Source organism: Aythya ferina, assembly GCF_964211825.1.
Source record: "Aythya ferina genome assembly, chromosome: 13".
NCBI classification, from domain to species: Eukaryota; Metazoa; Chordata; class Aves; order Anseriformes; family Anatidae; genus Aythya; species Aythya ferina.
The window spans coordinates 20,992,038-21,063,344 of record NC_140311.1 but is presented as its reverse complement, the minus strand read 5'-3'; the positions used below and the strand labels follow the sequence as shown (position 1 = coordinate 21,063,344).

At 41.3% G+C, this 71,307-nt stretch overlaps 4 protein-coding genes across 6 annotated transcripts in view; 1 reads left to right on the top strand and 3 right to left on the bottom strand.

Annotated features, from left to right (window-relative positions):
• Nucleotides 1-8,427, bottom strand: part of LAMP2 (lysosomal associated membrane protein 2) — a 19,787-nt gene extending 11,360 nt beyond the window's left edge. For 2 of the 3 annotated variants that reach the window (XM_084534023.1, XM_084534022.1), the window contains exons 1-3: nt 8,221-8,385; nt 1,279-1,397; nt 595-808 (exon numbers count right to left, since the gene is read on the bottom strand). In XM_084534023.1, coding sequence (XP_084390149.1) covers nt 595-808; nt 1,279-1,397; nt 8,221-8,290 — 403 coding nt within the window. In that variant the 5' untranslated portion in view covers nt 8,291-8,385. Of the gene's footprint in view, nt 1-594; nt 809-1,278; nt 1,398-8,220 lie in introns of all 3 variants that reach the window. The other variant, XM_084534024.1, reaches the window with a different exon arrangement.
• Nucleotides 8,428-15,851: 7,424 nt separating this feature from the next.
• CUL4B (cullin 4B) lies at nt 15,852-39,310 on the bottom strand. The gene is made up of 20 exons (XM_084534020.1): nt 38,141-39,310; nt 35,488-35,603; nt 31,030-31,133; nt 30,032-30,101; nt 29,458-29,531; nt 28,358-28,520; nt 28,174-28,263; nt 27,821-27,903; nt 27,147-27,214; nt 25,880-25,998; nt 25,137-25,329; nt 24,749-24,853; nt 24,316-24,426; nt 23,495-23,580; nt 22,529-22,636; nt 22,263-22,376; nt 21,586-21,691; nt 21,336-21,508; nt 20,670-20,822; nt 15,852-19,499 (listed from the first exon to the last, which is right to left on the bottom strand). Exons 1-20 carry the CDS (start codon nt 38,670-38,672, stop codon nt 19,404-19,406), a joined length of 2,664 nt encoding a protein of 887 aa, XP_084390146.1. The 5' UTR covers nt 38,673-39,310; the 3' UTR covers nt 15,852-19,403.
• A 5,458-nt stretch (nt 39,311-44,768) lies between these two features.
• Nucleotides 44,769-50,896, top strand: MCTS1 (MCTS1 re-initiation and release factor). The gene is made up of 6 exons (XM_084534032.1): nt 44,769-44,948; nt 45,345-45,497; nt 46,123-46,220; nt 47,350-47,483; nt 48,494-48,561; nt 50,671-50,896. The coding sequence occupies exons 1-6, from the start codon at nt 44,938-44,940 to the stop codon at nt 50,750-50,752; spliced, it is 546 nt and encodes a 181-aa protein (XP_084390158.1). The 5' UTR covers nt 44,769-44,937; the 3' UTR covers nt 50,753-50,896.
• Nucleotides 50,897-53,648: 2,752 nt separating this feature from the next.
• C1GALT1C1 (C1GALT1 specific chaperone 1) lies at nt 53,649-55,412 on the bottom strand. Its single transcript, XM_084534030.1, has 2 exons — nt 55,280-55,412; nt 53,649-55,025 (listed from the first exon to the last, which is right to left on the bottom strand). Exon 2 carries the CDS (start codon nt 55,018-55,020, stop codon nt 54,064-54,066), a length of 957 nt encoding a protein of 318 aa, XP_084390156.1. The 5' UTR covers nt 55,021-55,025; nt 55,280-55,412; the 3' UTR covers nt 53,649-54,063.
• Between the last annotated feature and the right edge of the window lie 15,895 nt (nt 55,413-71,307).

The window sequence follows — 71,307 nt, the reverse complement described above, 5'->3', positions numbered from 1 at the left end:
GAACATTTATAGGCAGTGTCACATTATCTATAATTCCATAGTATTAAAATTAAAAGAGAACTAACGGGAGTTATGTGTAACAATCCTAACCTCTCTTGAATGTTTTACCCACATGTCCTGACCCAAGCTGCTACGTACTGCTGAGAAGTAACCAAGCTTCCAGAACTAGAGAAGTCATTAGAAAGGAGAACTCTTTTACCTATTTATTTTTTTTTCAAGAAAAAAATCCTATTATTAGTAGGCATTAGTAGAAAGAAAGCCCAACACTGCATTGTTTCACTAGGTGGAAGGTGAAATAGTGCACAAACAAGTAAGTCTTCCATATACTTGTTATATACTAGCAGCACACCAATCAAGGCTGTTCAAATGGTTAACATTCCCTTTCCTTTCTGTTTAAAGGCACTACTAGATTTAGTTAAGCTAAATAGTCAGCATTCTTATCCAGCATGCAAGTACTCTAAGCAACAGTTGGGCAGCACACAGCGTCAAAGTCACTAGATACACTCTTAAAATTTTGACAAAGCCTAGCAAGGTCAGGTAGGTGAGATATGACCTGAGACTGTTTTGTAAGCAAGATTCCACACTGGATACTACCTTTTCTTTTAGCATCAGGAAATACAGCAGCATCACTGGTGTTGTAGGTAAACACGATAAAGTCAGCCTGGTAAGTTTCATTAGTTTCTGTAAAGTTAACACTCCAAGAGTGACCACCTCCAAACTGAACTGCCAGAAGTGCAGCTTGTGTGTCATTGCCACAGACACTTCCATCATGTGTCACGGTAGATGGCAAATCCAAACTTGCATTTTTCTAGAAGAAAAAAAGTTTCAAATGTTTTCAGATAACAATTCTTCCCCATGATGTTATTACAAACGTCCTGGGAATAGGCTAAAATAATCTTGTGAAATGTTCTTTTTCACAATTTTGTACAATAACCTATGTGAGTTGGGTATCAGGGAGGAGCCACATCAGATTTGAGTACAAAAGTACAAATCTTACTAGGATGAAAACCTCAGCTATGGTGAGCATTTACTGTTTGTGTTAAGAACACTGCTACATTGATAAACAAACCCCACCAAGTCTGACCACTATGCCTTCTACATAAATGCAATAGAGCACTTGTCAGTTATTTGTATTATTAACTGAGAGCTTATGCATGTTTAGGAGTATTCTTAACTGACTTCATCAAGAAAATCAACAAACTAAATATAAGAGAGTATAAGTAAGTTTTATCCAAGGCAAAATGCATTTCTCAATGAAAGTTAGCTTCAGATACTTACATAATCACTACTGTTTGTTTCATATTTTATCAAGAATTTCATCATCCATTGTGCATACAAGCACGTAACGTTAGAGGCATCCTTTACATCTACTTCCACTGCATAGGATTGGAGAAACCCTGTAAAATAGGATTATTAGCTACTAAGACAGATTTTACTTCATTTTCTAGAAGCACTTAGGAGAATGATTCATTATAAAGTAGTAGGGTAAATTATTTCAGGACTGGATTAAATTTGCGAGACAATCAGAGTCACTGAATTTTTGACAAATGTAAAAAACTAGGAAGCCCACCATGACATAATCAAGGCTAGACAGAAATTGAGAGGATGTTTTATAGTCTACTTACCTGACGAAAACTAATAGTCTAAATCAGCACACGCTTTCTGGTAACTGAAACTGCATAAATTGAATTGCACAAACACCACATTTGAAACAAAGTAGTGCTTGTAGACCAATCTCCAAACTATTTTACATGTTTCATCAATGCTACAACCCAAGTTGACCTCTAAAAGAAGACACTGGCGTGCCTTCATTGTGTTTCCACAATTTCTGGCTCAAGGGACATGGAAGTTAAATTCCATTTAAGATCTAAGAGAACTTTTTATAGTTGCTGGATTTTTAACCCAGGCTGACTCTCAACAGGGGGATTTCCCCATAGTCAGTTTTCATTTGCTTTTGTCTGCAATTTCTAGTCTGCCACAGAACAGATAGATCAGAAGGATCAAAAGAATCAATCCTGACTAACCTCAGGTTCATGTTTATCAGGCAAACTTCCTTAAACATACAGTAACTATGACCACGCAGTTCTCTTCAACAGCCATCTGAGTTTCTTCATCCTCTAACACACAACAATAGTTCACAACTAGCTTCATGTTGTACCTCGATATTAGAGGATTTCCTCCCAGCCCCATACAGGTTCTCTCCTCTAGCAGCAATACCAAGTTCAGTACACAAGCCAGTTGGCTGTGACAACACTAAATTGCAGGCTTCCATTGTTGATGCTGTCTGAAATTCAAAACTCTACATACAATGACAAGCTTAAACTGGCACACCGGTAAAAGTATCCAAGGCAGAGCTTGGAGAAAAGTCCACTCTGAAGCACAGGAAATTGTGCTCGATACCACACCAGTGATTTATTAGTGTTATCACCTTCACATAGCTATTGTGTTGTAAGAATGTTTCGGACTAAGAACAAGGCAGTAAATTAGGGTTTGGACGTGGTTTATTTTGAACTTGAAGCAATAAACATCAAAGAGTTTTAGCTTCGATGGTGGCAGCAAATACACTACCCAACCTGACGAAGCATAATACCTGTTAAGATCATTTACCTATCACGTCAAGTAACCGAGGCCATACTCTATTTGTCAAGAGTAGGCACATAAATGTGCACCCTGCTCTCATTACACAAATTGTTGTTGTCCCTCTGTTATCTACATTTTCCTGGAAGAAAATTCACCAACCACTGTAAATCAGCTCATTAAATGACTTATTCGAGAAGGAAATCTTAATGGCTCAGGAATGGTCTGTCCCTACACACCCAAAGACGAGCTGGTGCTGAAGAAGACTGGCTTGGCTGAACAGAGTTACGGCTTGAGCTTAGGAGAAAAAAGAGGGTTTATAAAAAGAGGGTATATAATCTTTGGAAAAGAGGGCAGGCCACTCAGGAGGACTAGAAGGATGTCGCAAGGCTGTGCAGGGACAAAATTAGAAAGGCCAAAGCTTACCTGGAGCTCAATCTGGTTACTGCCATTAAGGATAACAAAAAATGTTTTTATAAATGTATCAGCACAAAAAGGAGGACTAAGGAGAATCTCCATCCTTTACTGGATGTGGGGGGAAACTTAGTGACGAGAGATGAGGAAAAGGCTGAGGTGCTTAACGCCTTCTTTGCCTGTCTTTAGTGGCAATACCGGTTGTTCTCTGGATACCCAGTACCGTGAGCTGGTGGAAGGGGATGGGGAGCAGGATGTGGCCCTCACTAACCAGGAGGAAATGGTTGGCAACCTGCTACTGCACTTGGATGTGCGCAGGTTGATGGGGCCGGATGGGAGGGTACCCTCTGCCAGTTCTCGCAGTACCCGAGGGTACTGCGAGAACTGGCAGAGGAGCTGGCCAAGCTGCTTTCCATCATTTATCAGCAGTCCTGGCTATCGGTGGAGCTCCCAGTTGACTGGTGGCTAGCAAATGTGACGCCCATCTACAAGAAGGGCCGGAAGGTTGACCCGGGGAACTATAGGCCTGTTAGTTTGACCTCAGTGCCAGGGAAGCTCATGGAGCAGATTATCTTGAGTGTCATCACGTGGCACTTGCAGGGCAAGCGGGTGATCAGGACCAGTCAGCATGGGTTTATGAAAGGCAGGTCCTGCTTGATGAACCTGATCTCGTTCTGTGACAAAGTGACATGCTGGGTGGATGAGGGAAAGGCTGTGGATATGGTCTACCTGGACTTCAGCAAGGCTTTTGACACCGTTTCCCAAAGAATTCTCCTCAAGAAACTGGCTGCTCTTGACTTGGACTGGCGTATGCTTTGTTGGGTTAGAAACTGGCTGGGTAGCCGGGCCCAAAGAGTCGTGGTGAATGGAGTCAAATCCAGTTGGAGGCCAGTCACTAGTGGCATCCCCCAGGGCTCAGTACTGGGGCCAGTCCTCTTCAATATCTTTATCGATAATCTGGATGAGGGCATTGAGTGCACCCTCAGTAAGTTTGCAGATGACACCAAGTTAAGTGCGTGTGTCGATCTGCTCGAGGGTAGGAAGGCTCTGCAGGAGGATCTGGATAGGCTGCACCAATGGGCTGAGGTCAACTGCATGAAGTTCAACAAGGCCAAGTGCTGGGTCCTGCACCTGGGGCACAACAACCCCAAGCAGCACTACAGGCGGGGAGATGAGTGGTTGGAGAGCTGCCAGGCAGAGAAGGACCTGGGAGTATTGGTTGATAGCCAGCTGAATATGAGCTGGCAGTGTGCTCAGGTGGCCAAGAAGGCCAACAGCATCCTGGTTTGTATCAGAAGCAGTGTGGCCAGCAGGGCTAGGGAGGTGATCGTCCCCCTGTACTCGGCTCTGGTGAGGCTGCACCTCGAGTACTGTGTTCAGTTTTGGGCCCCTCACGGGGGGGCCCAAGGACATGGAGGTGCTCAAGAGAGCACAGAGAAGGGCAACAAAGCTGGTGAGGGGTCTGGAGAACAAGTCTTACGAGGAGCAGCTGAGGGAGCTTGGGTTGTTCAGCCTGGAGAAGAGGAGGCTCAGGGGTGACCTTATCGCTCTCTATAGGTACCTTAGATGAGGCTGTAGCAAGGTGGGGGTTGGTCTATTCTCCCACGTGCCTGATGACAGGACAAGGGAGAATGGGCTAAAGTTGCGCCAGGGGAGTTTTAGGTTGGATGTTAGGAAGAACTTCTTTACCGAAGGGGTTGTTAGGCATTGGAACGGGCTGCCCAGGGAAGCGGTGGGGTCACTGTCCCTGGAGGTCTTTCGAAGATGTTTAGATGTAGAGCTTAGTGATATGGTTTAGTGGAGGACTTCTTAGTGTTAGGCCAGAGGTTGGACTAGGTGATCTTGGAAGTCTCTTCCAACCTAGATGATTCTGTGATTCAATAAGCTGAAAGAGCCATAAAAAGCCACTTGTTGCTAATAGTCACACTTTATTTTTTTTCTGACCTACTAATATGGGCTCTACCATTCTAACAGAAGCAACCTTCCTATTCATGTTACCCTCCTCAGTCATTGACAGGAAATTAAAACCCACAACCAAAATTTGGGTTCTGTTGCACAGCGAGCTTGCTTCCTCCTGCCCTCACTGCATGCATGTTTTGATCAGAAAAGTATTGGTTAGCAATGACTGATCAGCCTTCAACAGCACTCAGTGTGTGGTCTCAAAAGCATGTCCTCCCTCCCTTAAAAGCTGAAAGGGTACACCAGAACTTCGGGCTACTGCCTCCAGCAACACAGCCCGTAGTAGCTCACCTGAACCCTCTACCATCAGGGAAAGTTGGTATCACTGTGATTGCTTGGTGTAATAGCTTCAGCACAAGGGAAGGGCAGCATTGGCAACTGGAAGCATGAGCATTGCTGGGAGAGCAGGAAATGTTGCTTGCTGAATCTGGAGTGAGATCTAAGAACATGTAGAAGCTAGAGCTTCAACACTGCAGAATTATACAATGCTCTCACAACAATTACAGACTATGTCAGAAGGACAAAGCACCATTCTGGCATTAAAAATGAAGCAGAAGATGTTTTGTATCACACAATTTCTCTGTTTGTCTATTTTAATCTATTATTCCTTCAGACAATCAATTTGAACAAAAACAATTTTGACAGAACAGGAACTATTACTCTCTCAGGATATTTTTCAAGTTTCTGGAAGTTTCTACTTAAAAACACTAAAGATAAATGACACCTAAATATTCATAAACTACCCTATTCCCCATCTCCTGCCAAAACCAGCAGTACTAGGTAGATGTAAAAACTGCCAGGTACAAACAGGAGGAGGAGACAACTCAAAGCAACTCCTTTCTGTGCAGACCTTTGAAGTTTGTTGCTCACGGATGGCTGCCTGGAAACGCCAGAAACTAAAACAGTTGGACTTTTATTCCTGAAAATCCTTAGGGCTACCATTCATTCCACTTTCCTGCAATAATCTGCTGTATGCGGCATTTCTGTGTGATCCATTGAAGCCTGTACATCTTTCTACAGCACTTGAAAGTTGTTCTCCATACAGTATCTGCACAGATGCTCACCCTACTAACTCTAAAACTTTATACTTCGACTTGGGAAGTAACTGAAGGAAAGAAGAATGCAATCCAGTAAATCACAAGATGGTTCTGAATGTTATTTCCATTACCCACAACACTTGCTGTTTCTCAAAATTTTGTAATATTTACTTTCCTCTGCCACCTAATCACTGAATAAAATTCAGACCTCCACAGCACCCATACTGTACAGACACAGGCAGTGCATCTACTTCCCAGGCAAGGTTTGCACACAGCTCTGTGGTGCAACAAAGAGATAACAGCTTTGCAATTCACTCCCATAGAGCACACACTTGTTACCAAGAAGCAGCTTAGAGTTTCAGCAACACTAAATATAAAACTCTCCCTCTTCGTTTAAGGAGCTATTTGTTACTGTACCTGAGCACCAGCTCTGCGTTACTGCCCATTCTCATTTCAGAAGGAACGTGGGCAAACCTTAAGTTTTTGGAAACAACTGCAAGCCAGCCAGGACAGCCATATATACACACCTATAGGTCACATCACCTGCTGTCTTAAACACCCCTGCTGAGCCATAATGAATGGTATGTGCAGGACATAATTATTTTACCACAACCCCAGAACAGTATAAATCAAAAGGAGCTTGATAATGATGCTTCAGTAATTTGCTTTGTGATGCTGTGATTTTATTTTTAATTTTTTTCCGTGTTATTTTACACAGCACATCTTTTTCACCTTCATAAAAAGGCACACAAATATAGAATGCTGTAACTGAGGTGTGACATTCTGTTTGCACTATGAGTTAGCGAGTGACAGCAGCAAAGAGACAGCAATACTTACAGAGACTGAAAATATCCTCAGAACAAAGCGGGCCCTAATCAGACGGATTGGGTTAACTAGCACTCAGACTGTTTTCTTTACAGAGAAATTAGCTCACAAATAACTTCTCCAAAGGGTGTATTTCTGCATAGGTTTTATTAGATGCAACAGTAAAGAGAAATGGAGAAATCCTACAGTAAGCAACTTCATGGGGTAGACTGGACCAACATAGATAATTCCAACACACACATGCACCTTGCACACCCTGACCTATTTAGTTACATCAACAGCAACTAAAAACAACTGGAAAAATATGTTTTGTCCAGCACAACTTCTTTCCAGATGACAGAAGAAAATACACGAACCCTGCTTTATAAAGTGTATGTTCTACTGTTAAATAACTGATTAGAGGATGCATCAAAAGTCAGGCATGGAAACGTAACTTAACACACTTGGCAAGAAGCACTAGCATAGCAATGGACTACATTAATCGCTAAATTTATAATATGTAATCGGGAAAACAGAGGCAGCAATAGCACAAGAGCTATTCTTCACAAAACCTAAGGATCAAACTGCCTCCTCACGTGCTTTGCTTGCATAACAGTGCTGGAGACGGTAAAGCCCATGATAATAAAAAGGAAGGCTACATTTATTGGGAGACAAACCTGCCTTTTTACAAATTGTTCAGTGTATTCATTTACAGGAATGTATATAGGATATAAAGATGTGATTTATATACATATACACACACTTTGCTGTTTGAATTATAAAGGCACCCACTCAACCAGGAAGCTGTAGTAAGGCCTGCCACTTAACGCAACTGCAGAAAGTTGCTGAAGTTAGCATTTAGGCATAAGACCTTTTAATAGAGTAGGTAGAGCATTAACCAACAAGGGGAAGAAAGCAGGAACTGACAAGGCCACTGCGAGAAGGCCGGCTCCACAAAAGCAGGACAGCTCTGGGTGGCATGCTCCATGCTTCCAGAGTGGCCTGCGAGGGAGATCCCGCCTCAAAAACAAAACAAAACAAATATATATAAACGCACAGCTATAAAAATATAAAACCGCATCAGCGCCACTTGAACGAACCATTTATTTATTTTTCGCGAGGAAGAAAAAAAAAAAAAAAAGCAAGCACAAGTATTACAACACCCCTTACAAGGGAGCGGCCCGAAGCTGCGTCAGGAGAAGGCTCCTCACCCACGGGGCGGCACCCGGGGACCGCACCCCACCCCTCCCCCCGGTCCCTCCGCAGCCCCTCGGGGGCTCAGGCACCACGGCCGTACCAAGCGCCCCTCCTCCCCCCGCCTCCGTCTCCCCTCAGGCGGGGTCCGGTGAGGGAAGGAGCGCGCGACCGCCCCCGGCCCTCACGCCCGGCCGTTGCCCGCGTCACATGCCTCACCCTCCCCCCCGCTTACCGGAGGCGCCCAGCAGCAGCAGCAGGGGGAGGAGGGGGTGAAGGGCGGCGGGGCCCCGGCACGTCTCCATGTTGCCGGCCTAGGAGCTCTACCGAGGGGCAAGCGAGGGAGGCAGGCACGGCAAGAGCCTCGCCACCGGTCATGTGAGGGGAGGGGCGCGGCTCGGTGCTGTGGTTCGCGGACGGAGAGCCTGCCGCCCGTGAGGCGGGCGGGACTTCCCGCGGCACGATCCCGCTTCTTCCTCATGTAGGGATGTTGAGGGGTTTCTGTCTGTGCTCGCCTTTGTCATGCAGAAGGGAGGGGTGTTTCTGGGCGCATATGAGCCCCTTCCAGACGCGAGGCTGAGGGAAAAGATGTTCTGTGCCCGGCGTCAAAGCCGCGGCCTGCACCTCAGGGGAGGCTGGGCTGCGTGAGGAGGGCTGAGGGAAGGTGCGCCCCCCAGAGCACCCCACCATACACAGGTGTTCACTGCAAAAAAAATAAAGCTTTAAAACATCTGCCGTGTTAAATAAAGTAATAAAGGGGTGAGGAATGGGCTAAAACAAAATACTGAAGTTGGGTAGCAGGGTAGGCATGGCAAGAGCATCAGACAGGTGAGCGAGGCTTCTCGTCACGAAATGGTGGCCACAGTGCCCTGTGTGGTGCCCCCATTTCCAGCTGTCCTGCCAGGGTGGTGGTAGATCCATCGCCTGCCCCACAGGCAGCAGCCACAGCTTTTGGGGGGTATTCATGTCCCTAATGCTGGAGCACGTTCAGCCCTGGCAAGCTGGTGCGGTGACTGGACAGAAACATTTCCTGTAATTGCCTCCGCTGAGCAGGGTGGGGTTTGGCACTGGCACAGAGAGCTGGGATGCTTGTCTGCTGGTTTTGTTGATGCCAAAATGCAGAGCAAAGGTGGGAGAAAGTGACTGCCTGGTGCAAACCTGTGGAAAGGACAGTGGGGTAGGAAGGCAGGGAAGGCAAGAAACCTGCTTGAGGCTGGATGAAGGTATAAAGTGTGGTGTAATGCTGGACTGCAGGAGAGAAAAGAGAAAAAGGAAGATCAAAAGAAGACAAGACTAGTCTGGCAAAGAAATGAGATATGGGGAAGAAGAAGAAGAGGCTGAGACTGGGAGACAGAAAAAGCAATGGCTTGAGGATGCTCTCAGTAACCAGGAGCTCTGGGTCCAGCAAGGAAAGGCTCTCCTGAAATAAGATATTCCTGCATCTGGTGCTGGAGGAAAACTGCAAATCCTATCTGAATAGTCAGGAACTAGGAGACATGCCCAGTCATGAGAAGAGAAAATGAAAGCTCTCTCCAAGGACAATAAAACACATTAATCTGATACAATGAGACAGTGGGAGTATAGATGGTGTAGATAGGAAAGTGGTATGAAGTCCTGAGGAAGTAGAAATAATGCAATTGGTGGTGAAAGGTCAGTTAAATATTCTCCATTGTGTACTTGTAATACCATACTTCTCCATGGTAAAATACTTTGTACTTTTCCAAAAAGCACCACAAAACAACACCTGTCAAGGCAGGATCACCACTGAAAACAGTGAATTGTGCTATGGGGGATCCATGCCTAAGTGCCTGTGTGGTCAGATTTGTTCTCGTATTTCTTTAAATTTCTTGCTGTGATTCACAAGTTCTCCTAGAACCAACCTACTGTGTATATACATACCTGTAGGTACATCTGCCTAAACATCTTGTGTGTGAACATCAAAATTCATGTCATTTCAAAATACACAGAAATAATATATATTTTTTATTCAGCCTTTGTGCTTTTATTTTTTAATTATAATTTACAGAAAAGTTACCTACCAAAATAAACTTCATACCAGAGCCAGCACTTGTTGCAGGCTGCAGGGGAGCATCCGGTAACAGCATCAGGGTTGAAACCACTAATTCTGACAGTAGCAAGTCTTTCATCTTTCTCAGTTCTATTGTGAAGAACAGGATGTTTCAGAGGCTTGGGAGGGTCCTGCCTCTAGTGCTTTTACGTTTCCTCATGCTTCATTGCTTTGGTGCAAAGTCCTGTCTATAAAGAGTGGTGTCTCAGGGAGTTAGGAGCAATTACATTAGGAGGATTTGAGTATTAAGATAGAGACATAATTGGGCTTTAATTAATAGAAGTAGGAGAAAATGTTTGGTATGTTTCAGGCACTTTGTGTGCTGGAATGTTGTATTTTGTGTTAACTGGAACATTGACTTCAGGACATGTAGCTTTATTTATAAACATTGCTATATTCAAGTATCCCCTTTTTCTGAGAGAAGAATCCTGAACATTTTTGATCTTTTGCTTTGTACTAGGAAACAGACCAAAATTACAAGAAGTTCTGCACAATTAAAGGGCAGACCGATTACTTTGTTTCCATTGCAGCAGTTTAGGGAAATGTGAAATGAAATGGCAGATACCATAACTAGTGAATCGGTTTCTGTTCAATAACACAGACTTAAATTAGCAACTGGTGTAGGATTAAAAAACAGTTTATATTAAACTTTAGTTTAATACAAAAGTGAGAAATACATTATTTTACACCAGAAACATCTTCGTTAATATCAGAACACAGATTCATCTCTTTGCTTGTTTGCACCTAGTTGCTTTTCCCTCCCTGCATTTCCATCCTTGGTATACAACCACTTTCCAAATGCATTTTGTGGTGTTTTGCCATTTTACCGTGATGTGTTGTATGATCTTTTTATTCAGGAGTTTACTTCTTGCTTGCTGTATTAATCAGGATAAATGAGAGGATGGTTCCTCCCCTGGAGCTATGGAAAACAACATACTGGCCTAATCCTTCTTGCCATGAAGTTAGCCCCAAACTGGCTGTAAGACTAGCAGAAAGCTGAACTTGAAAGAGGACAGGGGCTGTCTTGGAGTTAGCTCAGCAAAACCTATGTGCTTCATGTGTCTGAACATGGTGGTTATCCACGAAGGTTGTTTGGGGTTTTGCAAAGCAGTTTGCTTTTGCGCAGTGATTCTCTCCTCTGGCCCAGCCAACTGACAGAAGCTCGGTTTTGGTAGTATTCTCCCTAAAGGGAGAATTTTTGGACAGTTCCCAAGGCCTGTCTGTTGGTAGCTCTGGAAGGAACAAAATGAACTGTGCTCCTCTCCCTCTGTTAACAAACCCTCTAGCTTTCCTTAGAAAAACATGTACTGGCTGGGGTCAGAGGTTGTTCGATTTCTCTTAAATTCTGTGGAAAACTGGTATGTTCAGTACTGGTAGGATTCAAGCTCTGACAAATATTCATTATTTCTTATTTGTTGTGAATAATTAATTTGTGCATCGTGGCAACTTAAAGATGGTGGCATTTATGTGGTAGCTGGACCCCAGTAACACAAGATCCAGCTCTTGTGGTCAGATGTTTTCCTCTAATGATAGAGGCCTGAACAATTATAAGCATGATGCTGAAAAAAATGCCTTCCCTTTTGCTTACTAGAGAAATGATTTTGCATTTGGCATGATTTTGGGAGCCACTGGTGGATGGCAAGCTGATCCTGTTTTTGGAAGACACTCCTTCCATTTACTTCTGGATTTGAACACGAGGACTGCAGTGTTTCTGTACAGCATTACATTTTTACTGCAAGTTTGATGTCAGTAGTTTTAAGAAGGTATTGACATGTACTGAAGACATCTGTGATACATTATGATTTCTTATTTAGAATTTGTTTCATCAAGGCATATAAATGCATGCCTAATTTCAAGCGTATAGGCTGTTTTATGGCTTTCATTCACGTCATATGCTTGATGCCCAGCATATGCTTAATCCTGTGTGAATCCTTTAGCAGTTTCAGCTGGTTGGATATTAGGTTTGTAATCAGATTTTTCTTAATCTGGAGACTTGCAAAAATTGATGGGTGGTCAAAGCAAAGTGTTTGGAGTTTAACAAAGAACCAAGTAACCTAATGCTTTTGATCCATGGTGCAGAAGAGTACAGCTTTGCAAAAAAAAAAAAAAAAAATACCTAGGACATGCAGTAGTTACTGATTTATTCTAATGTGTTTTTATTCAACCTTTTAGAAACTTGCTTAAACAACATGCTATTTTGCATGTCTTTTCCAGAGATGTTTCTGTGGGAGGCAGGGGAAGTCTTTGGCACTGCTGTGCAAGGGAGGAGCAGAGCAGGGAGAGGCTGGCACAGTGAGGAGGTCACAGAGCCACTTGTGGGAGGATGAAATGTGGGGCTGTGCTGACCTCAGCTGCTTGCTGAGGTTTTCCTTCTTGTGCAGCCCCATTTCTTGTGCTGGGCACTGGAATAGGGATTTGCTGTGCCTGGACACTTTAATGAAGAATAAACATTGTCCAGCACAGCTGGCAGCTGAAGCACCTCAGCTGTGTATGTTATTGGAAACGTGTGACTCCCAAGAGGTCTGCTGCTGGGGCCCTAAAACAATCGCTTGATATCTAAAAATGTAAGAAAGCTGCAGTTCAGTCTCACTCTGAGCAGATGGCGGTGTTTCTCGGCAGCTTGTTCTCTGGAGGAGGTGGTGGTAGCAAACCAAACCATTAAATGCTGCTGCACCAACAAACTGCTGAGTCAAGACATGGAATGCCAAAAAAAGAAACCTTTGTGCTGAGGTAAAGGGATCAGAGACTAGGCTACAGGACACAGCTGCAAAACTTCCTGCCAAAGCCCTCTGCCAGCTCATGTTGTGACACAGCTGGGAAAACACATTCCCAGCTCACAGGGAGAACCAAATATAGGTGAGAAGGCATTTGGCCACAGATGTGTTATTCAAACACACTCAGAAAGTCATTTTAGTCCTGTGCTGGCTGGGATATCGTACCTGTAAGCAGATTTTAGGAAGCGAGGACAACAGTGCAGGTGCAGCAGGTGCTGCTTTGCTGCCAGCCCTGATGCAGCTGTCACTGGTTTACAATACCAAGTCACACGCAAGAGCACCCACCAGCTGCTGCTGGTGATGAGTAGTACAGTGATCAGCCATCAGAAGATGGCAGGAGATGAGATTCACACATGTTGTGAGATTTTCAAGATTTAAATCTGTTCGATGTGGAAAAACAAACTTATTTTTTCAATAGATGGACTAATGACTCAGGGTATTCTTTGGGCTTGTAAGAGCAAAGTAGAGCAAATGTCAATACTCTCCCTTTTGCATTTTTATCTACATAGATGGCTGACTTTCTGGAGATACATGTGTCAGCTTCAGAGAAGAAACTGTTTTGTGAAGAAGCCTGACTTTGCACAAGAGGGCATCTCCCATTTCCACTCTCACAGAAAACACACTGACTGTACACTGACTGTAACTTTTTCAGAGAAATGTCAGCAGGAAGTTTCAAACTCAAGCAGGAAGCTATATCTAGATTACAGGGCTGGAAGGGAAACTACATATCACAGAGCTGTTGTCTTACAGGGATGTTACCACAGAGCTTCAGCGCTCCATCATGCCTGTTCCCAGCCCCGGCAGAGCAAGCAGGCGCTAGGGCTGTCAAACCCTGAGCTCGTACCTTCCACTGCCCCATCCCACCAATACTCTTGGAGTTTGAGGCTTCAGGTCTGATTTGTGCCTTTGGAGCTAGGATCTGAAGCAGCAGCTGCTGCAGGAATAAAAACAGCAAGAAAGGAGGCAAGGGCCAGGCAGAACATCACCACTGTGGGCGAATGGCAGCACTGCAACGCTCAGCTTGCAGAACCAGTTCGACGCAGCATAGAGCAGGCCCTACTGGTGCTGGGGCCAGGCAGCTCTTGGCACTCCTTGCAGCTTTGTTCCCAGCCTGTACCTCCTTCCCAGCATGCACCCAGCTGAGCAGGGCCTGAGGCAGCACCAGACACAGCCTTCAGCAGACATGAACAGAGCCATGCTGCTGGAAGCCTGCAGCTGGCACTGAGGGGAACATTTGCTTCCCATAGACAGAGCGCTGTTTTAGAGAAAGGTAACCCCTTTGTGAACATTGTCAAAAACAGCTATCAGATATACTTCAAACTTCAGACCACACAAGTGTGAGCTGAATGCACACTGTGATTGCATGTGAGGCTTTCTCTGAGAGGTGGGGAAAAGCAACACGAAGTGAACATAGTGGTAATAATCCAGCTCCAACAGATCAGTAAGTATTAGAACTACTTCCCCTTTCCACATGGTAAAAAGGAAATCCATTCCTTATCCTCTTAGGTGCAGCATACTCTCATGCTCTCTCCCTGCTGCAGAGGCAGGGTGGCTATGCTACACCAAGGCTATGCCTCCTACAATCTCATTTTTACTGAAAACATTGTTAGATGGAAAAAAGCTTCTAGACTTGCACTTGTTTAGAGAAGGCAATTTTTCATAATAAAATGCCTAAGTGATTTTAACTTTTAACACAGAACACCTAGTGACGTCCCTATTATAAAATACAGATATTTCAAGCTGACAAACATCTGATCGATTTCAGGAGTTAAGCTAAACAGTCATCACTAAAAATGTAGTATTTGCTGGATATCAACTACCAGCCTTCAAAAAAAAAAGCTTTATATGGTACTGCCACATGGTACTTGATTTTAGAAAGTTACCTTTGACACCTCTTTTGTGTGCACTTACATCCCATAAACAGCAGCAAGGCAAGATCTAAGAGATATCTGAAAAACAGCCTTGTACGAGGAAGCAGTTACTTAACCAGAAGAAATAACTGCTCCATTGTAGGTAGATCAACCATCTGTCGCTCCTCCTTGCAGTTTAATTCAAAATCAGGATAGATTACTTTATGAAATACACTATGGTTTACTGTAATAGAAGTATTTACTGCTTTTGTTCAGAGGGAATGGACAGAAGGTCCATCAGTCTCCAACTACTAATCTGCTTTGTAGGATTATTATTTTTTTTAAACAAAATTCTATAGGATTGTGGAATACATAGAAAGTAGAAAATATTCTTTTTAAGAAGAAATTGTTAGTGGAAGAAACATGCCATGCATTTAGATGTCTCCAAGCTATAACAGAAAAAATGTCACTTGAGCAGCATTAGTAAATGACACCATATCTATTTTAAAATGCCACCCACTAAGACTGTTTTGTGATCACGGCAGTGCTGTGCAAGGTCAGCCTCCCTACAGTACATGCAGGGAGACCTTCAAGAGAACTGCTTGGAAGAATCATCACTTGCCATCCTGTAGTAATCTGTGCTTTCAAGCCACCTCTCAAGTGCTCCAAAAGCAAAACCACCTCGCATCTCTCCACCAGTCCCCAGAGCACCTGCATTACGAGAGGCTGGGCTGAAGATATTCCCTGCAAATTCTGCTCAGATTTAGTCTCACAGTTCCAAATAGCTGAAGAAAAAATAGGAGCTGGCTCAATCAGCCATCACCAACTAGACAAGCCACGGCCTTTGTACTCCAATGACTGTGCCAGAACCATTAGAAAAAAATCATTAAATGCACTGGTAGACCAGGAATAGTGCTCTCACCTTTAAGGCCAGACATACACCAGGAGAGTAGCCTCCTCTACTAGCAACAGGCCACCACATTTGGTGTTTTTTTACCATTTCTGGTTTAGAAAACTCAAGGGATTTTAATGACTGAATAAAAACGTAACTACTCATTATTATATTTAAATAGCAAATTTTGCTATCAAAGCACAAGCTAAAGATTTTAAAGAAGCCAGAAACATTAGTAAGCCCAATGTACAGAAATTTGAGTAAGAAGGCATTTTACACAAGTTTATCAACACAAAACTGTTTAATATTTATTAAATGACACAAAATACCTAGATAACAGACTCACTCTCTGAAAGGACATGTATTTACATTATTTACCAACTTTAAGAAAGACTCTCTGTACTCATATCAGACTTGTTATGAAACATTAAAAAGGTTTTGCTGCTTTTTGCATCGAAGGATGCAATGACGACACATGCCCTGTTTGCAAGTCTGCATAAACTATAACTTTTTGATGCAGTGAAAAAGCACTTTTTTTTAGTTCTGGTAGCCGAGTGAAGAGGCTTCTGAAAAGTAACAGGGTTAGTTTTTTTTCCCCCACTCCAGACATATTCTGAAGAACTGTTATACAAAAAGTATATTACATTTTTGAATGCTGCTGTACTCTTACAATTTTAGTGTAACTTTTCAAAGAAAATATTATTCCTACTGTATGAAATCACTAAAAAACCAAAGTGGTATCTGAACATTTCATTAGATACACTTTTGTTTCTTTAAAAAAAAGAAAAAGACATTAGGGCAAATGATATGCTTAGGAAAAAACAAAAGTCTGACTGAGAGCAGAGACCAAAATATGAAGCACAGCTAAAGCAACTTAACAATTTGCTAGTTTTTTTTTTTTATTTTTATTAACTATTTACTTTGGCACCTTTGTGTAAACTATAGAACAAAACAATGTTTACAACACATTTGCAATTACAGCATTTAAACAAAATGGTCACTTTTTAAACCAGCCAAGACAAAAAAATAGTCCATTTATGGGTATAAAGATTAAAAAACCTAAAATATATATTTCTAAGAATAAACTGCAATTTCTTATGAACAAGGTGCTATAAACTGCATGCAAGAGTCAAGATTAAAAATGTGTGGCCAAACAGACAAGCTGCGTTATAGCCAGATGAATTGTGGTCCAAGCCCACTCCTATTTTTTTTTTTTTTTTTCATTTAGAGATATATATGGCTCAACAGGCAGGCACATGATCCCAGCAAGAAGTTGTAGAATTATACGGCTGGACAAGAAATCTTGGCTGCAGCTTTGTCATTAATCAGGAATGAGTGAGACCTTAGCAGAAGAGATGAACAAGTTCTTGGGGAAAAGCCATGAAGATCCAAGAATGAGAAGCCTTCTCCCCTCCCCTCTCTCACCCCTTCGCTCAGCCTAGCCAGTATTCTCAAAATCTATTCTTCGGGTTGCTTTAACTAGGTTGCCACTCAGGGTCTGCCTCAGATCATGGAAGTCTCATGAGAGTCGTGGACATTTTTCTATGTACTAATTTTTGCATTTAAGTTACTGAAAAGGATGGGATAAAAATTAAATAAGCCTTTTTACCTTTCTGGTTGGTTTGACTGAATGCAACGCACTTGTCTGATGAGGGAGGATTTTACCAGAGCAGACGTTTTTAACGTGGTGGTGGTTCCGATTTTTGGAACCAGTTCAATGGTTCTGATTGAATGGAACCAGTTCAGTGTTGATTTAGTCATCTCCTGCCTCCCAAAGAGAGAAGTTTTATGCTCCTTCTCCAAACACCTTTTTAAAAGGAATATTTTATTGGCTAAAGATACAAAACACATACAAGAAAAAGAAACACTGAATGGAAAATGCAGAAATTGTTTTTTTTTTTTTCTTTTGTGTGTGTGGAGGGGGGGTTATAACATGTTTTCCTCCCCAGTGGATGTCTATTTGAACTAATACTTAAAGATTTGCCTCTGTTTTCTGGAACAATCTTAAAGTTGCTTACCGCATAATTGTATTAGCGTTTCTTACAGAGGCAAGGGTGGTCCTGGATGCCTACCAGAAGTTATGCTGCAATAGCATCAGAAGATAAGGTAGATTTTCTGCAGATCATATAAGGAGCTGTATGACAGTTAGTGGAGAGTGACAGCAAACAACTTAGTAGGAGAAAAAAACAATAATCTGCTTCATCTGTCAACTGAGGACTGCATACTTTTTGAGCTTGAGCAAAACAGCTGGAGAAAACATGGAACTAAACAATGGACCAAAAAAGCAGCAAGGATGGGATGTGTCAGATGCAAAACAGACACGCACGCACTCCCTCTCTCACACATACACACCCCTGAATGTGGTATCACAGTGATAAAAAGTTATAGATCCTAGATAGCTAAGTTACACTGTCACTAAAAAAAGTAACATCTTGCTTTCAAGAAATATCTGGTATTTTACCAGGACTATCAGTGCCTGAAAGAGGATGAGGTTTTTCACTGTACTTTGCAACACAGCTGACTGTAGGTCTAAAGCTTGGCTGGGTAAGGAAGAACTGTTATGTGGATGAGTTACTTTTTCTGCTGACACTTTTTTTTCCCCCCATGTATTCCTGGCATACACTGCTATAGCAATAAAAATGCATTCTGTTGAGAAAAGCTCTACATTCAAGTGACTTAATTCTCCCATGTCTTATCAAGATGCAAAGAATGCTTTCTGGTCATCTACGAACATGTTTTAGATGCCTCGTAACAATACTTAACTATCTTTCTATGTGAGAGGTAGGCTTCTGGTTTCTAGGAGGCCTGCCACATCTAGGGCTGAGTTTTTAAAGCTTTAAGTTAAAGCAATCCAAAGCAGGGCAGTCTTGTAAGCGCCCTGTCTAAACCTTGAGGTTTGTTCAAGTTCACAATGTTGCAAAGCAAAACACATATTAAAATTAGTTTGTAACTTTTGTTCTTACAGCTGTACCACAAGAACAGTGTGGCTTTTCATAAATACCTTTAAATAGATTCTCTTTTGTAGAGTATTGCTGCCAAGAGGTGAAGGCCTCCTACCCATGACTAGTAAAAACTGTCACTTTTGTTTCCATTATGGCTGTTTTATGCTTAAAATTCCCGAAGGTGAACACCAAGTCTTACAGGCAAGCCATTTAAATATAAACCTGAACTTGTTTTGTTGTAGCAGTTATTTAAGAATGGTATTTGTATATATAATATATATGCCCACACTGCAAACTTTATACATCATTTTATATTGGTATCATTTTTATCTTAATTGCAACCAAGAATATATTCCACTAGATCAGCAATAAGCATAGGTTGGCTTATTCCCTATTTCCCCTCCCTCGAGGGAAATCCAGGTGTGGGTATCAACCAGATCAATGGTATGTTTTTAACTGAAATGCATTCTGTACAGTAAATAAAAAGTTTGCATGCAGTTTAAGCATTTTAAAGGCTATTTTCTTACATTAACTAACCTTCTTTTTCCATTTAAAGGTGTGACAGACATCTGTCTTATCAAGGGACTCCTCTTCAGACCCAGAGACAAATGGAATTATGAAGACCAGATACCTTCTTGTAGCTTTCTGCACATCTTACTAAATAACATGCAAAGAGTTCAACAGCATTCTTCTTAAAATGTAAATAGTACTCTTTAAATGGGCATGTTAACCACTGAAAGAAGTCGTCCACTCTACTATACTTCTCCATTACACTGCTTTCATTCAGTCATCGGTAGTATAAAAAGTCAATTAATGGGATCAACAGGCTAGTTTATCCACTGGCAATTGCGTATGACACCAAGTGTGCAGTAAAACAAAGGCCAACATATGTTTATGCAATATAGTTGTATTGATTTGGGTTTTCTTTATCTCTTTCCATGTAGTCCCTGTCAATTAAGGATTCTATTCTCTTCTTAAGGTCAGCAGGCTGTAAAATAAAGCAGATGTCAGCATTATGATTTTGTGGTCAGTGTTTCTCTAATTCTTTCTATTTAAGCCAAATATCCATACTGTTCAAGATGACTAAGGAAACATCATCACTTAAATCCCTTAGAGCATTAAAGATCCTTAAATTTTCGGTGTATAATTGACTGAAGAGAAGGTTACAGAATTAGCTTGTTACTTTCAGCTAAGCATAGTCTTTTTACAGCAGGGAAAGATTGCTGCTGCTGTTTAAACTGAACTCTACTATGAAAAACTGCAATTCATACATTTCATACCAAAGCAGTTTTATTTGTGACTTTTATCTAGATGGCGTAAGTTTCATTTTATCTTGATGCAAATAAGTTTTGCAAGAGTTTGGGTGCCCTATGACTTTGTTCAGTGAAGAACTTACATAAAACGTCTCAAGACAGAAAAGTAAGGAAAAGCAAGATCAGCTACAGTTTATGTAAAACTTACAGGCCTGCAGTAGCTTAACATGTTAACAAAGCAGAGTAATATGGCAATAACTTTAATTTTAAATTCCCATTGATAGAATGCATTGTATATTCAAACTCAAACAGATACATCACTGTCTATTTGAAAATCCATTTGGCATTTGTACACAATAAGCTATCATTCATATTTTGCAACTGTGGGCTGCTTTAGTTTTGAGACATTCACCAATACCTAATTTTCATTCCACAGATACTTGTATATATCAACTAATATAATCTGTCTAGAAAAAACATTGTACATTTATTGGCTACTAATTTATTAAACGTTATCAACCAAATAAAGTTAAGAATCAAGAACACTTCTGCATATCTGAACCATTTTTCTCTCATCCCAGAACTGCATTGCCAGAAGACACAAGCAATGCAAGAACATCCATGTGTAAACAAAGACAGCTTAGCTTTCAATTAGTACCAGTAAACTCACAGTTCTGAGAACCATTTTTAATATATTTTATCAACTTACCAGAAGCCAGAGGCAATATTCAGATAAATGAATGCAACTGGCACTTTAAGAAATTTCTGAAATTAAGTATTTGTCTCTCCTAACAGTTAAAAAAAAAGGAACATTTTAGAGGAACACTGTTTAACTGAGGACAGGCCAGGGAACGTAACAGGTAGTAACACGTTTTTAGAAGAAAAAAAAAAAATCAGTACTACACCTTTACTGGGAATTTAAGCTGGTTGTAGACCTCTGACACAAGCAAGTTATGACTCAACGTTTTACGCATCTTCATGATTCGTACAATTGCAGCGTCAATCTGGTATTGCCGGTCCTGGAATACTCTCTCCGTAGTGCTTGCCTGTTCCTCTACCTGATGAACCCATTTAAAAGAGTTTTAAAGAGAATACCAGAACTGTTGAATTAATTAATCTCCATATCTAGCACAATTCTTAGTTTATGACACTCAAAGGTTTACTGTCATATATTTGACATAAATACTTTAAAGACAAAACTGCTCTTAAGAAGAACTTGCACAAGGGATGGTAAATTCACTGAATTGGTTTCTATGTTCACAAATCAGTAAAGCCCTAGAGAATGATTAAGGGTGAAAAAGAACAGTTACTAATTGGAACTTTTGCTAATCAACCTCATTTATAGAGCATCATTGGTATATAAGTTAGTCTGGAAGCTCACACTTAAATCCTCATTGTTATGTTTGTGCTAACATCCAAAATATACATGCATGTTTCACACAGATACCAGTGTGTACATTACAACTGAGAGGGAAAAAAGCTTGTAAGTGGGCAGGCAACAAGATATCTAACCAAGAATCAAAACCCTAGAGCATTAAAAACAAAACAAAAACTAACAACAACAACAATACCGTTTCTTTCATCTGAATTTGGTTGATTTTTATCCTGAAGAGCTTATGTCTGAAATCATCATTGCATGTGAATTTATCACCGTCTTCCACGTCTTTTCCTTTGGGGCTTTTAGTCAGTACTCTGGCTTTGCCACAAGCCAGAGACTGAAGTGTCCTTCTCAGCTCTCCATCCTCTATAGCAGAAACAAGTTGTTTAGTATTTTTAGTCAAGAACACTTGGAAGTACTACTCAGTTGTTTTCAACACCAACCTATCCCAGTGGCTTGCTTTATTTCCTCTAAACTGAACTCCTCTCCTTCATTAAACATGAGCAGCACAAGTGTCTGGAACAAGGAGACCTGAAGTTCTTTTTTGCCCTGTCACAGGGAAAACAACAGACATCAGTAGGGTGTTTTTTCGGTCAAGAAAAAACAATCAAGTCACTGTTCTATGTCAATTCTATATCAATTATTTCACTTAAAGGATGCAGTTGCTCCTTTATATTCCCTAATGAATAAAAGAACAAAAGCTACTGGTCACCTTTTGTTTTTACTATGAAATGCAGAATAAACTAGAGGTTAGAAGGTTAGACTACCAAATACCAAATTTGCTAAGGTATACATCTACTTGAGACAAATTCAAATCCATTAAGTGCTTAAAATCATGGTTAGAAAGACCTCGCATCTAAAGTGTAACAGATGCATTAGTTAAAAACCCAGCATCAGCAACCATAGGATCTTTGCAATAACCATGTTTGATATTTCCTGTTTTATCATTAACATTGTTATGAAAAATACAACTAACTGGTAACATTCCTGGATTCCAAGATAAATTGTCTTGAAATATATTCATGACCATGAAGAAATACTGAAGGGAAATAGAAGCTCTCTAAAACTGACATTTTGGAACTGTCAAAGCAACACAAATAAGAGAAACTACGAGACTCACCTCTTTAAATTCAGCTTTTAGTACACAATGACCTAGTGTTGATTGCCACTGAAGTTTCCTACCACTGTGTTTTCCTAAATAAAAGGTCTTGAAAATCTCCTGCAGTTTTACCATCTAAAAATGGAAGAAAAAAAGCACATACTAATACACAATTTCTACTTTAAAAGCATGCCTCTGTACTCCACAATCAAACTACGTAGCAGTTGATATCAAGATGCATTACTGTTAGGCTGCTATTTGGTATAACATGACTCTCTATTCATTACCTCTGGGGGCAGGTGGACCTCCATAGGCACATAAGTTGGCCAATAACCCATAGTCAAGATATTCACTGTTAGTTCAATGTTGCCAGGTACATTCTGATTTTGCATATACTGCCGAAAGAAAACAAATTGAAATACATGAGCGTTTATTAAACACATTTCAGGTAGAACTGAAAAGCTACCTGGAGCAGACATTAGAGCACAGAATGCAAGTAACCTTGTGATGCCTTTGTTATGTAAAATGTGAGCTACATACAAGAAAAATTAGGATAAGAAAAAGCACTTTCAGACGTTTTAAAGGTGTTTTTCAGGAAGAAAAAAGCAAAAGAAGTGCTTTGGGAAGCTGATGTGAAGATGTACATAGTTATATTCTATAACTGGATGTACTTATAACTACATACATCTTCACATCACAATTCATGTAAGATACATCAGTTGAAGAAATTAAGCTGCACTTCACCTGTAGTCAAAAAGTTACAGGACTGCTGTAATTGATGTCCAAAACCATTGTCTGAGAAGCATAGTTACTTGCCTAAATGACTAAACTTATGAGCCAGTCCCATCAGAATACAGCGCTACTAACTGCTGTTGAAATGTTTTAGAAGTTTACAATTCTCCTTTTATTGTTTTATTTTCTTTATTTTTTTGTTTAAATCCTCTGTTTCCAGGAAAACAATTAATAAATGCAGTGTTTTTTTCTAAAATAGAGAAACAATTTAAGAAAACAACTCTCACTGATTTTCAGTGGGGACTTTTGCCCATTCCCTTTGAAAGGGATCACTAACAAAGCTCTTTTCTCTGAAGTGAAAGAACATTACAGACAACCATAATAATTCAAAAGGAGTTTAAATAAATTACAATTATAAATGTTTACTAAAGATATCCTGCACTCTCTTATTAGCCTTTTTGAAAATAACTCATTCACAAACCAAGTAAGTGAAGGAGCCATGGCAGGCTTTCCAGCATTACCTGTTTAAATTGTATCATTATGTCTTTTGAAAGCTCCATATCTTTAAACATTCCTTCAAGTTTGCTCGTGAAAGCAGCTCCACATTCTATAAAAAAGAAAATTTCATTCTTTAAAAAGAGATCAACAACAAAGAGTATTTATTGTAAGTATTAGAAAGTACTCTGAAGCAAGACCACCTATTTCAGTAAATGTTCAGCAAATAAAGACCTGCACTTAATTATGAAACGTAATAAGGTTATAAACGAAAGGGGAAAAGTGTTCTTAATGTGGCAGCTATTTTGCAACCTATTTTTTTCCCCATGCAGACATGACTATTCTTCCTAGGAATCCACAGGCAGCTTGTCACTCAGACTTTGATCTTAATCTTAATGAGCTGCCTGCCAATCCTTCTCTCGATGGTGGAACAACACTGAGCTCTAAAAATCTTATTCCTACCACCCAAAGGAGCCGTACTATGAAGCAATGAAGACCAGACTACAAGACTGCTAGCTGGCAGCTTCATGGTCCAGACCTAATACAGAGTAAATTGCAAGAGGAAAAGTCACCCTCAAGTTCTCTGAACACATCACTGATTTATTCTGCAAGGAACACCAACTCTATCCCACAGGCCACGAGGTACAGCGAACTGCTGAGTTTTGGCTATTTCTGCTATAGTTACTCAAATAAAAGCAAACGATTCTCCCCCCAAAACACCAGTCATTCAAGAATTGCATGCAAAGATTTCTGGCCTCACGTAAGGCATGAAATACAAACAGCATTTCTGGAAGGTCTCATTAAAATTAGAGTTTTCAAAAGGAAGATGGAAAAGAAAGATATTTACCATGTTTGAGTTTGGAAAGCATAGATTTTTCAGCATCGACTGATGCACTCTTCCCAACTAATAGCCTCTTCGCTAGATCTTTTTTATAAAAGGCCTCAAACACATCTTTTCCTGTAAGAGATTAGATTTGACAGTGATCACAAGCTATTACGAGCTTTTAAACATTACTGATATTATGGGGCCCAATTCAAAATTATGGGGCCCAATTCAAAATTTAATAAGGCTAGCAAGGACCTTCACATTAAGATTTAAGCAGAGTTGGAGGCAGGTCCCATTACAGGCATTTTAACAAATACTAGTTAAACAGCACTGCACCAGCAAACTGCATGAGAGAATGAATGCTTAAAAATGTAGAAAGATTGCAAAAGTGAATTCAAAGTATTTTTATGTTGCTGATTAAACAACTGTATCCACACACAAAAACATCACTTACCATATATGAATCTAAATATGATCATAATTTTATCCAGCATTTTTTCAAGTTCTTCATCAGTAGCTTCTTTGTTGCCTGCACGGAGCTTTGAATCTACATATTTAGCTAAAAGAATGTTAAGGGATAACAAGTTTATCATATACCTAATATCACAATGGAAACAAAAATTTACTTGTTTTTAAATCCATATTGTTAAAATCTTTTTATTGTTAAAATCTAAATTGTTTAAATCACCTGCATAATAAGGCACAGGGGATACCACAATTTGAGGATGTCATATCTCAGCACACAATTCCGTATTACACCACATCTGTTTAAGCTGCATCAGCAACCCCCTCATTTCCCCCCCACCCAAATTCTCACATAGGAAGAGACCAAATGAAAATACCTATGAGTTCAGCTGGCTTATTTGGTCTTTTATTAATGAATGTTTCAAAGGCTTCTTTCATGGCATTTACAAACTTCTCATTCTTGAGAAAGCAAACATCAATAATATGGTCAACTTTATCTTTAAAATCAAGCAGTTCTTGGACCATGGTTTTGTCTTTTTCTGGATTAATTACTATTGTGCTACCAAATGCCTGAAAAATAAAACATGTCTTTCAATTAGTCTTAACAATGAATTTAAATGAAAACACTTTTAAAACTTATGTTATCTTTGTAATGCTTTGGTTTTGATATTCCTATTAGTTCCACTAACACAATAGAAGTAACAGCATTATAAAGGAATTATATATCATCATTCTCAGACCGTATATTGATTCAAAACCAAACTATCAATAGATAAACAAAATTTAGAACTTTTTTCTGACAAGAAATTTCAGAAGGGAGATGATAGAAACATTTTGGCATTATCAAAACGCATATTGGAAAAAATATACTTGTCTCCCACAACTGCCTATAAACAAGGTAAATCCAAGTTTATTTGAAGTTCAGTAATACGGTTGAACAATTTACTATATTCTTCAAGAAGACCTGAACAGTTACTGTACTTTTCCCAGTAGAGTTTCAAAGGCTGTTCATTAGATGCTTATAAGCAAATATTATTTCTTACAAACATGCAATAGTTTTTAGAGATGACAAATATCTGTTTATAAAACCCCATCAACACCATAATTCTAGAAATGGTACCTTTATGTACTCAATCCAGTGTTGTAAGAGAACTTGCACTCCACCTCTCACACGACTAAATAACTGATACAGAAGAGACAGGTCTTGAATTCGATTTTCATCAAGAAGGTGGTTTAAACCTGCAAATGAGAGAATTTCAATAAAAATTGAAAACAGTGATCCCCAGAGAGCACAGCATATTACTACAGTAAGGGACCTCTTCAATACAAGCATTTCTTATCGATCTGTTAGGTTGTGTGTGTGTGTTTTTTTGTTTTTTTTTTTTTTTTAAATTGGAAAGCTACTCCCGTTTTACAGAAATCCAGTGAAATGTAAAAGAGCTATCTGGACTGGTTCTTAGGCTACTTTACATAACATATTAATCACAACACCTTTGCTTACTTCTGCTCTACTCTGCCCTAAAAATTTGAGAGGTCTATGCTCTACTGATCAGAAGCAAAGGTCCCTTGGCTATACAGAGCTCTAAGTCTCAATTCCAGCTGAAAAAAATGCATTTTACAGATGTTTGAAGGCAAGCAACTTCAAGAAATATCTTCACTTTTTTTTTTTTTTTTAAAAAAAAAAAAAAAAGGAACTTTCTGGCAGAAAGCCTGACACTCTAGAGCAAGGTTCTAAAAAGTAGATGGGTAAATACCACAAACCTGATACTCCTCTCAATAAACAGTCTGTTCCAGATGTGCAGGACAATGCTCACATACTAGCCAGATTGTGGATGAAACAGATAATTTGATCATTTGATTATCCAACATTTGCTACACCCATATTTATCTCCAGACTATCCCTCATAGTAACAAATGGTCACTAACTCCACAGAGACTGTTGAAGAGCTGAGGTTAGTGTACATCACTGCTCAAATTTCACTTTTTATTTTTAAATAAAAAAGCCAGCTTTATTTTACATACAGCAAGCAATCAGTGTTTCTGTTTTCTGGTGCAGCCAGAATTCAAAGGCTTTTTCCCTTACTTCTAAGGTCTTCAAAATGCTACTCAACACATGGAACAGAAGAGTCCCCTATTCTAGTTTTCATTTTGCTTTGTTATGTATCTGAAAACACCACTGTGGCTCCTTACCTCTGACAAGGAGAATGGTACTTGCCCTCTTGCAAAATGGTCTGTGCTATTTCATGAACTGAGTAGCAAAGGGCATTAAAAAATGACGTAGCTTGTGTCATCCCCCAGCACCTGAATCTGTCACTTCCTTTTTTAGCAGAGGAATTGAAAGCCCCGAAGCAGTAATTAGAAACATTTCTATAAAGAAGGAAGATTACCTTTCTGAAGAATGGCTGTTAAATGTTCACCTAGAAGTTGCTTTTCTACAGTTGCAATTAGTGGCTTCCTATAGAAAAAATGTTTAGAATTACTTTTCCTTTTTCCAGTATTGATAGTTTTAATTATTTTGAGATTACACTAACTACAATCAGCACTGGGAGTGCTCTAACTATCTGTGGCCAAAGATGTAAAAAGAGTATACACATTTGTCCTTTTTTCCTCCTTTTTTCGACCAGATTTTGTGGAAATCCTGACTCTAAGTAGAAAAGACTGAAGAGTAAAATTAGTCAATTTTTCACACCCCATTAAGAATATGTAAATATTCTTATGTAAACATTAGGAGTCTTTTACTTGAGAATCCTCTATCCTTGGTCCTATTTTTTTTCCAGGTAGTATGACAGCTGATTAATTGCATTTCAGGAAGATGTTTGGATGGGAAGTGGCAGCCTGTATTTCTAAACACAGATGCCCAACAATGTTTATGTCGAAGTAGTGACTTACAAAAAAAAAAGCTGTGTGAACCAAGACAGTACTTCATCGCAACCAAGGAATTTTGGGAAACGAGAAGCATTTGATGATTGTTTAACAACTAAAATAAACTGTAGCTATTAGATGGCTCTCAACAAAAGAGCCAAACCACTAAAGATACAAAGCAAAGAGAGATTACACTTACTGTGTACTCTGATCTAAGTAAGTGATTATCCTGTCTGCTTCTTCTTCCAAGCGCTTGTTGACATGGTGAAGATATTCTGGAACCTGAAAATACCAGAGTAGCCTTTTATGTTTTAATAATCAAAAGAGAAAAAAATGACAATGCTGGTTGACAGCTACAGCAACTCCAGTTTAAAGCACAAATCATTACACTGTGAATGAAGGAATACTCATCTGAATTTGCTTTCCCAGAGTACTATAAAACATACAAGGCACATTATTGCCCAGTACACTATTTAATGCAACACAGTAGTTCCTCTCCTTGAGAAGTGTTCCATCATTAGGCATAAAAAAATAATTGAAAATTCAAAATACCTCTCTTTCCTGCATAAGCCTCTGGCCCTCTGCTGCATACAAGCGGTTAGTCTCTTCCAAGAATCTATGTTCGAAAGAATCTTGATAAATCTAGGGAAATAACAACAATTCAGGGTAAAGCTTAGAGAGCACTAAATAAGAATAAGCTGGTTTATTGGTTGAAAGCTGAAATGAGCTTACTCACCTGCAAGTCAGAAAGCATACTTAAAAGGCTTCGCAATAAGCTCCTATCAATAGCCTCACCATTTCTTTCCCTCTCAATCAGTAGAAGAATGCCATCAATAGTTTTGTTCTGAACCTTCTGATCACTTATTATATGAGTTCTGAACAATTCTAGCCCCATATCCCTAAAAAGAAAAATAAAAACTTTTTAACATATTGCATAAGAATAAGCCCCAAATATTAATAAAATTTGATCTGGATCAAACAGAGCCAAATAAATTACTTGCATTCTCTGAATTCCTCACTCCTTTGTCCCCAAATCACTCACGATGAACAAACACATACATACTAAAATAATCCATGACAAAGCACCAACTTTAAGTTACAGATTTTAAAGACCAACACTTTTTTCTAAATAACCCCCTAACTTTTGCAGTACTTTTCACTTGACAGGATGATTAAAACTAAATAAACAATAGCTTTCAACTAGGAAAGGAGAATGCCATTCTGGGCCCCAATTTCAAGTTTAAACTGTTGGACAATATTCCTTTTAGTCCATCACTTACTAATCTAAGTGACAAGGCAGACCTCAGAAAATCTCAGTTATTTGAAATAGAAGGATCTCTGTGGCAAAGTAATCCAGGTAGCTTAGCACCCAGTGAAGAGCCAAATGTTGTATGGCAAAGGCACTGTAGGGCATTTGCTAATTACTAAAATCGGGCTGGGGAGGGAGGGGTTGTGTTCGTAAGAAAACTACCTGCTCTTATTTTTAGGTAATTTTTCCCTTTCAAAAATGTTCAAAGAACTTCAAATACTATGCACGTTACTTTTACATTACTAAAGGCAATAACTAGACAACCCAAACCCTGGCACTTCAGTTGTTGAGCATGTCCTTTCCTTTTACTGTGTAAGTGGAGGCTGATATATATTTAGCTAAGATTTGCTATCACAGTTCTAGAAGAATCCCACAATTCATGGTAAGTTTATTAAAAATGTGACCTCCCTTTGCAATAAGAAGGTACGTATTCACCATGTAATTTACAGGTCACTAGAACGCAGCTAATAAGATAACATGGGATAATTTAAATAGTCCCCTCACAATTTTATCCTTTGTGCCCTTACCAAATAGATGGCAGCATTGAATTCTGAAGTACGTAAGTTCGATCCAAGAACAAAAAGATACTTCTAATCATAATCTGGTATGAAAAGAAGAAAAAAAGCCACAATCATTTTACTCTTGAAGCTGAAGAGCAAAACAAATTATGCTCAACAACAACAACAAAAATCCCCGTGACAGGCTTTAGGCAGTGCTTTGTTATTTATTTAAAACACTCCTCCAATTTTGGTGAGCATAGTGAGCTTATCAGTCAACATTTAGCATTTTTCTCTAGAAAAAAAAATAGCTCCTTTCATAACAGGTATGAACAAAAAAAAGGTTGCATAAAAACAACTGTTCAGAAGTGGTGTACCCCCACCCAGCCCCAAGGCCAGACCAACGTGTTAAAAAAAAAAAAAACTACATTATTTTCAATGATTAATTTCTAACGTATTAGATACAGATATATTTCACAAAGAAGCCTTATTAAATTTAAGGCAACATTTCAGAAGCACAGTGTGTTTGTAAAGGAACAGAATTAAGTAAAGTATCAGCTTGACTAGTGAACTGTTTTTCTTTAAAAGGAAAAAAAATACTTACCATTTGTCTGCAGTGATCTTGCCAGCATTTGTCTATTTTCTTTAGAAAAAGAACACTATCCAACGAATCCATGAAGAAATCATTAAGAAAATTATGATTAATAGGCAGCATTAGTAGCGAAATGAACCAGCATTTTGTTTTATTTAAAAGACACTTAACATACAGCACAACAAACTCACCTACTCCCAAACAGGACCACTTAATTTCTTCCTAAAGAAATTTGGAACTTCCTAAACTTGTTTACTTTTAATGAGGGTCCTGGTGTAAACAAAGTGTTCTTAATAACAAACCAAAACAATTTGAACTATTTAAAAAAAAGGAAATACACTTCTGAATGCTTTGTCCAATACTCCATCCTGGCAGCGGCTTGCATGGGACACAAGCAAACCTCAAAACCCAACAATTCACAATATGTCTAACAGTCTGCCACTACGTAGATTCTGTTATTTCAGCTCATGTTAAGAGAAAAAACTTTGTTTGCAAATTTTGACTTGTACTCAGTTCACAGGGTAATTCTGGTACTAATTAACATCCACTTTACAAGATCTCATTCTGATGCAACTCGAAACTTTTCTAGATCCACCATTTTGATCCTCAGAACTGGTACCATCGTACATTTCCAGACCACTAGCATTTTTCCAAACAGAAAAAAAGGAACTAGTTCCAAATTTTTTCTGTTTACTCAAGCATGGTAGGTTTGGTATGTAATGCAGTCACCACAGCCATTTTTAAGCCTTACCTTATGAGCTTCTCTAAGATGTCAAAACGTGTCATAAATACCAAGAACATTTTCTCACGAAGTTATCACATGATTACAGATAAAGGAACTAGCAGTGTTTTTTGTGAGGTCCCAAAAAAATGGAAACAGAGACAATTATGCAAAAAACAGGAATTCAAATCACCATGGCCTACTGTCATGAACTAGTGAAAGAAATCCATCACCACACGCTGGCAGGTAAAAACATTCTGGCTTGTCAACAGCTTAATAAAAAGGATATTCTCTGAATTGGTGAATTTGTGCTTTAATGTGGTCTTCACAGATCTGTCTCAACTGCTTGTACAAGTTTGCAGAAATCTTGTAGGAGCAGAGATTTTCAACAGCCTGAAGTAAAGAGAAACAGATACTAAGCAGTCTGATTATAGTCTGACGTGGTTTTACAAGCAAAGTGAGAGACACAGAATTCTTCTGCTTCTCATTCAAAAGTTACCAGCTTTTAATTGTAACACTTAACAGCCGCATGCAAAAAAGAGAGACATGACACTCTAACAGCAATATGAGAGCCATGCCCTGAACAGCTTAGAACATGAGGACTTATTAATTTCAGTTGGAGTATCGACAACTAATAAGGAACACAAAGAATAAGGATGATGGTTTAGTACCAACAGCTTGCTGGGTTTCATACTTCAAAGCAGACACTAAGGTCCTCATTTTATCAGCTGCTGTGCTCTGCAAGTCACACCAATATTGGTTAAAAAACCAACACTGCTTGTCCTTTCCTTGAGTAAAATTCCCCTTACCCACAAAATTAAGAGTGTGTGTCCATTTACCCCTTGGCTGTATTTAGTTTGAATCCTGAACAATTTCTGGTATTGTAACTACATTCCAGGTGTTTAGAGCTGCAAACATTCTAGATCACAATCAAGTACTACAAGATTTGTGCCTGTGCTTCATAGCAAGAAGACAGAAGTTTAATGAGGACTTGTCTTAGGAGACTGATCACGGAAACAAGCATTCTATAGTCCACAAGCACAATGAAGACTTTTCCAAAATGTATGCCTATTGCCCAGATTTGGCAAGAAACCGAGCAATTCTAACTCCTTGAGAGACAAAGTCACAACACGTGTATATTCTGGAAAACATCTGTAGAAGCAAGAGAGGAAAAATATGTACGGCTTTCAACCAATGCTTCCTGATCTTATTTGTTTTCTTAATGTAAAGTGCTTTAGTTGCCAGTACAACCAACTCATAGGAACAAAGTACTGGAAAATCAAGTTTGCTACCCAGCAACCGTGGGCAGCCAGGCAGTGAAAACAGTTCAGATGTGTACAGTGCATCCCTATTCCATTACACAGAAGTCCCCCGCATCCCCAAATACTTCCTGACAATGCACGTAGATGACAGTGCACATAGAAGCCATCAGCTTCTCACAGTTAACAGCTACCACTGCAAGCACAGCAGTAACCAAAACAGCTAAACCAGTCATCGTTCCTGGGGTGGAAGCACCGGCTTGCTACAGGTAATGTGGGCTCTATGACAGAGTTTGAATCAAAACAAAACCCCAGCCAACACAACCAAAAGAGAAAACTAAACCTGCATAAGCTTATTGTCATAAAAAAACAGGTACAGCAAGAGAGTGAGTACACCAATTAATGCTAAAGCAGCATCTCTGAACACTGGCCTATACAAATACAAACCAGGCATGTGACATCTGAATCACAATTAGGAAAGCCAGAAATTGATTGTCACCATACACAGACATGAAAGTATAGAGATCTTAATAGATGGAAATTGCTGTAAAATTCAGTTCTCAGCCTTAACACTTAAGAAAACCCAAACAAATACAAATATGCAATAGGAGGAAAATTTACTTCATGGTTCTTTGAACACCAAGTTTAGAGAGGCTGATTAGACCTCTAGTAAGCGCAATAAACAGACTTCTCCCACTTATTTTGGAGAAAAAACAGAACTGGAAAGACAAATGCTGTCGACTTGTTAGTTACCTGCACAATCGCACGTAGCCTCACTTCTAACTAGCAGCCTGACACACCAGCAGCCATTTAGCTGTACGTCATCAGCAAAAACTACTGGTCAGCTCCCCCATCTCAAGTGAGCATTTGCAGAACTGATGCTATCAACACAAGTGCTATTTAACCAGGCTGCTACAAATCCTTAGAGAAATTCGGCTTTGCGCCATAGATGGAAAAACACACGTCAGTTTGCACTTATTTTTAATATAGTGCTCATGTAAAGCTGTGCTTTTGCACCTGTGTATCAGAAACTCAGAGATGTTAAACACCAAGTATGTGCTAGAATCTGAGTGCTTGAACAACAGGTACAAAGCTTCTGCATCCTCATTGAAAACATCTGTGAAAATGTTTTAGTTTGCAAATTCTGCTCAACTTACTGGCATCATTATATTGATTTTTAAGAGGGCAAGCTTTCCAAGGACACAAACAAAACTTTAAGATTTGCTCTGTGGAGCAAAAACAGTATTGCAATGTTATGTGCACCAAATTTAACTACTGGTGCTACAAAACAATAGTTGTATTATAGAGAGAAAAGTCCCGGTAACTTTAGGAGCTACAGTTCAAAAAACTGCTTTGTTCAGAATTAGTGGAATATAACTTTTAGCCAGGGCGTCGGTGTCCTAAGGATGGTCAGAACACCTAAAAGCAAAGTGTTGTACTTCCTTTGTGTAACACATTTTATTTTTAATTGCAGCATCCACGCCTGTGTCTCTGTTAGAGAAAAACTGGAAAGGGCTCTGATGAGAGAACAACAGAACTTCCCAGAAGTGCTTAAATCCGTGATTGATTAAAAAAGGAAAATTAACAATGGATCTAGTACCAAAGACCTAGATGACTTCTTCCTGGTACTACAAGAAGGAAACTTGTTTTGATAAAGAAGCTGTCAATTCTGTAGCACTTCAGCTGCTCACAGATGTGTATTGTTTTTCTCACTGGAGTGGGTGAGGAACAACATAAGTAATAAAGTTATGGCCCACAAAGAAATAAAGCCTCAAAATGTTTATTCAGCAAGGTTTTCCAACACAGACAACAGTTAAACCAAATTCAAATTTAACTCAATTATCAATTATGTTATTCTGAGGTGCGCAGCAAGAACTTTTGCAGGTTATTTTGCAATTCCCTTCTGTGCTTGGATAATGGTGTCTGCCAAGGCATATTTGGAACCAGATCCATTTACCAAACACCTGTTCAGAAATTACATTGGTTAAGTAAGTGTTTAAAAACACTGTTTGCTATTCTTATTTTTAAATGAAGACATTATTAGATTTATAAAAAGAATACAAAGATTTCAAAGATTTCATAGTAGATTGCACTCTGTTCTTTTAAAACCTAGCTACGTTATTATAATGTTAACACAGATTTAGAAGAAAACTCTTACCCTTTTGTTTTCTGAGCATAAACACCACTAAAAAGCAAGGCTGCGGTAAAACTGAACAGAAATTTCAGCGGTAATTTTGTAGCAGAGGCAAGGTTTTCAATACAACTTTATATCTTTAAACAATCTTGAACATCCTCAAGAACTTCATTAACTGTTATTTGCTCTGCTGTTTAGTGAGTTATTTAAAATATCAGCCAATATAGTGTATTGTAATTTATTAGTTTCACCAGGTTTTGCAGAATTAACAATACTGTAGTTACTTTCACAATAGCATATATCATCTTGACCAACTGTTAGAAAAAGCTATTTTTAAATTAACATTATAAAGAATTATCATAATTTCAAAAATGCACTGGACCAAGGAACTCGACCAGTGAGGTTACAGGTTCTACAAGGAATGGAAATTTATCTTTCCCTAAATCTGACCCCAAACCTTGCACAAACAAAACTTTTCTCCCTAACTTTTCACACAAATTAAGCATAAACAAATGGGACTTTTTTTTCTTTTTTGAAAAGGGGAAGGAATGGGGAAGAAGATACACTAAAAACTGACAGAGAGAAGGATTTACATATACACACAGAGAAACCAACCAATGAAGTAATAAAAACTTTAGGAGTAATTAGAGTGCTTCCTTATACCCAGCTAGAGCAGCATGGCTACTAGGCCATTAAAACCACAAGGATGTTAATATGGGGCAGGTGAAGAGAAAGCTGAAAAAGAAGAAGTTGAGTTTACAGAAAAACATGTTAGGAAATGCAGTTCGCATGTGATCACTTCCTAAAACATTTAGGGCAAAGCAATCAAAGCTCTTGCTGGAAATAAATGAATTTTAATTCTCAATTAAGACATAATGCTCAATGATAAGCAACTGCAATCAAACCAAAACAATACAATGGTATTCTATTTACTTTTTAAGAGGCAAATGAAAAGTTTCAGTGTTTAAATGAATTAGTTATAACCCTCAATCACAGATATTGTCTTGAGACAAAGGATTATATCTTTTTCTTACCTAACATTTCTCCTTTAGCATCTACACACCATAAGCCCTCAAACAGTAAAGGGAATACAGCTCCTTGACTTATTTCTTGTCAACTGTTGCAAGGGAAACCACACCTTGGATTATGTTGTGGCAAGTAAAAATACTTTGTTCAAAGTTAAGTATCCTGAGATTTGTATTGATCAATTTCAGATTCAAGAAACTGTTCTATGAAAAGATTTCAAGTGAGAATATCACACAAAATATATTCCTAACATTGTCTCAAAATTGCTTTAAATGAAAAACACAAGTCACCAAAACCCCATCCCACCGCTTGCACTTAAAGTGCTTACCTGATAGAGCTCCTCTAAATTGTATTTAATTGAAGTGCTGTTCTGGATAGCTTCTACAGCCTCTTTCAGTTTTTGCCAGGTTTCATCTGTGTAGTTTTCAGGCAATTTGGGTTTATCTTGAAAAGAAATTATTTTATAGAATTTGAGAAAGTATTAAGTAAGAGTAAAACATTTTACCTTTTACAGAAAGGCATAGCTCAGAGAAGACAGGCTGATGCTCTAGGTTGTACTTACACATTAGTGTAAAAGCAGTACCTTATATTTGAAACAATATCACATCGTAAAAACTCAGCATTACTCTTCACATACACATCACAACATCAGTAGCCCAAATAGTACGTGTGATTTATTAAAAAAATAAAAATCATAATGTGTCATATGTGAGCAGCTTAACAGGTAGAAACCCTAAAAACCAGCAAAACAGACCTGCATCTTCATAATGCTCCCATGTTGTACAAGAATAGCACAGATAGGAGTAAAAAACTGAACATAAAAGCTGAAAATGATGGATTAACAGCTGTGTATAGATTATTTTTATTAAGTTCATTAATTCTACTCTGTATTAGCACTTGGAAAGAAACCCCAAGACACATGCATGGAAATACTTTATAATAAAGTAAGGATTTATAGTCACAAGGAAAACCTTCCAATTTTGAACTAACCAATTTATACATCTCATGTGTTTGGCCAGTGAATATTTGTGAGGTTAGCCCTCTTTTAATGTTCACACACACCAAGCTTTGCAGATTTGATGCTTTCCATTAAGTTCCTCCCATTTAAAAAAAGGTTGAGAAAGATTAGCCAAGTCACACACCCAGAAAACCATAACTATTTAAAAATTGTGTTCTCAAGCTAGTTAAAACAACACTTTTTGTTGTGATACACAAATTCCCAAATGGAAACAGGAGGAGAAACATTAGGAAGCCACATGCACATCCATGCCACCAACAAGTGGAACTGATCCAGAGTATTTGCTCTATTTAAATGGACTTCTGCAAACCCAAAGGTTAAAAAAAAAAAAAAAAAAAAAAGCTTTTTGATTTCTCTTGAAAAAAAAATAATAAAAGCAAAACAACATCACTTCTCTCTTTTTGTTTATCCCCATACATTTCCCTACAGTATTGGCAGTATCTCAACATTGCTGTGCTGTAAGAATCTATAAGGACAACTCGTATAAGCAGGACTTGACCACTTTCATTAGAAAGAAATGAGTATGCTACTCAGCAGTAAATACCAAGATTTGAGGTTTTGGAAAGTTGTAAAGGATGTTATTACTATGACAGATAAAAGCATGCCAAGATTATTGTTCAGTTTAGCATCCGAGAATAAGTAAAAAGCAAAGCTGGCAGCTCCTCAAGACATCCTTTTAAAGCAAGCAACTAGAATACCAATTCCTAAGAAACAAGGATCTCAGCATCATGTGATCTACGACATTTAGCTAGTCTTTTGAACAGAAAAGGTTGACTTCCTTAAGGATAACAACAGGGTACATGCAGCAGAAGAGTGACATTTCTTTTTCACCATTGTGCATCACAAGTATAAATTTTCAAACAGCCACACTAAACAAAGACAATGTGACCAGGGGAAATGGGTGGAGAAGATTCTTGAGGATTACAAGGCCCTCAAAACAAAAAGTTACACTGGAACACTACAGTGAGTAAAATGATCCTAATCCTTACCTCCTGGGATATCGCTACAGCACATTTGCATCAGTTGTATATTTCAAAATTAGTTTTAATCTTAGTATCTTTAAGCCCCTCTACCCCTACACTCAAACACATGAGGAAAAAGAAGTTTCTTTCTTGAGTTGTTTTTAATCAGACTATTGTAAAAGACTGCAAGAGGCAGGAAAGAAACAAGAACTTCTCACAGTTTACCCATCTTTATAGGATAAAGACTACAGAGTTTTAGCTAAGCTGTCTACACCTACTGTAATTTTGTTTACTAGAATATTATGCAGCACTGCAGCAGAAAGTTTCATCTCCCTGCTTCAGCTGGTCTCAAGTAACAACGCTCAAACACGTTTGTTGGGAAACTATAACATAATGTAAACTTGAGCACATTCAGAGAGAGAAAAGACATTAAAAAGATAAACAATAAGAGCTGAAGCAAGGATATTGTGTGGAAAGCATCCAGCAAAAATCTGAGCTACCTACTTTGAATGTAAGTAGGGGAAGCAGAAAGGAAATCTGCCATAATACCCTGATAATCACCTTAGTTTCAGTATTTTAGAAGTAAGCACAGGCAGAATAACCTACAAACAAACAAAATGGATATGGGCAAGACATAGATTCAGATCCAATTTTAAAAAAGGGTCATAAAATGTTAGAAGTTTAACAAAAGCAATTTACACTCTTATGTAGTAAAATATTTTGTTTAACATGCAGGCTAAGGCCTTCTCCACAACAGCGTGAAAGCAGCCTGAAAAATAATCCCAAACTGGGAAGACTAGCTCAGGATGAGTTCATGACTGGGCAAGTATGCATGATAAATATTATCGCCCCCTTCACATAAGTTTAGAAATGTTTACCACAGAAAAGCATTTCCTGTAAAACCTGGAGCTATTGGAAAGCCAACCGGTTTTCACGTTGAAAACAAAACAGAGAACCGAGTGGCAGCTCTGCACGGGCGGTGAGGAATTATGGCCTGTTACCTTTAAAGTTCTTGATTACTAATTTCTTAGCGGAGCCAGGTTTACTGTTGGCAAAACTGGAAACGGTAGAGGAGGCAGCTTTGGTCAGGCCATTTGCATGGTGCCCTACAGCCACTGAAGAAATTAAAAGGCTTTTATTTTTGAGCTGCTGTTGGTGCTGCTGTTGAGAAGAGGCAGCAGGAGAGGAGGAGGAAGAAGACTCTTCAGCCATCTTCACATCAAGTCCAATAAAATCCAAGGAGTCCTCGAAGCGCAGCTTCTTCTGGAGGTGATGGTTGGAGGAAGCAACCCCTGAGGAGGAGCACGAGGAGGTGGTAATGACGGTGGAAGATGAGGAAGAGTTGGTTTTGGAAGGAGAAGAGGAGCAGGAGGAAATGGAATCAAATTCTTCTCTTTCAGAGTTGCTGTTGCTACTGTTATTTAACTTTCTCTTCTTACAGGAGGAGCTGCTGCTGCTATTACCATCAGTGGCAGGTCTGACCTCCTGAGCTGCAGCTGGGGGGTTGGGGGAAGAGAAACCTGTGGGAAACATGAACACACAGAAGTGAACAGGCTGAGGGGCATCAAATCTTTGTGAGTTGACAAAGAGGGAGAGAGAGTTTTAGGGTCAGTCTCTGGTGTCTCTTCAAGGAGTCTTTTAACTCCTCTCTCCTCCTCTTATCAGCTGAATCCTTCCGAGTTCCCCCTCCTTCGCCTTCTTCCTAGGAGCGATCGCCTGGTCTCCCCTCTCGCCCCTTCCTTTATCGCTTCGCTTCTCCACGCAGTTTGCCTCCGTTTTCCTGCCGGCACTCCCTTCTCAGGGGAGTGTCTCCACTCCTGTCTCTTGCCGCCCACCGTCTTCTCCCGGTCCTTCTCTCCGGCACCCCCACCTCCCCCGGGCCGCCTGCACCTCGAGCTCTGTCTCGTGCTCCCCCGCCTCCTCTCCGCCGAGCAGCCCCGGGGAGGGCTGAGCGCAGCTCCTCACGCCGAGCCTCCAGCCCCTCACACCTCCCTCTCCCTCTCCGCTGCCCGGTCGGCTCCTTCTCCCGCGGCCCAGCTCCGCTCCGGCTGCCCCCTGCCCCTCTCTGCCTGCTACTGGCGCTGCCTGGGGCGGGCGGCCCGGCCCGGAGCTTGTTATTGTCAATACACGGCAGAGAGGTAGCCTAAAGATGGCGGCACATCCGCTCGCACTGCATGCTGGGGCGGAGACGCCCGGAAGCGCGGCGGGGCGGCCGGAGGATGCGGCCGGCCCCGCCCCGGCCCGGCCCAGCCCTCAGGCGCCACCTCGTCCCTATAGGCCCAGCCCCGCCGGGGCGTGCCCCCCACGCGTCCACTCCCGCCGCCCTCTGACCCACCGGAAGTGATCATGCCTGCCGGCCGCGCGTGGCCTCCGCCCAGCGCGTGGCGGGAGCGGGCGGGGCGGGGCCGCGGCTCCCTCAGGCCGTCCCCGGGGGGCGGGGTGGCGGCGCTGGGGGGCGGGTGGGGCCCTGCGGGGGTCCTGCAGTTCCCGTCCTTGAACGCGGCCGCGCGAGCTGAGCTGAGCTGAGCTGAGCTGCCGCCTGCGCTCGCGGGACCGTCCGGCGGGCGGCGGATGTGGAATGCCCCGCGTTTTGTGGGGGCTCCGGCGGTGGCGGAGCGCTGCGGAGGGAGTTTCGCTGGGTTTCAGCGCGTCTTCGGGGGGTGCTGGCTCGGAGAGTGCTCGTTAAACTGCTCTGGGGAGCACGGGACGCCGTGTGGCACGGTCTGTCAGGGCGGCAGGCTCCTGTTCACGCCCAAGTGAGCGTGTGAGCTCGGATACCACAGCTCTTCCCTATCCCTTTGTTTTAACTATTAGCGTGTTCCTGACTTAGTATTTTACAATAGGAATAAATGATACCACGTAAAACAGCTGGATATTACTTTGTATAGCTACATTGCCGTTGTATTAGGTTCCAATTAGCAGCTACAGAATCAAAGTTCATTAATTCCTTTGGTATGGAAAAATAACTCAGTAGTTACCAAAAAATCATAGAATATCCTGAGTTGGAAGGGACCCATGAGGATCACAGAATTTCTAGGTTGGAAGAGACCTCAAGATCATCGAGTCCAACCTCTGACCTAACACTAACAGTCCCCACTAAACCATATCCCTAAGCTCTACATCTAAACGTCTTTTAAAGACCTCCAGGGACGGTGACTCCACCACTTCCCTGGGCAGCCTGTTCCAATGCCTCACAACCCTTTCAGTGAAGAAGTTCTTCCTAACATCTAACCTAAAACTCCCCTGGCGCAACTTAAGCCCATTCCCCCTCGTCCTGTCACCAGGCGCGTGGGAGAACAGACCAACCCCCACCTCACTACAGCCTCCCTTGAGGTACCTATAGAGAGCGATAAGGTCACCCCTGAGCCTCCTCTTCTCCAGGCTGAACAAGCCCAGCTCCCTCAGCCGTTCCTCGTAGGACTTGTTCTCCAGGCCCCTCACCAGCTTCGTCACCCTTCTCTGGACTCGCTCAAGCACCTCGATGTCCTTCTTGTAGCGAGGGGCCCAAAACTGAACACAGTACTCGAGGTGCAGCCTCACCAGAGCCGAGTACAGGGGGACAATCACCTCCCTAGCCCTGCTGGTCACAATGCTTCTTATGCAAGCGAGGATGCTGTTGGCCTTCTTGGCCACCTGAGCACACTGCTGGCTCATATTCAGCCGACTATCAACCATCACTCCCAGGTCCTTCTCTGCCAGGCAGTTTTCCAACCATTCCTCTCCCAGCCTGTAGCTCTGCTTGGGGTTATTGCGCCCTAGGTGCAGGACCCAGCACTTGGCCTTGTTGAACTTCATGCAGTTGACCTCAGCCCATCGGTGCAGCCTATCCAGATCCTCCTGCAGAGCCTTCCTGACCTCGAGCAGATTGACACACGCGCATAGCTTGGTGTCATCTGCAAACTTACTGAGGGTGCACTCAATGCCCTTGTCCAGATCATTGATAAAGATATTGAAGAGGACTGGCCCCAGTACTGAGCCCTAGGGACTGAGCCCTAGGGAACGCCACTAGTGACCTGCCTCCAACTGGATTTGACTCCATTCACCACGATTCTTTGGGCCTGGCTATCCAGCCAGTTTCTAACCCAACGAAGCATGCGCCAGTCCAAGTCAAGAGCAGCCAGTTTCTTGAGGATAATTCTTTGGGAAACAGTGTCAAAAGCCTTGCTGAAGTCAAGGTAGACCACATCCACAGCCTTTCCCTCATCCACCTAGCGCGTCACTTTGTCATAGAAGGAGATCAGGTTCGTCAAGCAGGACCTGCCTTTCATAAACCCATGCTGACTGGTCCTGATCACCTGCTTGCCCTGCAAGTGCTGCGTGATGACTCTGAAGATAATCTGCTCCATGAGCTTCCCTGGCACTGAGGTCAAACTGACAGGCCTATAGTTCCCCAGGTATGCCCTCCGGCCCTTCTTGTAGATGGGCGTCACGTTTGCTAGCCGCCAGTCAACTGGGAGCTCCACCAATAGCCAGGACTGCTGATAGATGATGGAAAGCAGCTTGGCCAGCTCCTCTGCCAGTTCTCGCAGTACCCTCGGGTGGATCCCATCTGGCCCCATCGACTTGCGCACATCCAAGTGCCGTAGCAGGTCACCAACCATTTCTTCGTGGATAGTGAGGGCCACATTCTGCTCCCCATCCCCTTCTGCCAGCTCACGGTACTGGGTATCCAGAGAACAACCGGTATTGCCGCTAAAGACTGAGGCAAAGAAGGCATTAAGCACCTCCGCCTTTTCCTCATCTTTTGTAACAAGGTTTCCCCCCACATCCAGTAAAGGATGGAGATTCTCCTTAGTCCTCCGTTTTGCGTTGATGTATTTGTAAAAACATTTTTAGTTGTCTTTAACAGCAGTAGCCATATTGAGCTCCAGATGAACATCTGGATCATCAAGTCCAACTCCTGGCACTGCACAGGTCTACCCAAAAGTTTAGACCATGTGCCTAAGTGCACAGTCCAATCGCTTTTTAAATTCAGACAGGCTTGGTGCAGTGACTGATTCACTGGGGAGCCTGTTCCAGCGTGCAACCACCCTCTCGGTGAAGAACCTCTTCCTGATGTCAAGTCTAAACTTCCCCTGCCTCAGCTTAACACCGTTCCCGCGGGTCCTATCACTGGTGTTTACAGAGAATAGGTCACCTGCCTCTCCACTCCCCCTCGTGAGGAAGTTGTAGACTGCAATGAGGTCCCCCCTCAGCCTCCTCTTCTCCAGGCTGAACAGGCCCAGTGCCCTCAGCTGCTCCTCATACGTCTTCCCCTCTAGGCCCTTCACCATCTTCATCACCCTCCTCTGAACACTCTCCAACAGTTTAACATCCTTCTTGTGCTGTGCTGCCCAGAACTGCACACAGTACTCGTGGTGAGGCCGGACCAGCGCAGAGCAGAGCAGGACAATCACCTCCCTTGACTGACTAGCAATGCCGTGCTTGGTGCACCCCAGGATACGGTTGGCCCTCCTGGCTGCCAGGGCACACTGCTGGCTCATATTCAACTTGCTGTTAACCACAATCCGCAGATCCCTCTCTGTGGGGCTGCTCTCCAGTGTCTCGTCGCCAAGTCTGTACGAAAAGCCAGGGTTGCCCTGTCCCAGGTGCAGGACCCGGCACTAGCTTTTGTTAAACTTCATGTTGTTGGTGTTCACCCAGCTCTCCAATCTGTCCAGATCTCTCTGCAAGGCCTTTCCACCCTCATCCGAGTCCACAGCTCCTCCAAGTTTGGTGTCATCGGCAAATTTGCTCAGAACACCTTCTAGTCCTACATCCAAATCATTTATAAAATCATTGAAGAGGACTGGCCCTAAGATGGAGCCTTGAGGGACCCTACTGGTGACCATCCACCAGCCAGATGTGGCCCCGTTTACCACAACCCTTTGAGCCCTGCCTGTCAGCCAATCGCTCACCCATTGTATGATGTTTTTGTTAAGTTGTATGCTGGACATTTTGTCCAATAGGATCCTGTGGGAAACCGTGTCAAAAGCTTTGCTGAAGTCCAAAAAGATCACATCAGCTGGTTTCCCTTCATTGACTAGATGGGTGATCTTATCATAAAAGGAAATCAAATTTGTTAGGCAGGACCTACCCCTCATGAACCCATGTTGGCTGGGACCAATGACTGCATTGTCCCCCAGGTGCACTTTAGTAACTTTGAGGATCATCTTCTCCATGATTTTACCAGGCACTGATGTGAGACTGACAGGCCTGTAATTGCTGGGGTCTTCTTTCTGACCCTTCTTGAAAATTGGCATTTTCCAGCTTCCAATCTACTGGGACCTCTACAGATTCCCAGGACTGTTGAAAAATAACTGAGAGAGGTCCCGCGATGATGTCAGCCAGCTCTTTAAGCAGCCTGGGATGAATCCCATTCGGACCCATAGACTTGTATGGATCCATGTGGAGCAGCAAATCCTGCACATGTTCAGGGTCGGTTGGGAGTTTGTCATTCCCACTGTCATGGTCCTCCAGCTCATGGCACCCTGGGTCCCGAAGCCCATCATCAGTGTTGAAGACAGAGGCAAAGAAGGCATTAAATGTCTCTGCTTTGCCTATGTCATTGTCTGTGAGACCTTCCCCATCAATATTGGATCTATGTTTTCTTTGGTTCTCCTTTTTCTTATCACATATCTAAAAAAAACTTTTTTATTGTCTCCCACAGACATGGCCGGCTTCAACTCTAGGTGTGCTTTGGCTACACGAATTTTCTCCCTACAAACAGAAACAGCATCCCAGTATTCCTTCCTTGTTGCCTGACCCTTCTACCAGCAGCCGTACACTTTATTTTTTCACCTAAGCTCCAGTAAAAGATGCCTAGTCAGCCAGGCCGGCCTTCTGCCCCACCTGCCTGCCTTCCGATATTTTGGAATTGCCTGATCTTGTGCTTTTAGGAGGCAGTGCTTAAAGATTGACCAGCACTGATGGACGCCAATGCCTTCAAAAGCAGCTTCCCAGGGGACCTTGCTGACTAGTTCCCTGAGCAGCCTGAAGTCTGCTTTCCCCATATCCAGGGCTGGAGTTTTGGTGGCAGTTTTCCTTCTGTTGCCACAAATTCTGAACTCAACCACTTCATGGTCACTATGACTAAGATGGCTGCCAATTGCCATGTCTCCCACAAGATCCTCTCTGTTCTCCAGCAACAGGCCTAAGACAGCACCTTTCCTAGTTGGCTCCCTTAGCACCTGCACCAAGTTATCATCTAGGCACTTTGTGAACCTCCTGGACTTGCACCTGTGGTGATCCCAGTTGACGTCTGGGTTATTATAAACGATGACCTTTTGTCTTCTTTATGCCTGTGATAACATTTCCGTTGCTCTAAAATGAAATTGGGCTGTTATCTGTCTGTGTGTATGTCTGTATGCTTTTATAGCAGTCAGCTGCATAAAGAGCAAAACCATTCGCGTCTGCTCCTCACAGAGATAAAGAACGATATTTTTTTCATTTTGTGTTTGATATCATTAGCTATGAAGGGCTGATGTTCATAGTTATGACTCTGGTTTCATGTTGGAGCGATATAGTTATTACCTGGGAACACAGCAGCTCCAGTGCACACAGCCGCCTCCAAGCCGGCCCCTCAGGCCCTACCCGCCTCCCCCTATGCGCATGCGCCAAATCTCCGCGCGGCCCCTTGGGAGCTGTAGTCCCGCCCAGCGCGGCGTTGCGTTGCCATGGAGGCGGTGCGACATGCCGTAAAGCGTGCGGCGCTTCTGGCTGGTGGGGAGAACAGGGTCGGTGCCTCGTGTGAGGCCGTGGCTGCTTGCGCCGCCGCCTCCCGCCTGGCGACCGCCGCTCCGCGGTCGCCGCCCCCAGGATGTTCAAAAAGTGAGTGGGGCCGCGCTCGGGAAACTGAGGAGGGCCGCCCGCGGGCACGCTGTCCTCCGGGCCCGGTCCTACGTGTGTGTGTGGGGGGGGGTGGGGAGTGCTGTCAGCAAAATCTGCTCCGTGAGTCCCTGAAATACCCCTGTGGGACACCAAAGAGGTGTCTCGGGGTATGCGTGATGTGTAGGGACAAAACCAGCCTCTTGCTGGGGAAGCTCTCTACTCTCCCAGCTCGGCATTCTCAGGGGGATAGGTTTAGGTTTAAACTTCATGAAAGCTGTACAGATGTTACTCTGTTAATTCCCCTATCGATTTACAACCGTTTCTTAATAATGCCTCTCAAATATGCTACCGTTTGGGCAGCAGGTTATGTGTTTTTGAAATACTCTCACTTGGCAGATTTGATGAAAAGGAGAACGTATCAAACTGCATCCAGTTGAAGACTTCAGTTATTAAAGGTATTAAGAACCAGCTGTTAGACCAATTTCCTGTTATTGAACCATGGCTAAACCAAATTATGCCAAAGAAAGACCCTGTCAAAATAGTACGATGGTAAGTTTCTTTCCTCTTAACCTCCACTTCAAAAGTGCTTGGATTGCTTCAATCTTCTGTTTACTTCTCATAGTAGAAGGACATGGGGGGTTCATTTCCTATCGGTAATAGTTTATGTTATCACCAAACCAGAAAGTCTGCACGTGGTTGTTGTGCTTGTGAAGGTTTGCTGGTAGGATGCTTGAGGAAAACAAAAATGCTGGTGAATGTGTTGCGTATTTGGTGGGTCTGGGAATTAGCTTGTTGAAGGGAAACATTCACCTTTGTGAAGCTCGAACTTGCTTGGATAGTTCAAGTAATGTTTTTTGTTTTTTTTCTTTTAAATCTTGAGCTTTCATGTATTGTTTAGATGACTTTATTTTTTTTTAACTGGAGGGTAGTATATTCTTGCTAATCTTTGTGAACAGCTGGTTGGCTGCCTCTGGATCTTTAAGGAGAAGAAAGTGCATGGGGCCAGTGTTCAAGGCATACAAGATTATATTTTCAGGTTTAAACTTTCCTGATAGTTGACTGCCTTCTCAGATGCCAAGGTAGACCAGAATGTCCAAAGTAAAATATTTAACTTAAACAAAAAAAGGACTAAGTAGTTACTAGAATTACGTTTCTATTTTTTTTTATCTTGCAGTCATGAGCATATAGAAATCCTTACTGTGAATGGGGAGTTGCTGTTCTTCAGACAAAGAGAAGGGATTTTTTACCCAACGCTAAGGTTGCTTCACAAATGTAAGTTTGCTGAGGACTGGAGGTGGGGAGAGGGGTGAGTACGTGATTCAAGAGGGCTTTTGTATAAATAGGTTTAAAAAAACCACACAACCTACTATACATGTTACAGAACAGATCTTTAAAATGTTCTATACCTTTCCAACTGTAGTTGCATGGTCTTTTTAGGTGCCTATGTGGTTTGCATTCCACCAGAATTAACGTAATTCTGTATATTTAATAATCTAACCTTTTGTTTTTTAAACAAGTTGCATAAAGTCCCACAAAAATTCCTTAGAGTGAATTCTGTAGCACAGAGTCTAAATTTCTTGTTGTTTGTCCTGTTGCCCTGTCTTTGTTCTTCCAAGTCTTTCTTTAAACCCTTCTTGCTGCCTTCAAATACTTGTAGGTTCTTACTGCAAAAATAGTCTTTAAATGTGAGTTTAATGATGCAATGGATGCTTGTCTCCCTTCAGTATTTAGGCTGCCTGGTTTGTACTTTTTCCAATGTCATACCTTAGGTTACTTTTATTGTTGTTCTTACTGTTCTGCTCAATTCTATTATGATTGGATGAGTTTAGGTGATAGTACAAGTGTTATTCTGTCAAAGTCTCAATGTTTGAAATGTTTCAAGAGGTTGTACATGCTTGAAAAATGGCTTTGAGAACTGATGGCCTTCCTAATTTTGGCTGTCTTTGCCTCTTTCATCCCATTAACATTAAAAGTGTCTATTTTTCATGAAAGAGATTATACACATTATTTGGGGGATTTAAGGTCCCTCATTTTGTTGGCACTTGAGCAATTGTTTTCTTGGGGGAAGCTCGTTAAAACTCGCTCAGTGTGTGGGCTCCATGAGTGAGCAGGAAGCTTAGGCCCAGTGTTTGATTCTGATATTTGCAGCCTCTGTTTCTCAGACAAAAAAAAAATAAAATATCAAATTTATATATATATATATATATTTTTCAGGGAAAACTGTCCTTGTGTCCTTTCAGGACAGTGCTGCCCAGCAGGAGCTCTGGTAATTGTTTCTCAGCCTTCCTACTCTTGCAGCACATTAAGCATCTAATTGCCCCTTTTAAACTGACTTGGTAATGAGTTATTCATGTTGTCATCTTCACGTATTAATTGTAATGCTCTATCTTTCCCCTCCTAGATCCATTTATTCTACCACATCAGCAGGTTGATAAAGGAGCCATTAAATTTGTACTAAGTGGAGCTAATATAATGTGCCCTGGCCTGACATCTCCTGGAGCCAAACTTTACCCTGCTGCGGTTGATACTGTTGTTGTATCCTTCATCTATGAATTACTGCTTGCTAAGTTAATTTTCTATTCATGTGTTCTCAGCTGGTTGTAATTTGAATTACTCTGGAATTGAATGGTATGTAATGGAATAACTACCAATCTGAAAAGACCTGCAGAGGTTCAGATGTTACTTGGCAAGGTGAAAACTGTTCTTAATTCCTTTTCCTTATGGTGATGTTCCAACCCCCCACATAATTAATTCTGCTCTGCTCCATTAGGTGGGATGCTCCGCTATTAATCTAATAGGTAATTGGAGCTCCTCAATGATGTTGGAACTGTGGAAGGAGATGAGGTACAGCCTAATATGTAACCTGTCTTCTTAATCAATTGATCTTCAGTTATAGAAGAATGTGGTCCTGTTCTCAGGGCATTTGGACAGAGGTTTAGGATCAGTTCTGCTGTAGTCAGGACTTGCTTCATGCATCTGGCAAACTTTAGCGTATCTAAAAGGAGGAAAGTGTGCTAATTCACTTCTGCTAATTATATTACTGAGCAAATACCAACCTCTGCTGCTTTTCTTGTTATTTAGAAGCTGTGGGAAAAGATGAGCAGTTGGCATTACATGTTACTGAACTTTGAAAAGGCCATGTCTGATTTCAGTGCTTATATTTTTTTCAGATTTGTCTCAATTATTCTCTATGTTGGAATCTAAAATGATCTCATGTATAGTTGTAGCTTTGTTCTAGAAAGGGAGAGACTATTATCTCTCTGCTAGGCACAAAGGAAGAAATGGAATGTAGCATTGAGAGATCTTTTTATTTTGTAATTGCTATTTGAGGTTCATAAATACATGCTTTATGTTCTGTGCATTGTGGTTCAACTGTTAAATGCAGTGTGTGATTTTGCTTATCTTCAAGAGCTAGTGCTCTACAATTACTAAAGGGGCAACAATTCAACTAGGGAATTTGTTGCTTTTGGGAAAGTGATTCTTTTTTTTTTTTGTTATTGCTTATACTTTTTTGAACTTCCATTTTCCTTAGTGGTAACTTGTAGGCAATAATGGCAGAGGGAAAGCAACATGCGTTATGTGTGGGAGTAATGAAGATGTCAGCTGAGGACATGTAAGTATTGTGACAATTGAAATGTAACCTGTCCCATGTCATAATTCCTGTGTTAGTTTGGAATTTAAGCACCACTGTCATGGTTACTGAATCACTGTTGTATCATATTTCTTTCAAGTATGACATTTATTCCAGCTGTCCTTTGTTAATTAATATTAAGTTGAAAGGAAGAGGAGGCAAGGAATTACCTTCCCTAGATTTGTTTGCGCAATTAAAATAGTTATGTAAATGTGGATTTTTAAGATGCACAACATCAGCAGTGCCTCTGAACATCACTGTTCCTTGTGCTTTGATTGTACTTCTTCAAAGATCTTGCTGAAAAAATAAATACTTGTTACAGTACTTGCTGCCTGGGCTGGGCAAGAAATGTAATTTGGATCTGTGTGAGTTAGCATCATTAAAGTGATTTTTGTCTGCACGAGTAACAGAGACTGAAGTCCTGCTGGTACTTGGCTGACCAGCTGGACTCTTCTTCTATGGCCTTCTCTTTCTTCTTTGCCTTGTACCCACATGCAGCATTCCTGCCTGATGTGCTTAGTAGCTTAGCTAAGCTTCTTGTGAAATGTGGAGGTCTGTTTGGGGATAACCATCAAGTGAAAACTACTTCAGAAGAAAAAGAGGCAGAACACTGAAATGGATGTTAGTTATTCATAGCATAAATGCTAAATTATAAGGAATTAAAACACTTTGCCATCTTAAGTTGCAGCACCTGGCAGCAAGATGATTTTGCATCATACAAAGTAGCCCCACTAGGTCTGGGCTGCTTTGGTTGCAGCCCTATCCAGCAGTAGTGTGGGTAACAAAGCTGATTCTGATGAAAACAAGTCACTTTTTCTTGTGGAGTAATTCTCACCAGCGTCATCTTCTGAACTGAGTCACCATGCAGTCATAAGGAGTAATGAGAGCACAAGGGGGAGAGGTGGCAATGTGCCCTAATGGACAGGGGTAGAATGGGACTGCTGCAGCCTGGGTTTACACCAGCTCTAGCTGGTAGGTAATTACTGCTCAGGATTATCTGTAGTGTTCTTGAGAGATTGAGAGCATGTAGGAAGAAGGGAAATGTGTAGCTATTTATGTCTCAGTCCTACACCTGCAGTGATCTGCAAGCCTGGATTATCTATATTCCTAATCCTAACTTCAAATTCAGCAGCCTTGCAGTTAAATGTCCTGCTCTTACAAGGAGCAACATAAACTGGAGAGGAAAAGTTAATTGATATTGATCTATGTAGCATGTTAGCATGCTGTTTTCTGTGATACTGTTTCACAGTTTTCTGTTTTATACAGTATGATTTCAGTCACTTGGTATGATTATGATACATGATGCATTAATGCAATTAACATAGAAGTATTTTCCTTCCTGATTACCTTTGGACAAGTTCTGTAAGCAATAGAGTACTTGGTATAAATAGGGTAAAATAAATTTTCCAGGGTAATTAAACTTTTCAGTCTTTGAATGAATAGTTTTGTTTATTGTGACAAGATTAGACTTTTTTCTATGGAATTAATCTACTGGAAAAAGACAAACACGAAACCAGTGCAGATGTATAAAACAACCGCTTTTAAGAGCTGACTTGACTCAAACAATATAGGACAATATGTTGCAAGTTCCACATTAATTTAGCATTTGTAGGCCTTTAAGTGGGTAGATGACCTGAAAATAGAAACAAACCAGCTCATCTGTATTTGATTGTCTGTGGTATATTTGGAATCAGAGCATGTCAGGCTCTGTGTTCTTGCCTTGTTTTCTGTTACACCTCCATTTGTGCTACAAGGGAAAGTATCATGTACAGCCCCTGGGCTTCTTTGATAGAGAAATGCTACAATTCATACAACCCTTCTGGTGGCTTTCTTAGGAACTGTCTCTCCCACAAAGAAGCAGTTAAAAATACTGTGGAAGGTGGTTGAAAAAATATGGGAGGCAAATATTGTCACATTATTAAGCATGATTCACATTGAGTGATAACAATGTTTCCTGTCCGTATGTAATTTATGACTTGCAGATTGTAGCTTCTCCCCTTTTATTGGACAAATAGTACATCTTTTTTTTTACTTTAAATATGGAGTCTAGTACTGCTCTAATCTTTAACCTAATGCTTTCGTACTCAACAGTGAGAAGGTCAACAAAGGGATTGGCATCGAAAATATCCACTATTTAAATGATGGGCTTTGGCATATGAAGACATACAAGTGAAACAAATGGAACTGTGTTACTCCAAGGGAATGCACTTAGGTTAAATGTGGACTGCTTTGTAATTCCTTGTTTTTAATGTGACTGAATGTACAAATTATTTTGTTCTGTGGCTATGCTAAAATAAATCAAATGAATGCAAAAGTACCGTTAGGCTACAATAGTTTTCTAGGTTTCTTTTTATTACAGTTCTTCGTTGTTTTGTCTTAAACATGAATCTTCTGTCACTGAAGATACCTGATGGAGAGATCCTGCAGGGACTGTGAGAGGACTATTTTGAACAACAAGGCAGAAAAAGCCAAGAAATATTTACATTTTTATGCTCTTCTAATTTAGAGTGTATATGAAATATAAGTAGTATGGTTTCTAAAACCTCTCAAACACTCCAGATTTTTTTCTTCTGATTAACATCTCACTTGCTTACCTGTTTCTTGAATGTGGAGGGATCTTTAACTTTTATTTTTTAATTTATTAACAGCATTAACTTTAATATTTGACATCAGGAATTTCTGTTTAAGATACGTTTAAGTTCATAAATCCTATAAAGTCATATGTGGACTATAAATTCTTTTATGCTAGTTCATATGTTAAGAATATATATTATGTTCTGATTTCTACCTGACAAATACTGTTTGATATCACTCTCCTTATAATGGAATTTACAGCAACGGTGGGCATACTTCAAATGGAGCATGTGCCAGTTGGCGCCTGATGCTCTACTCCCTGTTTGCCTTCATATTTTACTAGTAGGAACAAAATCACTGTTCAACAAAAGCACAGTAGCAAAGCCTAGTTATCAGTGTAGCCAGGAGCAGCTTCTTCAGGTGGGAGATGGCAGCTTGTGCGCACTGCCACATGCACATACATCTACACATCTACAGAACTGGTTAAACAGCACGGTGTTTGCCTGGATAATCTGACTGTTTACTGACTGCATACCCAAAGCTATGCCGATAGAAGACAGCCTGTGCTATGGAATTATTTAATAAACTAAGGAAACTAAGGTCTACTGCTGATAACTCTGTCTCTGGAAGTATTTATTAATATTTCAAGTCTCTATTCTAACACTTATATTTCATTAATCCTAGAGCTTAATTTTGTATGCAGTGCGTTGTCTCAGTGCTGTTCTGCATGTTTAATTTCCGCACTCTGGGACCTTTACAGCAGATAGTGGCGGAGGTGTTCTTAATCTAATTCAGAAGTTAAAACACAACATGCGAGAAAATGTATTACTTAACATGTGCTACTTCTAGATTTCTTCTGTAAAGTTATTTGCAAGAAGGCTACTCTTGAAAATTACAGGGTATGTCTGAAACTATGTATGTAGGAATACAAAAAATGAGATTATGATTAACATTTTGCACAAAGTTTGGTCAAACCTCACACAGTCCCTTTAGAATAATAGCAGACATTATTATGCATACCAAAGACTTAGCACTAACAAGAAACTAGTGTATTTATAATGGGAATCAGTTTGTGCCTCAGTGGTTCTTCGGTCTATAAGGTGAGCTAGCATGAATTCTATGGTTTGCTTTTTCTTATTCTGTCTTTTCTGTCCCTTCTTCCCCCTGTTCTGCTACAGCATCTCTCAAATCTGGGACAAATGAGGTATATTCTGGTCTGGATTGTTAATGCCTTTTTTTTTTTTCTTGACCTGCTCTGGGTGCTGCTGTTGTAGTGGGATCACAGTTGTTTCTGATATTAGAAACATCTTTTGAAATCAAAGTTTTATTTTTCACCTTGTCAGGTTTTGTTTCAGAGTATACCCAACTGTGGACCCAGCCTTTTGAATATCACTCTGTAAGAAGATAAAAGCGAAGTCATGCTTGAATTGTATCTGAAATATACCGAAAGCTGTTAGAAACAGTAATTTCAGTTGTATGGAGGTTTGGGCAGGAATTATGTGCATGTTTGTCTTGCTGTCAGTTGACCTCTGGAGGTAAGGTGTGCCTTCTGAAACAGCTGAGCTGTCTTCTTGTTATTAAAAAAAAAAAAATCAAGGACCTGAATGATGCTCAGTGCAGGAAAGAAGTTGCTACTATCATGAGCTCTGAAGTACCTGTTGTGAAACAGCTACTTTGTATCTGTCAGCTTTTCTCCTTTACTGTGGCTAAGGATAGGATGAAATACTCCAAATGCTGTGTCAAAAGAAAGTTGTCCTCACCTAATACCTCTTTTATAGGTAACTCTATTACCAGTAAAGCCTGTGCTAGATGTACGTATTGCATCTCTGTGCTACTTGAAGTCTTGAAATGGCTGGGTCAGATAAGTGAATTTTAAATGGCGTAAACATTATTTATTACCACCTAACTGTGACTGGTGCAGGAATGGAGTTGTAACCAGGTGGCACATGTAAAACTTGGGATTTCAAGTGCACTTAATTTTTTTTTTAAAAGGTGGAGTTCTATACATTGCTGTTTTGTATCATGTACAAAGAAAGGGTGAGTGTACAGGCACATTGGTCTTTCTGCATATTAGTGTTCAAAAATATCTGTAAATGCAGCTGTACTTCCCACTTACAAGGAAGCTGGTTAGCTGTCAATGTAAATACTGTTAGGACTACTAACAGTGAAAGCTGCTAGACAGAACCTTTATTCAAATATGCTTATAAAATAGTTTTAAATGAGCAATTACTCCTGTGCTAACAGGCTACCTGGCCATGTTAATATTTATTCAAATTTAGTTATCTCTTTCTTTTGTATGATTGAGAATGGCAGTCCAAAGGTCACTTATTATTCTGCAGGAAATTCCTAATAGACTTTTCTTGCTGGTTTGCTTCCTGCTAGTTTCTTACTGCGTTAGGAGACTACATAAAGTGATGGGTGTACCCTTTGTACTGCATAACCAGTGTAGCTCAAGCTGATGTGCAGTTCAGAGTAAAGGAAATCACTTAGTAGTCTTTGAGACTAAATCTGTGGCCAGTTTTATTGGTACAGCTTAGAAAGATACAAAGATGTTTGAGAAATGCCTGAAAGAATTGATATCATCAAAATCTTGCAAAAATATATTTGTAACAGACTAAAGTTCTTATGAGTTCTCATTAATAAATAGTTGGATAATACAACCCCCCTACAAACTTCATTTCCTTTTATCACAAACATCAACATGTCCTTTATTTCTTTCTAGTACTGTCAAAAAAGCCCAATCATTTCTGTATAAAAGATTAAGAAAGAACATTCTCATTCCACTTTTAAAATTAAGAGCTTTACCAAATCTCTGTGCAAAAACTGTACACCAGTACCACCACATACGAAAACTGAGTGTCTGTACAATGAGCACAGTTAACTGTGGTTCTGTGTCCTTTCTGAAAGATGTCAGTCATTGTCTGAACCTTCAGGTGGCAAGAAGATGAGTGCATCATTATAAGTGTGACCATAGGGTCTCAGTCTATAAACACCATACATCATCACGTGCATATGGTTGGGGGTCAGTCCATTGAAAGTGATGGCCATGTCTGAGCAGCAGCCATCTACCACCTGCTCAGGGTGATTAGCCATTGCTTCTTTGATGAGAGTGTTGACTGACTTGGTATTAAAGATGTCTTTTCCTTCTGAGTCTTCTGCGTTTTCAGCAATCACTCCAGTATACTTCAGGCATACTGCTAGCTGTTTATCCTCAGAAAGTTTCCAAATCATACCTCCCTGCTCTGGACACTTGTCAGTGTCTTCAAAAATACGGGAAAGTCGTCTTAGCGATCCGATGCTTAAAACGATTCCTCCCTCGCTATCTACGTACTCCAGGTCACCAGATTTCACAGTATGGCCTATGTAAAAAGGCTGTGCAGGGTCTTTTTTCAGTAAGAAATACTTGAGATTTTCAATAATAGCAAATGTTGTTGGATAGGCAAGGAAGAACCAGTTGAATTCATCTTTGTAGCGCTCATATGTTAACTTGTAAGCTTTTCTCATCATCATCCACATATCATTTGTGTCGAGGACTACTGAATTAAACACTTTGATGTTCTCAGAGCTGTAGAATTCTGCCTTGTCGCAGTGCTTGCTCCATGTCTCTTTCACTGCAGCCCAGTGCCCGAGGTCCTTAGGTTTCACAAGGATGATACAAAAAACACGGATACTCTGACTGAGCTCCAGACGCTCATCTTCGGAAAGATTCAAGACATCTTCTTTGTTGGGAGCCTGGATATGATGGTGCTCGTGGTGATGTGCTCTAGTCCCATGGCCCATCTTAAAATGTCCGAGAAGCGTAACCAGCATGCAGAAGACTCCTCCTAACACCACACCTTTAATGAACGAACTGCTTTCGGAAACCATTTTCCCTAGAAAATAAGCACACTTCAGCAGCTCGAAGCGAGCACGTTTACGCCGCAGACTCCCCGTCCTTTCGCTGCCATCCCCCACCCCCAAGTCCAGCCTCGCTCCCCTCGCGTACCGGGCGGGACAAGCCCCCACCCCACCGGCTCTTTCCATGCCCGACCCCCGGTGCCGCCCCCGGGGGGGCTGCGAGGAGCCGCCGGCAGCCGTGGCAGCGCCTCCGGGGCCCGCCGCGGCTTCAGGCCCGGCCTCCACTCACCAGTGCCGCCTCCACCACCTTGCGCCCGGCCCCCGGCCTCCTTCTCTTCCCTTCCTTCCCTCCCCTTTCCCTTCCCTTCCTCGGCGGAAGCACGGCGCAGCCCTTCCAGGCGCCTCCCGCCGCCGTGGGGCCGCCCCCTGCCGGACCCGCCGCTCACTGCGGCCCTGTGCCGCGTGGGGAAGGCCGGCTGAAGGTCGCTCCCGTGAGGGGTCGGTTCCCTCGCCCTGGTCACCTCCTGAGACCCAGGAGGAAAAGGAGGAACCCTCCCAACCCACGCCCAGGATCAAGCCTGGTGCCCTCCTCACTGAATGCCCGGCCCCAAATAACCCGTGCTGCGAGCGGTGTTTGCTTGGTTTCCAGCCCCCAGCCCAGGGCACACAGGATTTGTAATTTAACAAAAAAAAAAAAGCAGAAACATTTTTCAGAGGCAGTTTTTTTTTTTTTTTTTTTTTTTTTTTTTTTTTTTTTTTTTTTTTTTGTGGTAAGTGCTGCTGAGCTGCAGGTTGAAAGAATCATGTCAGAATCCCTTTGTACATGTCACCTCTCAAGAGTTTACCATTGACATCTAACTTGAAGGCCCTTTATTAGTGGCTGGCAGTGTACCCTTAGTTATCAGGATAAAGTCTGTGGGAATAGAAATGTTGTTTTTGCAGAGTTACATTGTTTAGAAGGAGGGAATGTGGTACTGAGATATGCTTACAGTGATAAGAAAGTTTAGCAGGCGACCTTGTAAAATGCAGACAATCAGACTCCTTAGGACAATTAGGTGAAAATCACGGTGTCAAGTCAAGTCAGATAAGTGAAGAAACATTACCACTTCAAGCAGTAAAAATGTCAAAAGAAATTTGAAATTTAACAGGCCGGCGACTGAAGGCCATGCATTGTTTGTGAAGCATCAGATAGATTGTGAATCTGGATTACCCACTCAGTGGGGAAACAGGGGAGGGTCCTGCCATCAAAAGGTATATAAACTGTGTTTTGGAACTAGTAGATGCGCTCTCTCCTGCTTGTGGGGCGCCCGCCATTGCAATCGCGAATAAATTACTACTTCACTGAGATCCTCGCCTAAGCCTAAGTTATTGGCTACGGAGTGTTTCTCACAAAGTCCCATATGGGTTTTTCCTGTATTGTAAGAAGCATATTTCATTTTTTGCCCTGACTGGCTAAACTTAGTGGGTTTTATTGAAGTCTGTTTACAACTGAGCTGCTCTGGATTCTCTGGCATCTGGCTGGGATCCACCAAGGCCTCACTATTCAGCTAAGTTTCTTTATAGGCCACTGGCTGTAGACTCCAAGACGTTATCTTTGCCAAAAAGATATGTAAGAATGTCAGTTGCTTGATTCTTCTGGGCTTGGGGAACCACTGCCTGTGATTCGGGTTAAAAAAAAAAAAATACAAAAGAGCTATTCTGGCTAGTACATTGTATATCCAGAATGGCTCTGTTCAGTGGAACTGGTCCCTAATTACATACTGTGATAGAGAGGGACATACTGTCAGTTTGCATGTTCTCCTAGTCCTGTTAGACTAAAGAAACATCAGTCATCCCATATTCTCCCACTCAGCTGCTTTTAAAGTATAAGCAGGATGATTCTCAGGTGGTTATCACAGCAGAAAGTGGAGGTCAATTCGAAGTTTGTATTATACATCTCCTGTTTGCAGAATCCATTGTGGTTTTCAGGGCTTCAGCACTTGCTTGATCACGTTCTTCAGAGAGATTTGAATGAGTTGCAACTTGCTGCTTCAGCTGATGTTTCAACAAATTGTTTTCCTGCTTGACTTTAGTGAGGTTTTTTCCAAGGCTCTGATAGAATGAGTAATGTAGCCACAGATTTTAACTGTCACTTTAACATATTTTCAATATTGCCTTTATCCAGCAGCAGATCAGTGAAGAGAAAGTTTAAGTGGCATATAAAGCATGTTATAGTCCTGAAAAGACTCTTCTGGCTCCTCTGTTGCTTGAAATTCTTGCTGGGTGTTAGAAGGAGTAAAAAGGCATAGGAATGCATAAGATCTCACCACAGCCATTGTTAGTTCCTCTGGAGCTATATTAGATATCATTCAGACACACATGTACTCTTGAAACCACCCCAAATCAGTGCAAGAATCTGTTTTTAAGAACTGCAGGAGGTGGATGTTTAAAGTCATTCTGCCATGGGCTGGGAACTAGCCAAATGTCAGAAACAGGGAAGGCACAGCCCTAAGATGGCAGTTACGGGAGGAAAGCCGAGGGGGATGATGAGCCACAAGGACTGAAGCAGGATCAGGCTCCTCCAAGACTGCTGCAAATGGATGTGCATTAGTTTTGTATTGAAACACATATGCCCACAGAATATCAGCCAGATTTTGGCTTTGAGTACTGGCTTGCTGTCCACTGAGATGTTCCGATCATTTGCGGTATCTTTACCACGCTCTCCAACAATAGCAGCTTTTGAAACCTATGACCTGTGCCAGGATCTAAACTGCTGACAGAGCTGAAGAGCTCCATGGCTTGTTGCCTGTCTTGACAGACAGCTGATCCCCTGCTATGTTCTGTTTGTCTTCCTTCGCTGGCTGTAGCTGCACTGCCTTCTGAGGCTCTTTTTTGCGTCCAAGGAAAGACATCAAGACATTATGTTCTCACTTGTGTGGTACAAAATGTTCATGAGAGATTGGCTATTATCAAAACATAGTTGATAGGAACTTTGTTCCAATTAACACAAAATGTTTCAGCTGACACACAAGTTGTCATCTTTTACAGTGACTGCTTGTTAATGATCACAAATGACTGTTGTCCACTCTCCTGGAAGCAGAGGCATCTGTCTCTCTTAACTACATGTGCAGTAGAGAAGCTGGGCTAGAGCAGTGCGGTAACATTCAGGAAGGGTAACCAAAACTAGAAATGAGCTATTGTGGATGTTTCTGGGTAGTTAAAACAGCAGATGAGCTCTTGGTTATATGGAAAGAAACTTGAAATTACGAGAAGTGCAGAGGTATGGTTGAACTTTTGCCATCACATCACCCATCTGTTTAATAACTTTATCAGTGACATAGACAGTGGGATCTAGTGCACCCTCACCAAGTTTGCAGATGACACCGAGCCAAGTGGTGCAATTGATATGACAAAAGGAAGGGATGCCATATGAAGGGACCTGGACAAGCTTGAGAAGCTTGTCCTCCTCGACTCTGCCCTTGTGAAGCCCCACCTGGGCACTGTGTCCAGGTCTGGGGCCCCCAGCACAAGAAGGGGCCTGTTAGAGTGGGTCCAGAGAAGAGCTGCGAGGATGATCAGGGGGTTGGAGCACCTCTCCTATGAAGAAAGGCTGAGAGAGCTGGGGACCTTCAACCTGCATAAGAGATGGCTGTAAGGACACCTCATTGTGGCCTTAGTGATAGGACAAGGGGGAACAATTTCAAACTACAAGAGGGGAGATTTTAGATGAGATGTTAGGAAGAAATTCTTCACTCAGAAGGTGGTGAGGCACTGAACAGGTTGCCTAGAGAAGCTGTGGATGCCCCAGCCCTGGAGGTGTTCAAGGCCAGGACGGATGAGGCCCTGGGCAACCTGGTCTGCTGGGTGGCATCCCTGCCTATGGCAGGGTTTTGAGCTGGATGGGCTTTAAGTCCTTTACAACCCAAGCCATTCTGTGATTGTATAATGCTTGTGATATATGGAGTAATAATTGGTGTCAAGAAGATGGTTGATGTTAATAAAGAAGGGGGAGATGTGGGAGTGTGGCCATGGGGATCAGCAAGCCCCATGGTTGATGATAACATCTAACTCTTAAGGTTGAGGCCATCAGGAATGTAAAAGAGTTTAGAGGGAACAAAGAAGGGTGGTTCAGGAGACACCATGCAGTCTCTGGTTGCTTGTTCTCCAGCCATTAAGGCATGGAAGTTGCTGATTGTTTGCTGTTGCAGGGAAAAGTTGTTTGACCAATGAAAAGTTGTTTTGAAAAGGACTGCTATGGGGCAAAGGGTATAAGAAGGGAACCAGTCCTCAAGATAAAAAGGCAACATGATATAATGAAGTTATGACATCAATAAAAAAGTAGGAAAAAGGACTGAATAGGGACAGGCTAGCAGAACAGAGACCAGGACAGGAACAGGGACACTGATCAACTCATGAAGACAGGTTTGGCCAAACTCAGGAAACCGCTCAGAGAAGCTCGTACTGAAAGTCGCTGGAAATAGGTGTACTGGAGCTGGGAAGAAGCTCGAGCTGAGAGAAGCGGACCTGCGCACACAACTGCCCCTCGCTGGTAAGCAGCTGCGCATTGTGGGGAATCATACATCCCTGGAAACAAAGACTGTCCTGGTAACCTTACAGCTTATTCCCTTTATTAACGATCAGACAGTTTATGATCCTGAAATATGGGACCAAATTGAGGTCAAGGTGTAGAACTCTGGTACGAAAAATGACAAGGTTGCAGTGGGATTGCTCGGCACCTGGCGAGCAGTCTCTGAGGCCTTAAAGAGCCATGTGGGACCACAGTCAGAAATGTGTGGTTTGCCAGACAGTGAGGGAGCTGTGGGCTCGTCCACCAATCCTTCTGCTACATCTTGCCCCCCCCCCCCCCCCCCCCCGCCCGCCACTACTGCCATCGCAGGCCTTTGCTGTTACGCCCCCTGGTGACCTGGATGTGCCGTTTGGCCCAGGCCCTATTGGCCTTGAAAAGGAGACGGAAATGATGTTTCCCTTTGATCCGGGAAGAATAGGATACAGAGGGCCTGAACGCTGAGTTGGTTGACAACTTAAAGCGAGAAATATTGTTCCCATGACTAGCCCTGGAATTCTCCAGTGTTTGTAATCAAGAAAATGAATGGAAAATGGAGACTGTTAAATCATGGAAGCTATGGGAGCACTTCAACCAGGATTACCAACTCCAGCTATACTCCCCCAAGTCATGGACATTAATAGTAATAGACTTAAAGGGCAACTTGACTTTAAAAGGCAAGTGTTTAGCAAACAATAAGGATTGTTTGCTAAACACTTGCCTTTTAAAACTTTACCATGTTTATGTTGATACCTTTTCTGATTGTACATATGTATAGGCTTACATATGTATAGGTGTACTTAGGTTTAATATGTAAAAGGAATGTCCTGTATATTTAGAAAGTTCAATGGTAGTGTGTGCGTGTTGGTAGAGCGTAGACTCCCCGTGCACCCAGCGCTGTTTACTTGCCTTTTATAAATATTACTAAACTCAGATTGAGTTGTACCTTCATTTATAACATGCTGCTGGCATACCCACTTGTTACACCAGTCCACCTGAGTCCATCAGAAGAGAAGGACACGCATGGCTATGGTGCAAGGCTTACAAACTCTCATCTTGAAGAGCTGAACTCCCACAGAACCCAATGGCGGCTTTTGTGAAGAGGCCAGCTATTACTGTCCTGTTACACACCTCGTACTTTCTATAGTTCAGCCTGTAGAGTGCACACTGAACAAACATATGTGCCTAAGGCTCTGATCCTATTGTTGGAAAAGGTTTGGGAATCCCTGTTTTAAAAATCTCAAAGTAGTTAGGTGGAGATTCTAATTAGCAGGTAGGAAAAGCCAGATATTTTCATTCACTTCACAGGGAGCTTCCCAGCTCAGTATTTCTTTTGGAGGAGTATTGGTTCCAGAGCCAAAATTTAGCTCCCTCTTCTGAAAGTTTTGCCCTGCATCCTTGTCTTCAGTTAAATTTCACACTCAAAATGGAATCCATGCAGGCTAAGCTGAAGAGTGATGTGGTAACAGACCCTGATCGCTCAGTCAGTTTTAAGCAAGCCCCTGGCTGGTGAAGAGATCAAGATAGCCTCTTAACTTCATGTATCTCCAAGTGGTGAGACCAAGGATAGGCAGCATCCAGCCAGATGGGTGGGGGAAAGGAGGGACAGGGACTTTTTGTAAGTCATTTGTATCTTAAGCGAGTGTGCACAGCCACATTTGACAGAAAGACTTTGTCACAGGAGTAGGCAATGGACAATGGAATAAAGTTTTAATGCAAACAAGAGATTTCTGTCTTATTTTTAATACTAATTCCGAACTCCATGATGAGGTATTTATATGTTCTCTCCAGGTGTTGGTCAAAATGCCAGCATTACCAGTTGAAATGTTATGGCTGTATTATATAGGAGATAATGCATAATGGACTCTTTCAGCCTTGAAATCTTTTAAATTGATTAACTGTATTAAACAATAGTTTTAAATCACTTTTCTCTCCTCTTTCATTCATGAGCACTGTCAAGAAAGGTCTTGGCATTGAAATAGCCATTATTTAAACGATGCCCTCAAGCACAGGAAGATACATGAGAAGCAAAAGACTCCGGAGGAACTTACCAACTTTGGACTGCTATATAGTTTCTTGTTTTTATTGTGTGTAGCTGAATGGAAAAAAAAATAATCTTATTTTCTGGCTATGCTAAATCAATCAAGTGAATGCTAACGTCCTGCTAGCTGCAGCAATTCTTCTGGAATTGAACTAACAGAGACAATGCCCAGAGCTGAGCTGACACCATTGTGGATGGCTCCAATGTGCAAATATAACAGAAAGAGAATACAAACTAGCCATTTAATGCCATCTCTCTTGGAAGGACAGGAAAAAAAAAGAATCATTATAGATCATGTAGAAACAGACAGGGGAAAAAAAAAAAGCCAGAGGCAGAGAAATCTTATTTTTCAAGCTCCCAAAGAAAAGATAAAAGTGGTGATGAAAATAGGATTCAATCAGAAAGAATGGGTTCTTAATAGTCTTTTAAAATAAAATGCATGAAGCAGTGATGAAGTTATTTTGCTGCATCCTTAAGGAGTTTGCTTTTGCCAGTCTGAGCCCCTAGCACTTGGAAAAATACCTCTGCAGAAAATGATGGTCTCAGCAGATATATAGAATAATGTGATATATAGAATAATAATTGGTGTCAAGAAGATGGTTGATATTAATAAAGAAGGGGGAGATGTGGGAGTGTGGCCATGGGGATCAGCAAGCCCCATGGTTGATGATAACATCTAACTCTTAAGGGTAAGGCCATCAGGAATGTAGAAGAGTTTAGAGGGAACAAAGAAGGGTGGTTCAGGAGACACCATGCAGTCTCTGGTTGCTTGTTCTCCAGCCATTAAGGCATGGAAGTTGCTGATTGTTTGCTGTTGCAGGGAAAAGTTGTTTGACCAATGAAAAGTTGTTTTGAAAAGGACTGCTATGGGGCAAAGGGTATAAGAAGGGAACCAGTCCTCAAGGTAAAAAGGCAACACAATATAATGAAAAAGGACTGAATAGGGACAGGCTAGCAGAACAGAGACCAGGACAGGAACAAGGACACTGATCACCTCATGAAGACAGGTTTGGCCAAACTCAGGAAACCGCTCAGAGAAGCTCGTACTGAAAGTCGCTGGAAATAGGTGTACCGGAGCTAGGAAGAAGCTCGAGCTGAGAGAAGCGGACCTGCGCACACAACTGCCCCTCGCTGGTAAGCAGTTGCGCATTATGGGGAATCATACGTCCTTGGAAACAAAGACTGTTCTGGTAACCTTACAGCTTATTCCCTTTATTAACGATCAGACAGTTTATGATCCTGAAATATGGGACCAAATTGAGGTCAAGGTGTAGGACTCTGCTATGGAAAATGAAGGCTGAGTTGCTTAACAACTTAAAGCAAGAGACTGTTATATGATCTGAGAAAATTTAATGAAATCAGGGAAGATATGGGAGCACTTCAACCAGGATTACCATCTCCAACTATGCTCCTCCAGTCATGGACATTAATAGTAATAGACTTAAAGGATTGTTTGTTAAACACTTGCCAGAATTCTGAAACCTTTGCTATGTTTATGTTTCAATTGATACCTTTTCTGATTGTACATATGTATAGGTGTACTCAGGTTTAATATGGAAAAGCATTGTTCTGTATGTTTAGAAAGTTTGATGTTAGTGTGTATGTGTTGGTAGAGAGTAGACTCCCCACGCTGCTTCCTTGCCTTTTATAAATATTACTAAATTCAGACTGAGTTGTATCCTCATTTATAACAGTGCCTGAGCACAGGGGTAGGGTTGTGGTTTGGCTTACAGGAATTCTGGGCCTTGGGTCAGAAGACCTGTAGATCTTGCCTCAGTTTGGTTACCTGCTGCCTGGAGATACACAACTATTTATGGCGTAGTATTGGTATATACTATAGTAAATAGCAAATTGTTATTGCTAGTAGATGGAAAGACCTGTGAATTTCTGTTGATGTTACTGTATTATGGGAAGAGGAAGAAGAGGAAAGGTGGAAATAGAAGAGCTTTAGTGGGTCTGAATGTCAATAGCTTCCATGAGATGCTTTCTTGAACTAAAACTTTCTTCTGACATGGAAAGTGAGGTTGTGAAATAGCATATTCTCCAAGCAGACATTTGCTTTCCTATACCAATGTTGAAGGAGGAGACTCCTGAGCTGTATGTGCAGAGGCCAAACAAATGTGTCTGCTAGCTACACATATTTGCAGCAAGCTAGAATTATGATGTTAGAACAGCAACTCAGGGCCCTTTTCTGCAGCTGTAGATCTGTGATTTAGTGGAGAGGAGATATACCAGGAACATTATATGCCTGGTCCTGGGGTTAGGGGACAAACTGCTTCAACTTTACCTGCTAGGTAAGGATCCAAAAAGAGTGTTATAAATGAAGTCTCAACTCTGAATTTAGTAACAGAATATTTATAAAAAGCAAATAAACAGTGCTGGGTGCACGGGGAGTCTATGATATAGTATAAACTCACTTTAGGATAGAATAAAACTTGTGGTTTGATATTGTATAAACTCACTTTAGGATAGAATAAAACTTGTGGAATGATGTTGTATAAACTCACTTTAGGATAGAATAGAACTTGTGGTTAAAAGTTAGCAAGGACAAAGTAAATAACATCTTGTTATCTGTAGACCTTCTGTTATGTTTAAGCATCTTGTTATTTGAAAACATCTCGTTATCCGTTAACCCTCAGTCAGGCTGAGACTTGAGTTAACTCGAGTCAACTGTCTGTTATGTCTTGTTAACTGAGACATCCTGTTATCTGCCGACCCTCAGTTAAACTGAAAGACAACTCAGCATTTTTACAGCCTGGAAAAAAACTGATTAAGCAAAGGTGAAAAGTGCATTATGAGGAAGACCTATGGCCTTTCTCCCAAAGACCACTGCCCACATCCCGAAGACCCTGGCCCACAATTCTTGGAAGGCTTTGCGCAAGCGCAAGGACTGATAAGCTAATTAGCATACGAAGCGAGAGTAGGCGGGGTTAGGTAATTAATATGTATATGCGCTAACTGAATATTCATTGTTTCACTGTATAAATACGAGATAGATAGTTTGTCATTTCGAACATGCACGATAGGTGGAAAGATCCCCCGTGCATCCAGCACTGCAATAAAGAATATACCACTTAAGGAAATTTGGCTTTGATCTTTAAATCATCTATGCTCTACCAACACGCACATGCACCCATCGAACTTTCCAAATATATATAGGACATTGCTGTTACATATTGACAAGAAACCCAAGTACGCCTATACATATGGATATCCTATCTCCACCTCATATTATAATTCTCTTTGTGGTGGTCGTTGTGGGTGAAAGGCTCACGGTTTCCCCATCACCATTAGTAACCTTTTGTTCCAGACTGCAGGAGTGGCTTCGACTGTCTCCCTCTTCTTCTGCACATGCTCTGCCCACCACAAGGTTCCTGAAAGCAATAAAACGTGATTGCTTTTCCCACATTTCGTTAACCCTTGAAATCACACTAATAATATTATTATCATATAACATTAAACAATAAATGTTAACAGTTCTAACCAGCAACCCCCCCAGCAACTTCCGTGCCTTAACAGAGGGGAAAACAAGCAACCCCAGATGGCAGGGCATCGCCTCAATCACCCTTCTTTGTTTCCTCTAAACTCTTTACATTCCTGATGACCTCATCATTAAGAGTCTGATGTTATCACCAACTACAAGGCCTTCCGACCCCCATTGCCACATTCCCAAATCTCCCCCTTCTTTATTAATATCAACCATTTTTCTGACATGAATTACCACTCCATATATAACAAGAGGGAGCTATTTCTGTCCAGGAGGGGATTGTGTTGCTCTGGAACTGTGATCAGATGCAGCAACTTTATGCTTTTTGCTTTCTGGTTGTTATATATGGAGTGGTAATTCGTGTCGAGAAAATGGTTGATATTAATAAAGAAGGGGGAGATTTGGGAATGTGGCCATGGGGGTTGGAAAACCCCATGGTTGAGATAACATTAGACTCTTAACGATGAGGCCATCAGGAATATAAAAGAGTTTAGAGGGAACAAAGAAGGGTGATTCAGGAGACTCCATGCAGTCTCAGGTTCCTTGTTCTCCAGATGGTTCTCTTGTTCTCCAGCCATTAAGGCATGGATGTTTCTGGGTGTTCGCTGTTGTTGTTACATTCAAAGTTGTTTGACCAATGAAAAGTTGTTTTGAAAAGAACTGCTGTGGAGAGAAGGGTATAAGAGGGGAGCCTGCCCTCAAGATAAAAAAGGCAACACAGTGAAGTTACATCAATAAAGAAGCAGGAAAAAGAAGTGAAGAGGAACAGGCTGGCGGAATGGAGACCAGGACGGGAACAGGCACTTTGATTGCCTCATGAAGATAGGTTCGGCCAAACTCAGCAAACTGCTCAGAGAAGCTCATATAGAAAGTCACTGGAAATAGGTGCACTGGAGCTGGAGAGAAGCTCGAGCTGAGAGAAGCGGACCCGTGCACACAACTGCCTCTCGCTGGTAAGCAGTTGCGCATTATGGGGAATCATACATCCTTAGGAACAAAGATTGTCCTGGTAACCTTACAGCTCATTCTCCTTCTTAACGATCAGACAGTTTATGAGCCTGAAATATGGGACCAAACTGAGGTCAAGGTGTGGGACTCTGCAGCCAAAAATGACAAGGCTGCAGTGGAATTGCTCGGCACCTGGTGAGCAATCTCTGAGGCCTTAAAGAGCCATGTGGAGCCACAGTCACAAACATGTGGCTTGCCGGATAGTGAGGGAGCTGCAGGCTCCTTTACTGATCCGACTGCTACGCCATCGCCATCGGCCCCTCTGCTGCTACAGCCATTGAAGGCTTTTGCTGTTATGCCCCCTGTTGACCTGAATGTGCCTTTTGACCCAGGCCTATTGGCCTTGAAAAGGAGATGGGAATGCTTTTCTTCGATCCAGGAAGAATGGGATACATAAGGCCTGAAGACCGAGTTAGTCTTAAGTGAGACATATTGTTCAAAAGGAATGGAAAATGGAGACTGTTTGTAATCAAGAAAAGGAATGGAAAATGGAGACTGTTAAGTCATGGAACTTAAAGGATTGTTTGTTACCTTTTCTGATTGTATAGGCATACTTGAGTTTAGTATGTAAAGCAATGTTCTGTATATTTAGAATGTTTGATGTTTGCGTGTGCATGTTGGTGGAGCATAGACTACCCACACACCCAGCTCTGTTTACTTGCCTTTTATACCTTTTATACCTTTTAGAAAAATTTGTTTTATAAATATTACAAAATTCAGATTGAGTTGAGACCTCATTTATAACATGGTGAGGCAGAGATGTAAACAGTGCTAACAGTGTGCAATGTGAGCAGGGAGTAACAGACTGCAGGCAAAAGGGGAGGGCACAGAGGGTCTGAGATTGCTGTGTTGAGGTCAGTCATATCGGGTGTTAGCTTCCTTCCCTTTCAAACAGATGTTGACAGCACTGTGTTGTTTCATGGGTACTCTGTTTGGCCACTACAAGTGTGCTGTCTGGTTTCTTTCAGTCTGGTTTGTAAACAATGAGCTTTTCTAGACTCCTAACTCGCACAGCCTTGTGCTACTGCAGCTACTGTGCTGCAGCCTTTAGCAGAGTCTCTGCTGTCAACAACCACAACACTCCCGAGCTTTGTGTTTTATCGTCCTTTTTGGAAACCTTTTCCATATACAAAGGTGCCACTTTGCTCTTTAGCGCTATGGTAATCTCTCCAACATGCTAACAGCCTAATCTTACAGGAGGGGGCACCAGGAGAAATGTGCCTGGGGGATCCCTGAGCCTACAGCTTCGTGCTGCTGCTGGCTCCCTGCAGCACCGCCAGCCTGGATGGCAGTGAGCACTAGTGGAGGGGATGCTACGTGCTTCATAGTCTGCACTGTTCTCGCCTCATTTCAGTAGAGCTTACTTGCACTTGATCCTTTATGTGGACTTAAAAAAAAAAAAAAAGTTCAATATTTAACATGCCCATGATTATGAGAGCACACTCATAGTTTCAGCTGTTGATAAGCTGACTCATGAATGATGGTGCCCAAGTTTCACACTCATCTACACATCTACCTTAAGGCCAGAACAACACAGTTGCTCTTTATTATACCTTCTTTCAGCTGGGCTTAATTTTGTTGCACATTATTCTGAAGAGTTTTTCATGAGAACAAGTTATGGATGTTTGGGTCAGTTATCTCAGTACAAGAGGCTGTGAGGCTGCTATGGAAGAAAAGAAAAATATGTTTAGGAGTGTGAATTGTCAGTGATGTACAGGATCAATTCACACTCTAAAAGATTGAATTAAAAGTGATAATTATGTGCTGTTTTTGCTGCTTAAGTGGTTTAATGCCATTAAGACTTTGCTGCTTAATGGAAAAGCTTAGAATCAGACTAGCATGGGAATACTAAAAGATTTAATGGATTTCCGTTCAAGTCGTTCTTCCTATTAGGAAACAAATCTACCAAAATATATAACTAGGTCTTTGAATTCAATTATTAATCCTCTCTTCTAATTTGAAGAGCAAAATTATCATTTAACAGCAATTCTCTGAAATGGAATTTTAATGATACTAGTCATCTTGGAGTTGAACATGATTTTTCCCAATTGGAACAAAGAGGATTCTTAGTGCTGAATGAGTTTTAGATATTAATCCTAAGCAGTTAAAATTATACTGTCAAAAGCAGGTCTTGAACATCTATCAAACAGAAACATTTTCACTGCATTCTCATGTGTTATCTGGCTTCACTGTATGAGAAAAAGGCTTTGGAAAGTGGTAATTGGAATGGGATTGTAGAAGTAATGTATGGGAAGAGAACTACACCATGTACTTGGAAGGATTCGTAGTGGTCGGATCCTGACACTCCATGGCTCTAACACAGCTCTGATGGGCTTTGTCAAAATGGGATCCTGTCCACCCAAAGAAATGTATTGTAGTTTAGGTGAAGTGCTTGTTTTGACTGTGGAATGAGAGAAGAAAGGAGGCAGAAGACTGCCAGCAGTTGGTGGCTCACCCTTCTACAGGTTCGTGCTGAAGCAAATGGATTGAGGTGTAACTCAGGCTCTGTGAGTAGGGATGGAGACATTCAATTCATGTCTTATAGTGAGCTTCTCTGGGTTACAACTGTTATTGCAAATTCAAAACTAGGAATAATCCCCAGGAAGAATCTGCAAAACTCTCTAGGAAGAATCCAGATAATGGTGGGATGAACCGATTAAAAAACTTGTCCCGTTTCATGGTTAGTCCCATATTTCCAGCTGCACCTGCATCTGATTATTCCCTGGATTTATTTTTTTTTTCCATCCCCTCTGAAGGGGATATAAACTCCGTGGAGATCCAGGCAGGTTTTTGCTCAGTGAGGTTAACTACCAAAGCTGCTTTGTTCTCAGTGCCTAATGGCAGCTGTTTGTGCTTTATGATTCCTAGCCTGGAAAATTAAAGTTAGTAGTTATACTCCGTAACACTGTGCTATTTGGGACAACAGTAATTTGCCAAATGACTTCATCTGAAAATGAAGTCATCTCTTTGGGCCAGCAAGATGTCAGTCCCTTCACACTGCTAGTGTTTTAGGATTTTAAACAATATGACTCAAGTTGATACTAAGAGGCTTGCTTGGCCTGTTACTAATAGCAAACAGAATACCCACGATTACAGCTTGCTTATTTGAATTATTACATTTTTTTTTCATGTATTTGTATTTTGTTTTGCTTCTTTCCATGCTTTAATGACCCCCCCCAAAAAATATGTAAAAGATGTATGTTCCCAAGGTCTTTCTAATGGAAGTATCAGGACTTCCTTTACAGTGGTACTGAATTTTCCTGACTTACAGCAGCACAGCAGAGCAGTCTTTTAACTGTGAAAAAGTACTGTGAGATTTAATTCCTTTCCCTTTGAAATTGAGAAATTGCTATAAGTTGACAGAAATGCTTACAATGCAAGTAACCATCTTGCAAGTCTGACTCTGAGGTTCACGGATGTTATTGGGATCAATGGATATGTTGCCTTTTCATCTTCTATGATCCCAAACTGTCGGGGTAGCTAGGCTAATTATAGGACTTTTCCTCTCTGGTGATTTTTCTGGTTGGAAGTCCATCAGGAATACCACCATTATCAACATGAATATAGGTCCCAACGTCATGCCCCCTCCTCAATTTGAAGTGAAGGGTAGGTTGGAATACAGGATCAAGCCCTTAATTTGTTACTTACATTTGATTTGAAGCTTAATGTCTAAGGTTAAGCTAAAAGGTTATGGGAATAATTCATGCCTGTGAACAACTCATCATGTTAGACAGAAAGGAATTTGGTCCAAGGCACAGCATGTTGGAAGATTGCCACTTCCTTTCTTTTTCAGTGCTCTTCTGCATTCTCACTCCTTTTAAACAGTCTCCTTACCCCTTATTGTGTGTAACTGGGCTTCCTTCCTAAAGCCTTCCCAAATTCAAATTGAATTGGGCAATAATTTCCTATTTGTGTTTGATACAAAAGTTTTCAAAAGAACTTCACAGACACTAATCAAGGTAAAAATGAACATCCAAAATCTGTCTTACTCTAATGTTTCCTTTAGAAACCATTTAATTTCTTACAAGCGCACTTTGGCAGATGATGTGGCCCTTAAAATCACAGGAACATAAGACACTTCAGTGCAGCTGCAACATGGCTAGTTAGGATCCTATTCAAGAAAAAGGCTTAGGCAGTGTATTTTCTTTCCTATACTCTGCTGTACCATTTCTCCCCCTTATAGATCAAGTGAAAAGACTCTCAGAATGCTCTTATAATTGTCTCCTTCAAGTTACAATCTGCAAATACTTTTATTTTCTAAAAGATAAAAATACCCAAATCTTAATGGAGGCTTTTAAAATGGCACATCATTAACTCTCCAACCTCCTTTACAGTTTTGTAAATCTCTTTAATAAGGGTGAGGAGAAGCTTAGAGAGGTCTCTTTGATTAAAGGTTTGGCCTGGAATTACTTTGAATTTGTATTATGGAGTCAGCAGGTTTACTGTGGCAGTCTTAACAGAGAATCTTTTCAAGTATTTTGCAGGTAGAGCTGTAAAGAGAGTAAATGCTATATAAAACTTCCTAAAAAACCACAGCAGAACCAGTTAACCATCAGAACACTATACTGAAAAGATGTATCCACAGAGCATGGGGAACAAACTACCTTGCTATTTTACAGCCTGAATTTGCAATTCGTGTGAGCTCCTGTGGCAGAGTTTCAAGAAGAGGAGGCTGGAGTCAGTGATTCACCGGGTCCCTTCAACCATGTGCCCAGGGTTCCTGTGAAATTCTAACAGTTCTGAGAAATGACTCAGTTCAGCAAGAAATATAATCAAGCCAGTGAGTTTCATGGAACCGAACGTGCTCAGTGCTCTGTCACCATGCGTGACTTGGCTCAAAGGAAGTGAAAAAGGACACAAGAGCCTGTGACGCCTTTTAACCCCACTAATATCAAGTCCTATGGGTAAAAGTTTCTTAGAAGGTGATGTTCCTTTTGACAACATTTAACCCTCTGCTGCATGAACACATTTGCTGTATTTGTCAATAGGATCTCTAAAGCTTAGGCAAAACTTTCAGTATGGGGCAGTAAGTCTACACTGGGTTTATTGTACAATATTTAATAAAACCCAACTAAAAAAAATAAAAAATCTCTCTCTCTCTCTCTCTATATATATATATTTGCTTTCATGGCCTGAATACACTGACAACATCCCTGCAACTGTCAGCTGGGAACAGAAACCTTCACACAGAAATCAGCACTGCTGTAGAGGTAACCTTTGCTCTGGAGAGTCTTAAGT

Excerpts from the sequence above, each read along its gene's own strand:
- C1GALT1C1 (XM_084534030.1), bottom strand. The coding sequence starts at position 55,020 with ATGGTTTCCGAAAGCAGTTCGTTCATTAAAGGTGTGGTGTTAGGAGGA.
- MCTS1 (XM_084534032.1), top strand. Across the intron at positions 45,498-46,122 it reads CCTGTCAAAATAGTACGATG|TCATGAGCATATAGAAATCC; the intron begins GTAAGTTTCTTT and ends TTTATCTTGCAG. Across the intron at positions 48,562-50,670 it reads AAGATGTCAGCTGAGGACAT|TGAGAAGGTCAACAAAGGGA; the intron begins GTAAGTATTGTG and ends CGTACTCAACAG.
- CUL4B (XM_084534020.1), bottom strand. The coding sequence starts at position 38,672 with ATGTTTCCCACAGGTTTCTCTTCCCCCAACCCCCCAGCTGCAGCTCAG. Across the intron at positions 25,330-25,879 it reads ACTGGATTGAGTACATAAAG|GCATTTGGTAGCACAATAGT; the intron begins GTACCATTTCTA and ends TTTATTTTTCAG. Across the intron at positions 24,854-25,136 it reads TAAGCCAGCTGAACTCATAG|CTAAATATGTAGATTCAAAG; the intron begins GTATTTTCATTT and ends ACATTCTTTTAG.